We start from the raw sequence: 72,089 nt of genomic DNA, 5'->3' as shown, positions 1-72,089 counted from the left end.
CTTCACTCAAATTATGTTCAAAAGCTTACACAATATTCAAGTGCTTTCAGACTGCTGCTACCTGCTAGCTACTCTATTTATATTGGGCATGTTTTGTATTGGTGGAGAACTTTTAACAGACTATATTTATCTTTACTTTACGGTATTCCAACCACCGGAGGTTCCTTTTCTCATTCTCTTAATTACTAGTACTAGTACCATTATTAGTATCTAGCTATTAGCAACTCCTATCTTAGTCAGAACTCAGAAGGAAAGAAATAGATACTGCTACAAAAAAAATCATTATTTTCCCACTAAAATATACTGAGTAGTTATTTTGATCGAATATATTATTGAGAAAAGAAAAAATCGTGAGTAATATTTCATACTGAAAAACTAAAAAGTTTTTTACTATTTTAATAAAAAGCACAAATTTATCAATGATTCATATTGCAAAAAATCTTTATTTCTATTGTGAGAAGACAGTCTTCAATTAAGGGCAGCCCGGTGCACTAAAGCTCCCGCTATGCGCGGGGTCCGGGGAAGGGCCTGACCACAAGGGTCTATTGTACGCAGCCTTGCCTTGCATTTCTGCCAGAGGCTGTTTCCAAGGCTTGAACCCGTGACCTCCTGGTCACATGGCAGTCTTCAATTAATGACATTAATTACTGTACCCAAGAGAGAGGGTATTGATACTGTTGCATGTTGCTAATTTGATCTAACCTGCACTTCTGAATGTGGTTATTTGATCTAACCTGCACTTCTGAATGTGGTTATTTGTGAAAGGAAAAAACAAAAGGTCAACAATTGCTGGTCAATAATTATTGCCTTCTTTTTTGAATTATATCAAAAATGTGTATGCAGTATTTGTTGAAAAGTAAATATTGACAGAAAAAGAAAAAAATAATGCGTAAAAAATTAACGTGTAATTTTTTTATGTGTTTTCTTCTTCTATAAATAGAGGATCTCTTGCCCTCATTTATATCATTTCAGAAAGAGAGAGTAAGAATACAAAAAGAGTTATACATCAAAATAAATATTGCAGTTTTGAGTGTCCTCTTTAATAGTTGTTCCTTTTACAAGAGAGAAGTGTTAATTATTGTTTTCTCCTTATATTTGAGAGCAGTGTACTCCATATTAAAATAGTGAGATCCTTCTACCCCGTGGTTTTTCTCCTCTATCAGTTAGAGGGGTTTCCACGTAAAATTCTCGTGTCCAATTTATTTTCATATTAATTGTCATATCAAACTTTAGTTGTGGTGCTTCCTCCCCCCAAAATTGGTATCAGAGTCCTCAGTTATTCTGTCTGTTTTATGCGAAGGTACTATTCGTGAATAGTAAATTTTCGTGAATAGTAAATTTGGTGAATAGTACTATTCACGTGAATAGTAATTTCGGTGACGGTACAGTTTGTCATGATTGTTCGCAAAAATATTCAGAAATGATCTAGAAGGGTGTGAAGCAAATAACAGTGTCGAGTACAATAAAATTTGACGTTGAAAAATTCAATGGGACTAATTTCTCATAGTGAAAAATAAAAATAAAAGTGATATTGAGAAAGGACAATTACTTCGCTGCAATTGAAGGCAGACCCACAGATTTTACTGATGATAGCAAGTGGAATGACATACACAGCAACACAGCTGCTGATCTACACTTGGCACTAGCTGATCAAGTGTTCTCTAGTGTGGCGAAAAAGTGAACGGCGAAGGAAATATGGAATACTCTTACGGGGTTGTATGAGGCCAAGTCTTTGCATAATAAATTTTTCTTAAAAAGAAGATTGTAGACTCTTCGAATGACAGAGTCCATGTCAGTTACTAAACACATCAATACTTTGAATACTCTGTTTTCGCAACTTACAATAATGGGTTGCAAAATAGAGGGGACTAAACATGCGGAGCTTCTACTTCAAAGTCTACCTGACTAGTATGATCAACTCATCATCAACCTGACGAACAATACAGATAGTCTAGTTTTTGATGAAATTGCATTCGCTGTCTTGGAAGAAGAAAATCGGCGCAAAAACAAGGAATACAGACAAGCAAGTTCGCAGCAAGCTGAAGCTTTGATGATGATGAGAGGAAGACCAACGGAACGTGGCCCCAGTGGGAGTCACAATCATGGTAGATCTCAATCAAGAAGTAAGAAGAATATTAAGTGTTATAACTGTGGCAAGAAAGGGCACTTCAAGAAAGATTGTCGGTTCAAGAAGAAGAGTGAACAACCTGAGCCATCAAATGCTCAAGAGAATGTTGTATATACCTTGGATGATGGAGATATCTTATGTAGTGAGGTAATATCAAATAATGAAGGCAGAAAACGTTCCGCTGATTGTCTAGGGTATATTCCTGCATTTCATTCAGATGGGTTGAACAATTCATGTGATTGTTTACAGTTGGCATGTCTGGATCATGGACACAGGAGCAACATGTCACATGACTTCCCGGAGAGAATGATTTCATCAATATAATCCTATCTCAGGAGGGTCTGTGTTCATGGGAAACGATCATGCTTTGGCTGTTATTGGTATTAGTTCCATCATAATAAAGATGTATGATGGCACGGTACGCACCATCCAGGAGGTACGACATGTAAAAGACTTGAAGAAGAATCTATTGTCTTTAGGACAATTAGATGATAATGGATGTTCATATAAGACTCATGTTGGAGTCATGAGAATATCCAGAGGAGCGTTTGTAGTGATGAAAGTGGAAAAACTTGCTACAAACCTATATGTGCTTAAAGGTGAAACACACCAAGAAGGACAAGCATCAACTGCGTCAGCAAGTTCATTTGAAGAATCAACGATGATATGGCATCGTAAACTTGGCCATATGTCGGAATGAGGTTTGAAGATTCTTACTGAGCAAAATCTTCTTCCCGGGCTCAAAAAAGTCTCACTACCTTTTTGTGAGCATTGTGTTACCAGTAAGCAAAATAGACTGAAGTTTAGCAGTTCCTCTGCTAAAAGCAAAGAAATATTAGATCTGGTCCACTCTGATGTCTGGCAAGCACCGATGGAGTCCCTAGGAGAAGCAAAATATTTCATGTCATTCATCGATAATTACTCCAGGAGAAGTTGGGTGTATCCAATCAAGAGAAAGGCAGATGTTTTTTCAATTTTCAAAGAATTCAAAGCGCGGGTAGAACTTGAATCTGAAAAAAAGATCAAGTGTTTGAGGACAGATAATAGAGGAGAATACATTGGTGATTAATTTAATAACTTCTGTAAATAAGAAGGTATTAAACGGCAGTTCACGATGGCATATACTCCACAACAAAATGGAGTAGCAGAGCGGATGAACAGAACCTTGTTGGAACGAACAAGAACTATGTTGGCAACTGCAGGGCTGGAAAAACCATTCTGGGTAAAAACAGTCAAAACCGCATGTTATGTGATCAATCGGTCACCATCAACCAAAATTGATCTAAAAACGTCAATTGAGATGTGGACAGAAAAACCAGCTGATTATTCTCGCTTATATATATTCGGAAGTCCTGCTTATATTATATACAACACCCAAGAAAAATCAAAGTTGAATCCAAAATCCAGAGAATGCATTTTCTTAGGGTATGCTGATGGAGTCAAGGGGTATCGCTTGTGGGATTCCTGTCACAATCCACTTTTCATTAGGTCATGATGGCACCTACTATAACCCACCAGTAGGTAAGCCAACTTTTCAACTCGAAATTTCAAGTAATGAGTTTGAGGGAAGAAACCAAATAAGAGTAGCGAATTATAAAAGTAAACAAAATGAATAAGCGGAAGTAAACCAAATCATAATTTAAACAACTAAAGATCCCTCCCAGAACCTAGAAGTCACAAGTACAGAGCTGCTACAAAATAAAAAATGAGTGCAAGTCCCAAAAGTAGACCGAATATATAGAACAACTGGCTAGTCTCAAAAGGCAAAAGACGGGCCATCCACACTGAAGGAGATAGAAGTGATCCAGAAATGCCAAATGCTCACCCTAGTCTTCGAATCTGACTGCAACAGGCTCGATCTATTTGTGACGGTAGCTGGTGCTCGGTCCTGCATCACGAAAGTAGATGCAGAGTGTAGTATGAGTACCAAGACAACAGGTACCCAATAGGCATCATAGGTCGACTGAGCAGAAAAGGTGAAAATAATATGAAAAAGAGGAATCAGCCTAATAGGTATCAACATAAGCATCTAAAGTGAAAAGAGTACTATCTATGAGAGCTACAGCTAACTATACCCAACTGGGCCCCTATAAGTCCAGCAGGGACACTCGTGCGCAATTTAAATAAAAACTCGGACGAATCCCCATAAGCCCGTCGAGTACACAGAATAGCTAAAATTACAAAAGCTAGGAACCAAGAATCTGCGATGTTAGGAACCGAATGACTGCATCATTTCCAAACCCAAAATCTCCAAAAGTCAACGAATAAGGGGTGCCTTAGGGATTGAGGCCTGAACTGGAACCCAGATGCTCACCCCGAATGTTCATAGTGGCCAAGGCCGGGACTAGGTACCCGGATGCTTGCCATAATATATTAGTACGGTTGAGGCCAGAACTGGGTACTCGGATGCTCGCCATAATACATCGGTGCAGTCGAGGCCTGGACTGGTACCAGGATGCTCGCCGTAACACATCGATATGATCGAGACCAGGATTGGATACCCGGATGCTCGTCATACTAGCAAGTCGGCGGAGGTCGGGGCTGAGTACCTGGATGCTCCTCGATAATTCAGAAATGGAGGCCGGAACTGGGTACTTGGATGCTTATAGATAATCCAGAATAGAGGTCGGGACTGGGTACCCGGATGCTCATAGATAATTTATCCCATGGTTTTGAATATATTTTTTCCAACTAATAACAACAGTACCGAGAATTTTCTCCCCAATGTGTCAACTGATATGCCGCCAAAACTTGAACTGGAGTCGAAGCCAAACAATCATGAATTCTAGTATTGCCAACGCATCTCAAAAGTTATGACTATACCGAGTTATGGGTGGGAGTGTTATTAAGAGCAAGGGTATCGCCTAACTAAGGCCAACTACTAGGCACTAGCCCGCTACACCATTCTACAAGGATCTAAGTCCACGGGAGCGACGCCGGGCATCTAAAGCAAGTTTACATCCTATACTAAGGCCAACATACTCCACAGTATCAACAACATGCGCATTTAACTCTTCTTATAATATTAACAAATAACAACAAGATACACATGCTTCTAAATATCCGAAAAACCCGATAACAAACCTAAAGCATGATTTCTAACACTTAAAATATACAATCAAACTACCCAACTCAAATTTCAACTATTTCAACATGTTTTCACACATTCAAGCTCAATCTAAATAAAGGTAATAACAAGCCTAAAGCATAATTTCTAACCACCTAAGATATACAATTAAGCTATCCAACCTATATTCCAACTATTTCTACATGCTTTCACACATTTCAGCTCAATCTAAATAAAGGAAATAACAAGCCTAAAGCATAATTTCTAACCACCTAAGATATACAATTAAGCTACCCAACCCATATTCCAACTATTTCAACATACTTTCACACATTTCAGCTCAATCTAGATTGCAGGTTGAACAAATCTCTATATGGTCTCAAACAGGCGCCGAGATATTGGTATAAGAGATTTGATTCCTTCATTATAAGTCTTGAATACAACAGACATAGTTCAGATCCTTGTGTTTATTACAAGAGATTTGGTGATGAAGATTTTATTATTTTGCTGTTGTATGTTGATGACATATTGGTAGCAGGCCCCAACAAAAATCGTCTCACAAATTTAAAGGCACAGTTAGCTAGGGAGTTTGAAATGAAGGACTTGGGACCAGCAAACAAGATTCTAGGGATGCAAATTCACCGAGACAGAAATAATAGGAAGATTTGGCTTTCTCAAAAGAACTACTTGAAGAAAATCTTGAGACGCTTCAAGATGCAAGACTGTAAGTCAATTTCTACCCCACTTCCTATTAATTTCAGGTTATCCTCAAATATGAGTCCTAGTAATGAAGTAGAGAAGATGGAGATGTCTCGAGTACTGTATGCATCAGCAGTGGGAAGTTTAATGTTCGCTATGGTATGTACAAGATCCGATATTGCACAAACAGTGGAAATGGTTAGTCAATACATGGCTAATCCTGGTAGAGAGCATTGGAATATTGTTAAGAGGATCCTGAGATGCATCAAGGGTACCTCAGATGTTGCAATGTGTTATGGAGGATCAGACTTTACTGTTAAAGGTTATGTTGATTCAGATTATGCAGGTGATCTTGATAAAAGTAAATCCACCACATGTTATGTGTTTACTCTTGCTGGAGGAGCTGTAAGTTGGGTTTCAAAACTGCAATCTATTGTGGCAACATCTACAACGGAAGCAGAATATGTAGCAGCTACACAAGCTAGCAAAGAAGCAATATAGATGCAGATGTTACTGGAGGAGCTCAGGCACAAACAAGAGAAGGTTGCTCTATTTTGTGACAGTCAGAGTGCTTTGCATCTTGCAAAGAATCCAACATTTCATTCAAAGACAAAGCACATACGAGTTCAGTATCACTTTGTCCGTGAGAAGGTGGAAGAAGGCAGTGTGGATATTCAGAAAATTCACACTAATGACAACCTGACAGATATATTTATGAAGCCGATCAACAGTAACAAGTTCATATGGTGTCGATCTTCTATTGGCCTAACAGAAATGTAACATTGCAGTAATTGGGTAGAAAGGATGGTGTGAAGACTTAATTGATTCTCAATTAAATCTTCAAGTGGGAGAATGAAAGGAAATCAAAAGGTCAACAATTGCTGCCCAAAAAGGGTCAACAATTGTTGCCTCTTTTTTTGAATTATATCAAAAACGTGTATGCAGCATTTGTTGAAAAGCAAATGTTGACAGAAAAGGAAAAAAAAACAACGCGTAGAAAATTAACGGGTATTTTTCTTACGCGTTTTCTATCATTCCAGAAAGAGATAGTAAGAATACAAAAAGAGTTATACACTAAGATAAATATTGTAGTCTTAAGTGTCCTCTTTAGTAGTTGTTCCTTTTACAAGAGAGAAGTGTTAATTGTTGTTTTTTCCTTGTATTTGAGAGAAGTGTACTCCATATTAAAATAGTGAGATCCTTCTACCTCGTGGTTTTTCTCCTCTATCAGTTAGAGGGGTTTCCATGTAAAATTCTCGTGTCCAATTTATTTTCATATTAATTGTCATATCAAACTTTAGTTATGGTGCTTCCTCCCCCAACAATTTGTTCATTAACCCTTCCATTTTTAAAATAAAATAAAATAAAATGAGTTGACACTTAAATTTTGTTTGACTCCTTGAATTCAAAAGATTACACTTAAATTGGGAGTAGAAGCATAATAAACATCAGCTTCTTCAACAACATTCATCTTGTGCCTCTTCTTTCTACATTCTCAAAAATGCAAGTGGATCCCAACAAACATCCATCATTTTGCAAGCTTTTATTTAGACAAGGTTTTACGGATGAAATTGTAAGTAATCTACTTTTATTTACTTTCTCTTTTTGGTAATTATTGTTGTCTAATAAACTTGAGGGATTTGATTTGTTAATTATAGCAAATGCCGCCTTGTTTCATCAAAGAACACAAGAGCATGTTGGCCAAGACTTGCTTACTGAAATCAAATGTAGTTGGAATGTCGTGGGAAGCAAATATAGTGAGAAAAAAGTCTAATTACTTCATATGTGAAGGAGAGTGGACACAATTTGCGGTGCATCACCAACTGGAGCTAGGTGACGTTTTGCTATTTTTTCTAATTGATAAATCAACATTTCAAGTCCTTCCCTACAATCAAAAAAGCAATAGCAACTTTAGCAGGAGCCAACCATTTGAGGAACTCAGCAGTTCCTCCGGAGAAAAACAAGAGGTTGGAAGAAATTATAAAAGAGTTAAAACAGAGCCAATAGAATCATCAGGTAATGTCGATCCATCTAAAATGCATTGATCTGTTTATACTGACAATGTATATACGTTAATTGAATTAACTGATTGTTTGATCTATACTAAACTAAGGAGTGAAAGACAGGTAATGTTGCTGAAGAGGGGGGCGGCGTTGAGAGTGGAAACGAAGAAAATGGTCCAAAGAAGATTAGATTCAGTGTGGTGAATTTAAATAACAAAGATCCATACTATGAAATGGTTATAAAAAAGTCACACTCAATTTTTATGGTAAAGTTGAACAATTCCATTTCTCTTGAATCCTTTGGTAGATTTTATGTGTATACTTTCCTCTAAAAACATGTTTGATGAATATTTTTATTAGACTATCCCAATGAGCTTCGCGAGATGGACTGGCATAATTGGCATGAAGAGAATGAGACTGGATAATGGGAAAGGCAAGGAGTGGCAAGTGGACATAGAACGTAAAAAAGGGTGTGTTCGCATAACAAATGGATGGCCTGAATTCCGAACTCATAACAAGATAGCCAGTGGTGAGACTTGTCGCTTCAAGTTGATTCAAGGAAATAGTGGTGGCAATTATGTTTTACGGGTTCAAAAGATCTCCAAACCACACTCCTTGCACTAGCTCTACTTGTATTTAGTGTTGTTTCTTTTGGTTGTATTTTGGCATCGTCCTGCTAGGTAGAGGCGCTGTGGGTATCACTGATATGATTATCTTCAATATCTTGCTTGTCAATTTAGTTGAATATCATGTTAAGGTGGCGTTTGATTTGAATTTTGTGATGGGTCTTCAACAGAAGCCGATTCAATAGCATTTCATTCGATGTTTCTGAGAAAGAATCGAGTCTTTATCTTAAGGAACCTCTTAGCATAAATAGATTCCATAACTAGTTGAACCGATCATTTGAATTCCTTATTATCTATTTCGCGATATTAGGACACACATGCAATTCGTTACAATACTAAATGACTCTATTCTTAAGGCAAATTAAGTATGACATACCTTATTATTAGCATTGGATTACCTCCTTTGTCTATTCTCATAGGCATACAACTACATTCTACTTTGTATTTGATTTTAATAAATTTGAGACTAAAATCAATACCAAGTTGCTTCGAAATTGCATCAACTAAATCTCTATATGAACCATACTCTTTTATCACGATCTCCTCTATAGTATAGTCAACATAACAATTTTGAAGAATTAACATTGTTATGCTTCACATTGTTGTATTCTATTTCAGAATTCGAATTCAAGGAAAAGAACAATTGATTGTTGCATCAATGGTCGCACCAGTGAATTGTTGTATCAAGGGTACGTAATGTTGTATCAATGGACAAACAAAGAACAATCAAAATGATTTGTATTTGTAAATTGATGTATCAATGGTTGTATTGTTGTATCAATGGCCGATGAAGACCATTCAAATTGATTTACGCATCTGTGAAATCTCAAATAGTTGTATCAATGGACGACAATGAACAATCAAATCAAAAGCGCATTTGTGCTGATTTAATGCATTTGCTGTTTTTGAAGGAAAAAAAATGAGTTTTGCGATTTTAGCATTTCCAAGGAACTGTGTTCGTTAGAATATCCAATTGTGCGAATGAGTACATTGAATACAAGGGTCTGACAACAAGAGATTTGCTATGAATGATAAGTACCGAAAGTATAACTACGTTTGATAATTAGCAACTAAACTATAGTGTTTTCTCAAATCTAACAAAGTCATGATCCTTATTCCAGTAGAGCGATTTGTCGACACATACTTTAGGTGACCTAAGTACATAATAAAAGTCATCATAAATTCAGCAAATTCACGACTTTCAATGTGTCACGCATAAATCTAGTTCTATTGGAACATACAGGACAAATTAAAGATGCCCAAGTCCTAGTTCTAGCTCCATCTTCATTACAAAGTTCATACCAAAATACAACCAAAAAGAAACCATTAGTACATATACATATTGTAGACTATTTCAAGCACTTGGATTTGGGGATCTTTTGAACCTGTAAAATATTATAACCACAACCATATCTCTGAATCAACTTGAATCGACACATCTGACCATTGGCTATTTTGTTAATTGTTCGGAACTCAGCCCATCCTCTTTTTATGTAAACCCTTGGGCCAGTATGCACTATGTCCACTAATTTCCAGTTGTTGCCTTTTTCATTAACCAGTCTCATTTTCTTCATGTTAGTTATGCCTGTCCGTATAGCAAAGCTCTTCGGGATGGTCTAAACATAAATTCATGATAAAACATGTTTGATTTTCATATTAAGTAATTAAATGCATAATTAATCAAAGAAAAAGAACATAAATTGTTTAATCAACCTTACCATAAAAAATGAATGTGTCTTTCTTACAACCATTTCGTAGTATGGATCTTTGTCATTTATGTTCATCACACTGAATCTGGTCTTCTTTAGATCATTTTTTTCATTTCCACCCTCGGCTTCTTCCTCTTCTACAACACAAATTGTTAATGTATAAGTTAAAACTCATACCAAATAATATAGTTACTCATTATTAAAGGCAGATTTAGGATAAAGGGCAGCGCAGTGCACACAAGTTAAATAGGTACCCAAATGCATAAGGAAATTAGATCTACATTACCTGACGATTCATTTGGCTCTATTTTAATTTTCTTCAATTTTCTTGCGATTCCAACGTCATGTTCCTCTTCCGAGGAACTGCTTAGTTCCTGAAATACTCCTCTGCCACAAGAGTTTTTGAAACATTTCTGATTATAAGGCAGGACTTGGAACGTTGATTTATCAATGAGAAAAAAGATCAAAATGTCCCCTAGCTCCAATTTATGATGCATCACAAATCGTGGCCAGTCTCCTTCACATATGAAGTAATTAGACTTCTCTCTCACTATTTTTGCTTCCCATGACATTCCAACTACATTTGTTTTCAATAAGCAAGTCTTGGCCAACAATTTCTTGTTTTCTTTGATGAAAACAGGCGGCATTAGCTTAAAAGAAGAAGAAAAAAAAAATCAAATTATCAAACTTTATGAAAATAGAAAAGATATAATGAAAGGAAAAACTATAGTAGACTTACTATTTTATCCACGAAACCTTGTTTGAATAATAGTTTGCAAAAAGATGGATGCTTGTCAGGATCCACTAGCATTTTGAATATTAAGGGAGATGGTAGGAGAAAAAATTGCTAGTAATAGTGCAATCGCAATCTTATATATATCATAATATATATGATCGATGGCTCACTGTTATTACATGTGCTTTGACCAATAGAACTCATGCTTCTACTATTTGCGTGCCCAGTAGTTAATAAATGGACAATTTGTGTAGAGAAATTTTATGGGTAAATCTCATAAATGCTCACTAAATTATTACTTTCCTTTGTTTAAAAAAAATATCTAATTTGACTTAGCACGGAATTTAAGTAAACAAAGAAGATTTTTCATTCTTATGGTTCTAAATTAAAGTTATGTTAGATATACCAAAATGTTCTTTAATTTTGTGATCTTAAATATGTCACGTGTAAAGCTGAAATTAAAATATTGTCAAAAAAGTTTTTTCAACTTTTCACGTAGCATGTTTATATTAACATAACTTTAATTTAGGACTACAAAATTAAAAAAATCAATATTTATTTTCTTAATTTTGGTGTCAAGTCAAACTAGGTCATTTTTTTTTAAAAGGGAAGAATAATAATGTTTGTCTTGTGAAAATAGTGTCCGTTTACATATTTTTGCTAGGAAAATTGACCTTTTTGGCTCCGAATTCACCACATAGGATAAAAGCATGGTGACATTGGCATTCAACATGAGTACAATATCTACTTGGTATGCCTTTCTCAAATATTTCTACTGAAACTGAAATATATGGAATCCTTTCAATTTAAACAGTACTGTTGACATTTCATTGGGTAGCAGTGAGCTGCCCAATTTAATTTACACAATTTCCAGTACTGTTTCTCTGATTGATAGCTTAGGTACGTACTTGGTAAGTTTAATTTAATTTGCACCCGCAGAATAATGAACATCATTCAGATGTGGCGTGCGTGCGTATATTAAAAGTCATCATCACCTGAAATTAAAGCATATCCAAAGTTACATATATTTGTTTTTCCTATCCAACTTTAAGTACATATTAGTATGCCCCCCTATCCAACTTTAAGTACATATTAGTATAACCCCCCCCCCCCCCTATTTGTTTTTTGTGACAAGTTGTTTGTTCCAATTTATTTGAGGAATTGAGGTACAAAAATCAAAATACTTAAATCTAATTATAAATTCTAAGTATAGACTAAAGGGCAATCCAGTGCACTTAAGCTCCCGCTATGTGCAGAGTTTGGGGAAGGGCTCGACCACAATTGTCTATTGTACGCAGCCTTACCTTGCATTTCTGTTACAGGCTGTCAACTTTACCAGTTACTCCAAGGCTCCCCTTCAAGTATAGACTCTTCATATATTTTAAAATAAATTTATAATATTTTTAAAAATTATGTGATAAATACTACATACCAACATATAACTGATTATTTGAAAATACAATATGGCGCATATTCAGATTAATCGGATTTCAATGATGATATCAGACATCGAATGAAAATCAAAAAAAAATAAATAATGAAAAGCTTGGTTAAAGAGTAATCCGGATTATGGAGTAATGTTTTCTTCTCACTAATAAATTTTACAACTTTTCTAAAGACAAATTTACACCCAAACACAATCACTACTTTGAAATACATATATTACTGCTACCTCTGTCCCATATTAGATGGGCATCTTACTAAAAATGTTTGTCTCATATTACTTGATCACTTACTAAATCAAAAATAGAATTAATTATAGTTTTCCTATTTTATCCATGCAATTAATATGACATTTTGAATGTAAAAAATTCTCAATACTAACTATTTCTATACTTTATGTATATTGCATAGATATAAACAAATGACAGAATGGTAAAGTCTTCTAATATATTAATGATTTCTTAATTATCATGTAAAGTTGAAAATGTTAATCTAATATAGGACGGAGGCAGTATCTTTTAAGCTTCATTTCAAATTTCAACCCAAGTTCAAATGCTTACACTATATTAAAGTGTTTTCAAACTACTGCTAGCTAATTATATTGGGCAGTACTGGTGGAGAACTTTTCACAGACTATTCACTTTACGGTATTCCAATCACTAGAGGATCTTTTTCTCATTCTCTTAATTATTATTATTATCTAGCTACTCCTACGTTATTCAGAGGGAAATGTTATACGACAGATTTCAAGGTCGTAGTACCGTAGGTACTCAAACATCTACGATGACATTGTAAATACTTGTGCATTAATATGGCATTGATTGGTCCCAAAAGCCCAATAGGAAAAGGTAGAACGGAAAGCTATCCTAACTTCAATAGAGAGCATAAATCAAGAACAAAGATATCTTACAAACAAACTAGACAACTAGCAAGAGACGAATAAGGTGGAAATACATACATTAGCCATGAAGGACAAACACCTACTGAATTAGGATTAAGCAGCATCAAAGTAAAATGCAGATAAAACTATTGAGCTATACAAGCAGCTTCTCTAGTGTCATCTTTAACCCCCCAAAATAAAAGCAAACAAATTGCAAGTATTACATGGTAAAAAAGAAGAAGCTGTGTATAGAAGATATTACCCAAGCTTCTTCATCCATTAAAAACTACTTCAATCATCATCCCCATCTTCCTAATCAACCTCGAACAGTGACTTGTAAGATTCCTTTTCTTCAAAAGCTCCAGCAGCTACTCCCTCGTTATAAGCACCCTTCTTCTTATAGTAATCCGCCAGCCATTTCTTTGCCTCTGCCATGTAAGGAGCTTTTTCAGCATCTGACAACTGTTTCCACTTCTCTCCACCAGCTATACCGACAGCGGCCATAGATTTATTTTTCGGATTCTTCTCCTTGAACTGCTTCCTAAAATCCTTCATAAAAATGAAGAAAGCACCTGCAGGCCTCTTGGGTTTATATGGATTCATGGCAGACCTCCGTCCTCACTCAACATAGAAAGCTCTTACAGGGCTCTTAGGTTTTTCAGGATCCTTGGCAGCCTTTTTCGCTTCTTTAGTCTCGAGAGCTTTCTTCTTCACGCCGAGCATGTTATTAGCTTTGGCATTGGATTTACCTCCTATCATGGTGAAACCTCCCGCGTTGAGAAAATGAACGAGAGGGAGAAAAACAAAAAGATATTCCCTAGTTCATTGTGGTTTGGTGAAGTGAGTGTGGGCTGAAAGGGAAAGATAATAAGGGCTTCGGGGAGGGACTCAAAGGAAATCTCATACTTATGGTCACGATGATATACAAGTCTTTAACGACGCTTGTGCAGAACTAACAGACTTAATACAAGTATATGATTTACTATGCATCATTTCTGTTTCATTGTGTTTCATCTATCTTGTGCATCCATAGATAAACTGAAAACAAATAAATATACCAAATTTATAAAGGGCTTGATGTTACCTGGATGTGAATAAGATGGATTTCCCCAATCTTTGGAAACACAGGATGGATCAACGGTTTCTTCCTCAGAGTCCGACAATTCTATTAGTTCCATAAAGACTTTCTTCACTTCTCTAGTCTCGGGAGCTTTCTTCTTCATGCCGAGCATGTTATCAGCTTTAGCATGGGATTTACCTCCATTCATGATGAAACCTTCAGGATTGAGAAAATGAACCAGAGTGATAAAAACAAACAGAGATATTCCCTAGCTTCATTGTGACTAGGTGAGGTCAGTACCGGTACGGGCTGAAATCGAAGGGATAAGAAGACTATGGAGGGGACGGACTCAAAGGGAATCTCATACTTAATAATAGTCACGACTCTCATGATGGTATACGAGTCTTTAACTAGGCTAATAGATTGTTTTAAGTTGTTCAGAAATGGCAAAAATTAACAAAAATTAGAACTTAACCCCAATCAGCCAGCATGATTTATCTGAATCGTTTGTTCACATTGTGTCTGTCATCAATCTCATGGATAAAGAGTAAACTGAAAACAATAAAATAAGCAGTCAAGGTTACCTAAATATGAATAGCATGGATTTCCCCTATCTTTGGATCCACCTGGTGGATCAACCCTTTTTTCTGATAACTGCACTGCCTCCATTTTAACTTTCTTCGATCTTCTTGAAGCTTCAATGTTGTCTTCAACATTTTCTACCTCCTCGTCGTCGGAACTGCTGAGTTCCTCAAAATGTCGAATGTTGGTAAGAGATTTCTTTGAGTAGAGAAGGACTTGGAAGGTGAACTTGTCAATGAGAAAGAAGATCAACATGTCCCCTAGCTCCAACTTGTGATGCAACACAAACCATGGCCAGTCTCCTTCACGTATGAAATAATCAGATGCCTCCTTCACTATCTTAGCTTCCCATGACATTCCCTCATCCGTTATCAGTAAGGCTGTCTTAGCCAACATCTTCTTGTGTTCTTTGACAAAAGCAGCCGGCATTCCCTAACAAGTTTAGGAAAAATCTGTTAGCAAACTGTATTGAAAACAACTGATGAAACAACAAAAATAAATTGTGAAATAAAAGACAGAATCATAACAGAAAACTAAAAAAATAAGAACAGTGTCTGGAAAAATTATGTAGAACAAGAAACCGAGCTCACTGAATGCATAGTGTGTCCTTAATGAAATTATTCCCCTCAATGTACCTAAAGGTTTTGGAATTTTTCCTCCCATGATAGAACGATTTACTCACCAGAATAGTGGTACAACAAATTATGGTGAATACAAACCACTCGAAAGCAGTATATCACACGAGTTTTTAAGAAGTGCAAAAAAGAAGAAGAAGAAGATGTGTATCAGAAATTTTCGTAAGGAACAATTTCGAGGATTAACAGATATATATAGTCTGTTTGCGGCCTTTTTGAAAAGGTACCTGTTGGGAAAGGTTTTGTAACACCTCTCAAAAATTTTCCCTAAAATTCGGACCCTTCTTGTATACGTGTAGGGTCTAACTCAATTATTGAGAAGTATATGCTTGAGTTAAGATGAGTCCCTGAGTAATTGAAGAGTGTTGGAGGTGATGTGGGTCACAATGGACCCCTAGGACCAAGCTAAGTCCAAAAGGTTCGTCGTGGCTAAAGTTTTTGGATGAGTTCGTTTAAGGGGTCGGCTTCTAATGACCCTATCTTTTGAAAGATGACAATCTGGGTGGCCCACGACCTATTAAACTAAATGTCGTCGAGTCTTCTTTACAACGCCACTAAGAATGTAATTTTTGGAGTTCGGAGTCAAAAAATATGACGATCCTAAGACGAACTAGCACGACAGAAATTATAGGCCTGGGCTGTAACTGCTGGGGATCTGTGCTTGGCGCCGCAGTGGCGCGACGCGCCACTATCGCGCCAGGAACACGCCTCAGTAGTTTGTCCCCTGGTGCGGCACGCCACTACGAGGTGTGCAGGGTTTTTCAAGCCAAATTTCCAGAACCCAAAAAATATGGCCTTGGCGCTGTAAGGGCACGACGCGCCACTATCGCTCCAAGAATGTGCCTCAGTAGTTTGGTCTTTGGCGCGGCGTGCCACTAACCGATGTGCAGGTTTTTAGGCGTAATTGACCTGGCGCTGCAAGGGCGCGACGTGCCACTATCATGCCAGGAGCGTTTTAGCCTATTTTTCAGAATTTTTGAGAAGGGGCAATTTGGGAATTATCCTAAATTATATATGTATCATCCTTGACCAATTTGGGAATATATTTTCAGCCCCTTCTCTCTCTCTAAAAGCCCTAGGAGTCTCTCTCTCTCTCTCTTCTTCTTCTTCTTCTTCTTTCCCATTTCTAACAAGGAATTTCCTCTAAGAGCTCCAAGATTCGAGTTCTCCATTAAAGACCCGACATCAAGGTTTTCTCCAAGTCTTCACTAAGGTATGTAAGGCTACTCAAAACATGGGTTGAGTCCACCCATGTGCCCTACTCTTGCTTTGAGGTTAGATGTCCATGAAAATGGAGTTTCTTGGTATGGTTTATGTTTGAATGAGCTTTGTCCCCTATTAATTTGATTCCCTATGTGTTGATGTTGTTGAGCTAAGAGGTTCCTAAAATCTTCATGTTAGTATGAGTTGATGGAGATGATTTGTTAATATGTTTTATTGATCTTTTTAACCATGTGATTATGTGGTATAAGTCATTTTCCTTAAATGTGTTATTCTACTTGAATTGTTAGGCTAAAGCCATAGAGTTGTGATGAGTCTTGAGGAGATGTCATAAATGCTTATCTAAATGAGGCTTGATTGAGTTGAAATGAGAATAGAATTGATGAGTTGGCAAGGTCCTAAATGAAACTAGCCGTGAGGGCTTGTTTGAGATGATTAGATGGAGTCTTATGAGCATAGAGTCATGGGAGGAGTATCGAGCACCGAGGCGGGTGAGAGTATAGTCCGTACTCGAACTCCAGAAACTACGCCGCCAACGTAGGTAGGGATGGAACCGTTAAAGTCGGATGCTTCCCGTGGGATCGAACCGTTAAAGTCGGATGTTTCCCATTTATTTGTCCTAAAATGATAGGACTTGACTAATTGATGGAATCCATGATTAGAGAGGCGTTCATGTCCTGGCAAGGTATGGACGGACGTGGCAATGACGTCTGATTGTTATACTATCACTGGCTCATAAGTGATGATTGCCGGATAAGAGAAACTCCCATTTAGGTTTTGATAGTGCTCCGAGTCAGTTGAGTTGAGTGGCTTATGAGTTAGTCCCGTCTAAACCATTTCTTGTTAGACTTAGGACACTTGAGTGAGTTGTTATGTATATATATATATGAGTTGAGATCTTGAGTTAATATTGATGTTTTCTTGATGTTTGTTTCATCTGACCATTTTACATACTCGTACATTCCATGTACTGACGCCATTTGGCCTGCATCGTTTCATGATACAGAGACAGGTACCAGAGATCATCAACCGGCGCACCGTTGATTATCCACACACTTCCAGCTACTTGGTGAGTCTTCCTAGTTCTGGAGGATCTTGAGCTCCTTGTATAGTTTTGTTTTGTCTCCTTATTTTGATTGTTGGTAGCCATGGGCTTGTCATTGGCACCTCCTAGACTTTGATAGAGGCTTCATGGACTAGAGTGTGGGAAGGTTGGGCTGCTTTTTTTTGAGAAGTCTTATTACATTTGTTTTGATGAGTTGATAGTGATTGACCCTCGGCCCTTATATTATGAATATTGTATCTATGATTGAGTCTTCCTCTGAGTGAATGTGAATGAATGATAGTGTGACTAAATTAGGTGGTTCGCTTAAAGGCCAGAAATAGCTTTCGAGTGCCGGTCGCACCTAGGGTACCCTCCCGGGGCGTGACAAATATGGTATCAGAGCACAGAGTTCAAGTGTCCTAGGGAGTCTATGAAGTCGTGTCTAGTAGAGTCTTGCTTATGGGTGTGTTGTACACCACACTTATAATCAGGAGGCTATAATACATTAGGAATTATTTCACTTCTTTCATACTCTAAAATTCGTGCGATAGAGTTAAACTCTATAAAACTCCTTTCTAATTCGTGCATTTGTACGTTACAGATAATACCTCCTAAACGTATGGCTAGCCAGAGGAATGTTGATAACGCCGAGATGCCCCAGTCAGAGGTATGCCCATCGAGGGATATAGGCCGACCCGCAAGATATGCGGAGGCACCCCAAGTACCTGCTACTCCGCCTGCACCCACTTTAGAGAAAGAATTTCGAGGGGCAATTGTTATGCTCACTCAATTAGTGGCTGCTCGGAACGGTAACCAGAGTTCGCCGACTCTTAGCTCTAGTTCCCAAGAACCGTCTGCTGCCACTAGAATTAGAGACTTTCTGAGAATGAATCCATCGGCATTCACGGGTTCTAAGGTTGAGGAAAATCCCCAAAATTTTATTAATGAGATGTGGAAAATTCTTAAAGCTATGCATGCTATGGAGGTTGAGGGGTTTGAGTTGGTGTCCTACCAGCTCAAGGATGTGGCAAACATCTGGTATAACCAATGGGAACAAGGTAGAGGTGAGGATGCTGAACCTGCTATGTGAGATGAATTTGAGGGAGCCTTTCTTGACCACTTCTTTCCCCGAGAATTGAGGAAAGCGAAAGTGGAGGAGTTTGTGAATCAAAAATAAAAAGGCATGACTGTTAAAGAGTACGACCTGAAGTTCATCCAGCTGTCTAGGTATGCTCCAAAAATGATTCCAGATATGAGGTCAAAGATGAGGAAGTTCATCTCCGAATTAGGGAGGCATGTGAAGAAGGAGTGCAAAACAGCATTGTTGATCTCGGACATGAATATTTCGAGATTAATAGTGTATGCTCAACAGGTGGAGGATGAGAAAAGAAAAGACAGAGAGGAGCAGCTGAGCAAGAAGGCAAGATCAGCGGGCCATGAGAATGAACAGAGGCAAAACAAGGGCAATAGGTCCTTCTTCCAGAAAAGGCCTCCCAATTATGTCTCATCTACCGCAGTGCACTTATATCACAGAACAAGTATTATCGGCAAGGACAGAGTCGCCAGAATTTCAGACCTCAGGTCTCTCAATCCCAGACTAGCGTGAGTCAAGGTTCGAGAGGGAAGCCACCATGCGGCAAGTGCGGTAGGCTCCACTTGGGGGAGTGCAGAGCGGGAAGGGTTGATTGTTATAAATGCGGCCAAATGGACCACTTTCAGAGGAAGTGTCCAACAAGGGAAACAGGGCCCAACATTCTACCACTGCACCACCGGCTAGAGGTAATCAGAGGGGTACTACTTCAGGCACCAGCGGAGGTACAAACCGTTTATATGCTATGGGTAGTCGCCAAGATCAAGAGAACTCTCCAAATGTTGTGATGGGTATGATTCGAGTCTCTTCTCTTGATTGCTATGTTTTGATGGATCCAGGTGCCACCCTATCTTTTGTGACTCCTTACGTGGCTAGTAAATTCAATAAAATTCCTGAATGTCTTTTTGAGCCTTTCAGTGTAGCTACTCCTGTCGGTGATTCTATCTTAGCTGAGAGAGTCTATAGAGATTGCACTGTATCAATTCATCACAGGGATACCTTGGCTGACTTGGTTGAGTTGGACATGATTGATTTCGATTTGATCCTCGACATGGACTGGCTTTATGTCTGTTATGCTTTAGTTGATTGTAGGACTCAAATTGTTAAGTTCAATTTCCCGAATGAAGATGTCATAGAATGGAAGAGTGGTCCTGTTATGCCTAGGGGTAAGTTTATTTCTTACCTTAGGGCCAGGAAGCTAATCTCAAAAGGGTGTATCTATCACATTGTCCGAGTGAAAGATGACAATGTTGAGTCTCCATCCCTCGAGTCGGTCCCGATTGTCAATGAATTTTCTGAAGTCTTTCCTGAAGACCTGCCCGGAGTCCCTCCTGATAGGGAGATCGACTTTGGGATTGATGTTCTTTCTGATACCCAGCCTATCTCAATCCCTCCATATAAAATAGCTCTGGCTAAGTTGAAAGAGTTGAAAGAACAGTTGAAGGACTTGTTAGATAAGGGATTCATTAGGCCGAGTGTCTCACCATGGGGTGCTCCGGTCCTATTTGTGCGAAAGAAAGATGGGTCCCTTAGAATGTGTATTGATTACAGGCAGCTGAACAAGGTCACCATAAAGAACAAATACTCTCTCCCCAGAATAGATGACTTATTTGATCAACTTCAGGGTGCCACTTGCTTCTCAAAGATAGACCTGAGATCCGGCTACCACCAATTGAAAGTGAGGGAGTGCGATATTCCAAAGACAGCATTTCGGACCCGTTATGGCCATTTTGAATTTTTGGTCATATCCTTTGGGTTGACTAATGCCCCCGCAGCTTTTATGAATCTCATGAACCGGGTATTTAAACCATATATTGATATGTTTGTGATTATATTCATAGATGATATTTTGGTTTACTCCAAGAATGAGGAGGAGCACGTCCATCATCTTAGAGTCGTCTTGCAAACTCTGAAGGACCAGGTATTGTATGCAAAGTTCTCCAAATATTAATTCTGGCTTGCATCAGTGGCTTTCATGGGCCACATTGTATCTGGAGATGGTATTCAGGTTGATGCTCAGAAAATTGAGGTAGTGAAGAATTGGCCCAGACCCACATCCCTGACAGAGATGAGAAGCTTCTTGGGTTTGGTCGGATATTATCGAAGGTTTGTAGAGGGATTCTCATCCATATCATCACCATTGACTAAGCTGACCCAAAAGAAGGCTAAGTTCCAATGGTCCGATACTTGTGAGGAGAGTTTCGAGAAATTGAAGACCAAGCTAACCACTGCTCATGTCTTGACTTTTCCCGATGGAACAGAGGGCTTTGTGATCTATTGTGATGCATCTAGAATTGGATTGGGTTGTGTACTGATGCAGAGGGGAAAGGTGATAGCCTATGCTTCAAGACAACTTAAGGTTCATGAGAGGAACTACCCAACTCATGACCTTGAGCTGACAGCTGTGGTGTTTGCGCTTAAAATTTTGCGCCACTACTTGTATGGAGTGCATGTTGATGTATTCACCGATCACAAGAGCCTGCAATACGTCTTTAGCCAGAAGGAACTCAACCTGAGGCAAAGTAGATGGCTCGAGCTACTCAAGGACTATGATATGAGCATCCTCTACCATCCAGGTAAAGCTAATATTGTTGCTGATGCTCTTAGCAGGTTGTCTATAGGTAGCACTGCCCACGTGGAGGAAGTAAAGAGAGAATTGGTGAGGGAGGTACACAGATTAGCCCGATTGGGAGTTCGTCTTGAAGAGAACAATGAAGGTGGAGCTAATGTTCAGGATGGAGCTGTATCCTCACTCGTGGTAAAGGTAAAGGAAAAGCAAGACCAAGATCCCATCCTTCTCCAATTGAAGGGAGTTGTTCACAAACAAGAGGTAATAGTTTTACCAAAGAGGGAGATGGTGTGTTGAGGTACCAAAATAGGTTGTGTGTACCTGATGTCGATGATGTTCGAGAGAGGATTATGGCCGAAGCGCATAGCTCCAGATACTCTATTCATCCGGGCTCCACAAAAATGTATCATGACTTGAGGGAAATCTATTAGTGGAGTGGGATAAAGAGAGATATTGCATAATTCGTTTCCAAGTGTCCGAATTACCAACAGGTGAAAGTTGAGCATCAAAGGCCATGTGGCTTGGCTCAAAATATCGACATTCCGGAATGAAAGTGGGAGATGATCAACATGAACTTTATTATGGGTTTACCGAGGTCCCGAAAGCAACATGATTCGATTTGGGTGATTGTGGATAGAATGACGAAATCAGCTCACTTCTTGGCAGTTAAGACTACTGACACCGTAGAGGATTATGCGAAATTATATATACAGGAGATAGTCAGATTGCATGGGGTCCCCCTGTCTATCATCTCAGACAGAGGAGCTCAATTCACTTCCCAATTTTGAAAATCCTTTCAGAAGGGACTGGGTTCAAAGGTGAACCTTAGTACGGCCTTTCATCCCCAGACGGATGGCCAAGCGGAAAGCACCATTCAGACGTTGGAGGATATGTTGAGGGCATGTGTGCTTGACTTCAAAGGAAATTGGGATGATCACTTACCCCTCATAGAGTTTGCATATAATAATAGCTGTCATACAAGCATTCAAATGGCTCCTTATGAAGCTTTGTATGGGAGGAGGTGTAGATCACCCATTGGGTGGTTTAAAGTTGGTGAAGTTGAGTTAATTGGGCCCGATTTTGTTCACTAAGCCATGGAGAAGGTGAGAGTTATTCAAGATAGGCTGAAGACAGCCCAAAGCCGCCAAAAATCTTACACCGATGTGAGGAGGAGAGACTTAGAGTTTGAGGTGGGTGATTGGGAGTACTTGAAAGTGTCACCCATGAAGGGCGTCATGAGGTTCGGAAGAAAGGGGAAGCTTAGTCCTCGATATATTGGTCCTTACCAGATTACGAGGCAGATTGGGAGTGTTGCCTATGAGTTGGAGTTACCCTCAGAGCTGGCCTCTATTCATCCGGTATTCCACGTTTCGATGTTGAAGAAGTGCTTAGGAAGATCCCTCGTTGGTAGTCCCCATTGATAGTATTGGAGTTAAGGATAGCTTATCCTATGAAGAGTTTCCGGTCCAAATTCTTGATCGCAAAATCCACAAATTGAGGAACAAAGAGATCGCCTCAGTTAAAGTCCTGTGGAGGAATCAATTTGTTGAGGAATCCATGTGGGAAGCGGAGGAAGACATGAAATCTAAATATCCCCATCTATTCGTGCCTACCGATGAGATTGTTGAAGGTAATGTCCATTTTCTTGACTTAAAAATTTGTTTGCGCATTATGAGTTTGATTGGTAAATTGTTTGAGAATTTGATTGACTGAATGACTGAATTCTGATTGTGATTTATACCCCGAGTCCATTCTTGGTTATTCGTCATCCGAGGACGAATGATCCCAAGGGGGAGATAATGTAACACCCCTCAAAATTTTTCCCTAAGATTCGGACCCTTCTTGTATATGTGTAGGGTGTAACTTAATTATTGAGAAGTATATGCTTGAGTTAATATGAGTCCCTGAGTAATTGAAGAGTGTTGGAGGTGATGTGGGTCACAAGGGACCCCTAGGACCAAGCTAAGTCCAAAAGGTTCGTCGTGGCTAAAGTTTTTGGATGAGTTCGTTTAAGGGGTCGGCTTGTAACGACCATATCTTTTGAAAGACAACAATCTGGGTGGCCCACGACCTATTAAATTAAAGGTCGTCGAGTCTTCTTTCCAACAGCACCAAGAATGTAATTTTTGGAGTTCGAAGTCAAACGATATGACGATCCTAAGACGAACTAGCACGATAGAAATTATAGGCCTGGGCTGCAACTGCTGGGGATCTGGGCTTGGCGCCGCAGTGGCGCGGTGCGCCACTATAGCCCCAGGAACACGCCTCAGTAGTTTGGCCCCAGGCGCGGCGCGCCACTACGAGGTGTGCAGGGTTTTTCAAGCCAAATTTCCAGAACCCAGAAAATATGGCCTTGGCGCTGTAAGGGCGCGACGCGCCACTATCGCGCCAAGAATGTGCCTCAGTAGTTTGGTCTTTGGCGCGGCGCGCCACTAACCGATGTGCAGGTTTTTAGGCGTAATTGACCTGGCGCTGCAAGGGCGTGATGCGCCACTATCGCGCAAGAAGCTTTTTAGCCTATTTTTCAGAACTTTTGAGAAGGGGCAATTTGGGAATTGTCCCAAATTATATATGTATCATCCTTGACCAATTTGGGAATATATTTTCAGCCCCCTCTCTCTCTCTCTAAAATCCCTAGGAGTCTCTCTCTCTCTTCTTCTTCTTTCCCATTTCTAACTAGGAATTGCCTCCAAGAGCTCCAAGATTCGGTTCTCCATTGAAGACCCGACATCAAGGTTTTCTCCAAGTCTTCACTAAGGTATGTAAGGCTACTCAAAACATGGGTTGAGTCCACCCATGTGCCCTACTCTTGCTTTGAGGTTAGATGTCCATGAAAATGGAGTTTCTTGGTATGGTTTATGTTTGAATGAGCTTTGTCCCCTATTAATTTGATTCCCTATGTGTTGATGTTGTTGAGCTAAGAGGTTCCTAAAATCTTCATGTTAGTATGAGTTGATGGAGATGATTTGTTAATATGTTTTATTGATCTTTTTAACCATGTGATTATGTGGTATAAGTCATTTTCCTTAAATGTGTTATTCTACTTGAATTGTTAGGCTAAAGCCATAGAGTTGTGATGAGTCTTGAGGAGATGTCATAAATGCTTATCTAAATGAGGCTTGATTGAGTTGAAATGAGAATAGAATTGATGAGTTGGCAAGGTCCTAAATGAAACTAGCCGTGAGGGCTTGTTTGAGATGATTAGATGGAGTCTTATGAGCATAGAGTCATGGGAGGAGTATCGAGCACCGAGGCGGGTGAGAGTATAGTCCGTACTCGAACTCCAGAAACTACGCCGCCAATGTAGGTAGGGATGGAACCGTTAAAGTCGGATGCTTCCCGTGGGATCGAACCGTTAAAGTCGGATGTTTCCCATTTATTTGTCCTAAAATGATAGGACTTGACTAATTGATGGAATCCATGATTAGAGAGGCGTTCATGTCCTGGCAAGGTATGGACAGACGTGGCAACGACGTCTGATTGTTATACTATCACTGGCTCATAAGTGATGATTGTCGGATAAGAGAAACTCCCATTTAGGTTTTGATAGTGCTCCGAGTCAGTTGAGTTGAGTGGCTTATGAGTTAGTCCCGTCTAAACCATTTCTTGTTAGACTTAGGACACTTGAGTGAGTTGTTATGTATATATATATATATGAGTTGAGATCGTGAGTTGATATTGATGTTTTCTTGATGTTTGTTTCATCCGGCCATTTTACATACTCATACATTCCACGTACTGACGCCATTTGGCCTGCATCGTTTCATGATGCAGAGACAGGTACTAGAGATCATCAACCGGTGCACCGTTGATTATCCATACACTTCCAGCTACTTGGTGAGTCCTCCAAGTTCCGGAGGATCTTGAGCTCCCTGTATAGTTTCGTTTTGTCTCCTTATTTTGATTGTTGGTAGTCATGAGCTTGTCATTGGCACCTCCTAGACTTTGATAGAGGCTTCATGGACTAGAGTGTGGGAAGGTTGGACTGCTTTTTTTTAGAAGTCTTATTACATTTGTTTTGATGAGTTGATAGTGATTGGCCCTCGGCCCTTATATTATGAATAGTGTATCTATGATTGAGTCTTCCTCTGAGTGAAATTGAATGAATGATAGTGTGACTGAATCAGGTGGTTCGCTTGAAGGCCAGAAATGGCTTTCGAGTGCCGGTCGCGCCTAGGGTATCCTCCCGGGGTGTGACAGGTTTGCCTGTTGAGAAAAGGTTTGCAATTTTTCAGACAAGGTTGCAATCTTTCAGAAAATTCTGTTGGAAAAACAGATTAATCCGGGAAAGAAAGAAACGGGCTGGGTCACGGGTCAAGATTTTTAATTAATTAATTAAATAAATAAATAATATTAATTAATTAAAAAATTAAAGAAAATTTGGTCCAAAAAGATTATCAATCATATCAATTGACCAAATCCAAATCCAAAGGCGAGCGACGACGACAACGACGCGAAGGGAGACCCTCTTATTGACCCTTTAGCAATATGAAGGAGTGCTTCTACTTTTAAGTAGGAGACTTTTTATTTCCACCATCTATGTGGGATAAATGCTTATTTCATACAGGAAGAGAGAATAAATTAGTTTTCCCTCCACTTCTTTTCCTTTCATTTTCCATTCAACCTATCAATTAACTCAATAAAATCAATTACAAAGAAAATATTATAGTGTAAATGGGTACTCTTAAAAAGAAAGAACTTACTATTTTATCCATAAAACCTTCCTCAAGTAGGTTGGAGAAAGATGGATGCTTGTTGTTGGGATTGAATGGCATTTTGAAAATTGAAATGACATAAGAAAGAAATAGGGGAGAAGAGAAGAGAGGGGGAAACTAGCAAGTGCTGGTGAATAGGGTTGGGCATAAAATATCGAAAATCGAATTATCGAATCGAATTATCGAATCGAATTGGCTATTTTGGTTTTTCGGTAATTCGATTCGGTATTCGGTATTGAAATATAAAATTCGGTATTTCAGTTTCGGTATTTGATATTCGGGAAATACCAAATACCGAATTTTTTAATTTTGTTTTAATTTTTTATTTTTTTATTTTTTTTATTAATACAAAAAAACTAGAAAAAAAAAAGAAAAATTATCAAAAAGAGAAAGTTTAGTAAGAGGAAACTATCCCATTTTTTCATTTTTCTTACCATTTTCATTTCAACTTTCCCACGTTTACAGCATACTATATGCACACTTTCAAACACGTACATTATGGATAACTACTAAAATTTAAATTCATGTACATGTAAAAATTATAAATTCTAATTTCAAAATTATGCAATTGATTAAGAATTCTAATTTCACTTTGCATGATTCACCACGTCAGTTATCTACATAAATTATTTGGTAGTTACATTGAAAACAAAATATTCCAACTCTTTCATATCTTTGCAAGAACTAATTAATAATTAGTGCAGTGATGTAGAGTTTTTGGATAATTCAAAAAAAAAACATATGTATAAACATTATATGTGATATATTAAAGATTTTTATTTTCACTCTTTTTCATCATTTTTATTACGTGGTAATATTTTTTTTATTCTGTATCTATTCATAAATTATTTTCTCTTTGTTTACGATGTATCATTTCTCCTCCGTAGAATGTGGCTTCAGAGCAATTTCGATTTTGGTATTCGATAAGTTAAAATGCATATATTACTTAATTATGGTGTAATGATAAAAATGTAAGTTAAGATATGTATTCCTTAGGTTAATGTAAATATTAAATGCGGATAAATTTTTATTGTACATTAACTATTAAAAAAATATGGTATTACCGAATATCTTACCTTACCGAAGTTTGATTTATCGATTACCGAATTATCGAATCGAAGTTTAAAAGTTCGATATTTGATATATACTTTGAATTACCAATTACCGAATTATCGAATTCAAACTTTAAAAATATCGAACCGAATATCAAACGTTCAACCCTACTAGTGAAGTTGTACGTTTTTATATTGGCGAGTCTCACTATTGTTACTGCACCTTTTCACGCTACACACAGTGTGAGGCCACCTATCAATTTGTTACTACTTGCCGAGAGCTGTCTGTCCTCTGTAACTCTCTTTCACTATTTTGTTTCTCACTCTTCTGAAATTTCTTCTTTTTTTCTCTCACTAAAACCATCCCAAACTTGTCCTATTTTTTTTTTTCACACTATTATTTGTAAATTACTTCTACTTACTAGTTTCTTTCTTATAAAAAAGAATTCACCTCTATGTATTGGTGTATCTCACTTTATGAACTAATTAGATTATAATAACAAGGTAGAGATATAATAACAAGGTAGAGATACAGCTTTGTGTATATATATTTCTTTTGGATCTTATTTATTTTATTGAGCCGAGAGTCTTTCGGAAACAGTCGTCCTACCTTGTTAGAAGTCAGGTCTGCGTACACTTTATCCTCCCCAAACCCACATTGTGGGATTTCACTGAGTCATTGTTGTTATTGTTGTTGTATCTTATTTATGAAATTATATTGATTATGTTGTTGTAATAAAAATAATTCACATATTTGGATAATAAAAATACTAATGCAAATGGCTCTATCTGTTGGAGACCCATCCATCTTTCCATTTATGTGATAGTAGGGGTGGACATAAAATATCAAAAACCGAATTACCGAACCGAACCGACTAATTTGATATTTCGGTATTCGGTATTTGGTACTTCGGTTCGGTATTCGGTACCAAAATTTAATATTTCGGTATTTCGGTTTCGATTTCGGTATTTTGTAATTTTTCCATTCGGTATTCGATATTTACCGAATATCGAAATTATTTCTATTGGGCCTCCTAAAACTAAAAGACTCATTTTTTTACATAAAGGGCTATAGGCCCATTGTTATAATTTAAGTTCAGCCCAATTATCATTTATCCTAATCTAACCCTAACATAGTAACACTTAACTTAAGCCTCATTAGTCATCACCTCAATACTTTTGAGAGTGACTTCAGTTCTGAGTTCACCTTCAACGCTTCACGCCCCTTCACCTTCATCGCTTCACGCCGCAGGTAAGTTCTCTTTGCTTCTTCTCTTCCTCTTCTAGTACATGGTAAAAACATTTGCTCAATGAATTCCCTTTGCTTTTGGTTTGAATCCAAGATGACACAATAACTTGGATATATTTATATCTCATTATTCTTCAAGGGCATTTTTCAGACAACGGGTATTTTCTTCTCATTTCTATGAGAAATTACCTTTTGCAGGGTGCCTATATAATGCTACTTATCACGATTGGAGTATGTTCTTGTTTATCCTCAGCATTTCTTCAAATTTAAAGTAACCAAATTATATCAAGCAGTGATGAGATAGCTAACATGTAAGGAGATCTATTTTAAGCTTGGATCAGCTTTGGATCTTCCATGAAATTTTCTTGTTACGCTTGGCTTCTGCGCTTCATCTCTTAAATTTTCTTGTTACAAAACCTGATGAAAAAAGCAAGGACCTATTGCCTTTTTTGTGAATGGGTCTCTCGTAAACTTTAGGGACATCAAAAATTGCATTGTTATTGCCATATAGGTTGTATCATGTATGTTAGTCATATTACAGAGGACCTGGTAGAAGACTACTGCTTGGTGCAGCTTTAGGTGTAGGATTTTTAGTTGCAATCTAATTTTTTGTACTTCCAACAGCGGATATTGAAATTGGGGCAGCCACATCTGCACTCTGATTGTTGTTGTACTTCTAATGACACAATATTCAGATGAAGAATTACTCTTTTAGATTGAAGGCGACACTTAACTACTTAATAAAGATATGATCTTTCCATTCCGCATAACAGCCAAAGAAGAACATCAAAAGACAAAATTATGTAAACAGTCAGAAAGCTCTAACCATGAGTTGTAAAAGCAGAAATCTTCACATCTTTTATTGTTGCTAATGTGAATATGATGTACTAACATATTTCGTGTGGACTTTGACTTCAATATGGGATTACCGAATACCGTACCGAACCGAATTTTGATTTACCGATTACCGAATTACCGAACCGAAGTTTGAAAGTTCGGTATTTGATATATACTTTGAATTACCGATTACCGAATTATCGAACCCAAACTTTGAAAATACCGAACCGAATACCGAATGTCCAGCCCTATGTGATAGTTTGAATTTAAGGGGGGGAAATGAAGTATTTTGAAAATTATTGTCTAAAATATGTTATATTTTCCATGTCTCAATTTGTGTAGCACAGTTTGAATTTGAGAGTCAAATAATTTAAATTTGGTCGTGAATTTAGATATGAAATCTTTAAGTTTTACATATTTGAAAACTACGTAGGAAGTATTATAATTCACAGTAATTAATAATTTAAGATATTTAAAAGATATATGAAAAAATTACAATTAAAAAAGATTTATTTGAATCTCAATACCCAAAAGGTGTCACATAAATTAAAATGGAGAGAATAGTATTTTTGTGGGAAAATTTCCGTAAATGACAATTGTTTGGGTCTAATTAATTACTCATAATTAGGGCCGTTTAAAACCGAACCAGGACCCACTCCTCACACAACTATTGTTTGTGTAGTGTGAAATGGTGCACTAACAAAAGTGAGACTTGCCGGCATATAAACGTACAACTTCACCAGCACTAGTTTTCCCCTCTCCTTTTTCTCCTCTTCTTACTGTCATTTCAATTCAAAATGCCAGTGGATCACAACAACAAGCATCCATCTTTCTCCAATCTACTTGAACAAGGCTTTATCGATAAAATAGTAGTTTTTTTTTTTTTTTTTGAAACTGGTATCTTTATATAAAATACTAGTAAGTTTTTTTCTTAAAGTCTATCTATAAATTGATGATCCTATTTGTTAGCGAATGCCGGCTGCTTTAGTCAAAGAACACAAGAAGATGTTGACCAAGACGGCCTTACTTAAAACGGATGAAAATATGTCTTGGGAAGCTAAGATAGTGAGGGAGGCATCTGATTATTTCATATGTGAAGGAGACTGGCCATGGTTTGTGGTGTATAACAAGTTGGAGCTAGGGGACATGTTGATCTTCTATCTTGTTGAGAAATCGACCTTCCATGTCCTGCCCCACTCCAAGAAACCTCGTACCAACATGTTTTGAGGAACTCAGCAGTTCCGAGGATGAGATAGAAAATGTTGATGAGAAAGAGGACGAGGAAGAGAACATTGAAGCTTCAAGAAAATCTAAGAAAGTTAAAACAGAGACAATAGAATCGTTAGGTAAGTGTAGCACCCATTTCTTTATGCACTTAATTGGTTGCATATTTTGTGTACAATCTTTGAAGGACATTAAATTAAAGGCTTGTTAAAATTACGTTAGTTTTGCTTGAGTGCTTTTTTCCCCCTTTTTGATCTGGGAAAAATAGTAATGCTTAACAAATATTTTCTTGAAAGCCCATGATACACTGTCCACCGAGTCGGTTGATGATTCTATAGAGATCCTAGATGGTACCCCAAGAAGCAACAGAGGGAAAACGAAATTTTCAGACATGGTTGCGCATTCTGTTGAAAACCTAGGCCATTGTGATGTCTCACTTGACATTCGTATCGAAAGAATAGAGATTGAGAACTTGCTAGAAGGTGTTGCTTCTTCTTCTTTTACAAGAGAGGACCAATTAAGTGAGTATTTTGATCTTGCTCTTATTTGCTAGTATATGAACATAACATCTCGTTACGTGTATATTTTGTATTAACACAATGATCTTAATTTTCTGTGTGAAGTAAGCGGCAGTGAAGGCTGCAAAATGCACAGGCAACAATTCAGTATTTTTTATGATGTGCGCAAGACAGTAATGGACAGAGAAGGCTACATATCAAAGAGCAAAAGCTAATTTCAAGTCTTAAGAATCCATTCTTTATATCTTTTATGCATCCTTCGTACATCTGCTGTGGTCTGGTAAGCTCTACAAATTAACCATCAGTGTATCTACTTTACAATACTCTGATCTTTATTCAAACTCAAATTTTCTTTTGGCAGTGCATAAAGTTGAGATTTGCTAGGAAATGTATCCCGGAAAATTGCAGCAACATAGTACTACGTGTAGCAGGCAGGGGATCTTGGCCTGTATCATACTATCTGGGAACCGCACAAGCTAAAATTAGCATTGGCTGGAGAGGATTCGTGCTTGACAATCAGTTAAAATTAGGTGATGTTTGTGTATTTGAAGTGATTAAAGGCACTCAGATCTTCATGGATGTCACTATATTTCGTGCAGCTGGGAGCAAGCCAATGCAGGAAACTGATGGGCCAGATTTTAATTAATTTTCGTTACAAATAGATAGTTACGAAGCGAAAGGTTTCTAAAATTTGCTCAATATGAAATTAAACGAGCTATTATATTCTATAGTTCAGTCTTGCCTTTCTGACAAATTTACATTTATATTTTTGTAATGCATATATATATATTTTGTTGGTTTTGAATCTCAAGTGCCATTCAATTTGAAGAAAAATAGAAATGATATGATCGATTGGTGTCTTATTAAAGCTGATTGTCAGCTTATTTCCTAGTGTTGTGTATTGGGAAAAAAGATGACTTATTTATTTTCAATTTGGTTCTAATTGACATGGAAAAAAGAATCAAATTCCGCCATATACCTTTTATATTAACTCAATTCACTTAACGTAACAGATCTCCACTAAAGAGAAGGTTCCATGGGACTCTGGCAAGAAAGAAATGGGACAAGCAGTTACAAATTTGATCTGAACAAATAAAGGCCTTAAAATCTGAAATTATCTAAACTACTCAACAAAATACAGTCATGCTTGGACAGGTTTTACAGCATCAAAAGACAATGAAGCTATAAGCAGAAATGATCAAAAGCAGATACAACTCGGAAACATTGTAGAATGGAAAACTTGAAGATGTCCAAAGTATCAAATTGCTACACAATGAGTGAGTACTAATGTGGAGATAAGTGCAGTTGCTCCATATTCAGGATTGTCAGCAGAGAACTTCAGCAAGTAATAGAATGAAGGCAGAATGCTGGGACAAAAAAGACCTAGAAAGCGAGAAGTATCACATCATTTAGGTCTCAAACAAGAACTGTTCATAACTTATGCTGCAAAAATGATTTACTCAGAGAAAGATAGCAGTTGGATCCCCTGGTGAGGGAGGATTCTGCTTCACAACTGCAGCATGAGGCCCCGCTCTCTCCAGAGCATCGTCTTTCATAGATAAGATTTCCAATGTCTCAAGACCAAGCTGTCTCTTGATCAACTCCGAGTTCTTCTCAAGGACTTCAATCTCACCAAAAGGAAGCTTCAAGTCCAATGCTTGAACCCCAACAGCCACAACTTCGTCTTTCTTGAACCTCAAGAATGGCATACAGAGCTTTTGTATTTGTTTGAAATTGCCTTGTTGCCCAATATCACTCTTCTGCAATTCAGAGAGGATTTCTTTGTCAGGTGCAAAGGAGCCGGTTGAATTGTCGAATTTCCTCTGCAGGATCTCCAAACATTCCTTTTTCCATCCACTATACTGCTCATCCACATATATCAGGCCCACAGAAGGTTTGTTTTGGCTACTCAAATTTGCATTTCCTTTCTTTGAACCAGAAACTTGCTTCTGAAGCAGCTTCCGCATCGAGACAATAGTGTCTTGCAAATATTTGTTGGCCTTCTTAAGGCTAAGATCTGGCAAATCAGCCTCTGGCCACCCAGCTTTTATGCCAAAACCATCCTTCTTCAAAAGCTTTCTCCAGGCATATTCAGCATAGTGTGGGCAGATTGGAGCAATAAGTCTTGTTTGAACATCCATAAATCGCCATAGCAAATTCCGGTTCATGCCTCCTGAACCACAGGAAAGCCTGTACTCATCTCTGGCAGCCTGAAGATCATAAAAACCAGTTTTCAGAGCATCCCGGAACATGTACTCACTGTAGTTCTTCTCTGTAGTCCTTACTGCGATATTTATTTCATTAGCAAATACGCGGTCTGCATATGTGGATGGTGGCCCAGTTCTTAAAGATGTCTCTGCATCAAGAACTTCCTGCATCCATGCTATTTCTTTTGTGAGACGTAAGATAGCAGCATTAGCTGTTTCAAAGACAAAGTTAGCATCATCCATCCCATCACCCGCATCAGCAAGAGAAAAGCGTGTGGCATCAGCTGAAAACTCTTCAATTGCCTGCCGGAGTGTTCGGAAATTACCAGTGGACTTGGACATCTTCTCAGAGTTCAGCATTATATGCCCATTGCATCTGAAACCACTTGGCCAGTGGTGCTTAGGGAAGATGGCAGTGTGGTTATAGATGCAAAAGGTAAGATGATTCTGAATAAGATCCTTGCCAGAAACTCTGAGATCGAATGGATACCAGTAGAGAAATTCCTGCTTCATCTCCTTTAGAAGAGAAGAAGATATAGAAGAATTTTCAGGAAAAGGCCCATCACAGAACAAGAATTCCCAGACCTCATCTGTCAAGTGCTCTGGTTTCACTGAAGAATGATCATTACCATACATGTCCCCTTTCTGCAAGAAGTGTGCCACTGTGTAATATGCCATATAAATAGTGGAATCGGATAAGGACTCGACTAAGAATTCCTCATCCCAAGGAATACGAGTTCCAAGCCCAAAACTGCGAGAACAAGCCCACTGATTAAGCCAGCTGAGAGTGTGCTCAAAGCCATGCCGTGTCTCATCAGAGTAGAGATTCATACTGGCCAAACACTCCTCTGCAGCCTTCCTCCATTCTGATTCTCCATAAGTAAGATACCATTGATCAGTCAAAGCCACAACACACTCATCACCGGATCGCGACATGACTTTTTTCTCAGGTTCACTATATACTACAGCTTGATTTGTCTCCAAAAGGTTGCTCCTGATCAGACCTTTCGCTTCTTGGACTTTCATACCAGCAAATTCTCCAACAATCATGATTCCCTCATAAAACCCACCCTTGTAAATTGTTTTCTTTGCCTCGTCAAGCTTATCTCTCTCATTTTGACTCTTGATTTTTTTCTCAATGCAAATTCTCTCAGCTGACCTGTCTCCAAAATCTGGATGGTTGATAATCGGAACTATCTCAAACGCCATGACCCACTCATCCTTCACACCAAATTTGGCCCTGAAAGCTGGCTTTGACTTCAAATCATGGAGGGCCATATAATCATCTGGGGAATCACTGGGAACACTTGTTACAATTCCAGTACCCTTTTCAGTAAGAACAGATAACATGGGCAGAGTGTATATTATCTCATTAAATGCCAAGGGAGACCTCAAGGGCAAACCTATAAGATCTTGACCAGACAATTCAACCAAACAAGTAGGCTTCTCAGGGATCTGAGACAACCTTTGGTAGGCTAGATTAAGAGCTGCCCTATAAGTCATGACAAAAACTTCAGTATCGTTAATCTGAAATGCCCCATATTTTCCTTCAGGCAAAACCCAAGCATTTGTTTGCCCATACATGGTCTCTGGTCTCAATGTAGCTGCTGCAAGAAATACCTTTTTCCCCTCCAGAACACTCATCTTTGGTGGAAAAGGTGAGACAACTTCCATTTTAATAAGAGTATACTCCTGAGGAATAACTCCTTCACCAGAAGCACGGTCATGGTCAGCACATGGCTGACCATCTAGGGGTGAATATACGGTGTACCTGAGATCTTTAACAATCTTTCCCAGGGCCTTCAGCTTCCGCATTTGCCACCGTACAAATGAATCAAAGTATGGATTTATGTCAGTTGTAATAAAAGTCCTCCGCCAATCACAACCCAATCCAAACTCCTTCAGATCCTCTACAGCCAGTGGAGGAAAGTATGTTAGCCAGTAATACGGGTCTGTAAACTTGGTAATCTCCTCATCCGACAGACCATAACTCCTCATTATCTCCCACTGGTACTTATCACCACCAGTCTTTGCAACTGCCTTCGATTTCTTTCCTTTAAATTTTCCACCTGGTGCGGGCTGATTTCCTTCAGTCTCAACCTTCACTTCTGTTTCAACACTCTCCTCTTCCCTAACAGGAAAAACAGGTGGGTTCCCAAACTTCGATATCTCCCTCGAAAGCTTATCCGAAGATGCCTTTATGGGCATCCCAGTGCAGTGAAACGCAAAAGGCAAAAGAACAGTAGCACCTCTCAATCTGTGATATGCTGCTGCAAATTCTAGTTTTGACAATGAAAAAGCATGGCCTAAATGTAGATATCCATTCATATAAGGAAAAGGGAAATTCCCAAAGAACTTTTCCCCCACTTTAGGAGGTGATTCTTTAGGTTCAGCTTTGAAAACATCACCTTCTGTCCACCACTTATGAACCTGTTTCTCAATCTCCAACAATTGGTTCCTTCGGGCAAAACTTCTGCCACTCTCTTCTGCCATCACTTCTCTATCAGCAAGCCCACAGAATCTACATAACACAGGAAAAACAACAACATCTTCATAATTATATCTTCACAGATCCATCAAGAACCATGTTTAATTAACTTATCAATAACCCCACCACCAAAGACTGAGACTTTATGATTTGTTTTCAACACAAGAATGATGGGTATTTCAAAAAATGAAAGAAAATAACAGATCGAACTGATTCAGGATAATTAGCATAGCTACTAACAAATATAATTCAAAAAAATTGAGAAACTTATATAGAAAAATTGACAAATAAGGAAAAGGGCTTACCTTGATTTGCTTAAATTGGATGTCAATACAACATATGATGAAAGTTGCTTAGGCTGAAGTGAATATCTTCTCAGTATATGAGACGCCACAGTGAAGAATGAGAATCAAAGTCGAAGGGTAAGGTTTATTAGGTTTTAGCTTTCTTTTGTCTTTACTATTCAGCTTACCACTAAACTTTAATGGTCCCTGCAAAAGTTGGATTAGGCAATTTCACCCCACTAGATTTTGTTATCTCCTTTATAGCTTCTTGAAAATTTATTAAAGTTGAACTCCCTCCATTCCATTTTAGTTGTTAGGATAAGAAAATTAATAAGAAATGCAATTTGACTAATATAATTCTATTATAAATATTCTTCAATCATTATGGGAATTAGTCTCAATTAATAAATTATTAATTTATACATTAAATATCATAGATTGATCTATTCTATATTGAATGATATGCAAGGAATACCAAAAAATTAACAAGAAATAATCTTGTAACTTTAAAATAGCTTTATTGAAAATTGTAGTAATAGAGTAGAGTTGTACTAATAACTTTTTTCACATTTCAAAATGATTTAATTACTAAGGATAAAGTTGAAAAAAATAATTAATTGTTTCTTGATTGTTTAAATTGACGACTAATTTGGGACAGTATACCTAACAACTACAATGGGATAGAGGGAGTATAAAGTAGTATTTTGTAAGTATAAATACTACTCCTTTACTATTTTCGAAGTACATGATTAATATTATATAACCCAACAATTTTGCTATTAGTAAATCATTATTTATTATATAATCAATAGAAAGGAAAGATGTTCGACGTATTAGGTGCATTTGTATTTATAGAAGCTTTCATCGCGTTTATTTTCATTATTGATTTAGTTTATGCATGATTAAAAGGGCATTGAAATGGTCAAATCTCCTAAATATTCACACAATAAAAAGAAAAAAGGAAAAAAAATATATTAAGACAATTACAAATTTCATTCTATTTCCATTACTTCATTACTTAATCGAACAACTCCAAATTCAGTTATTTCAATTATAATAAATGACTTTTCAAATTGGTCAAAACTCTTTATGATATCGGTTGTTGTTTTATTTGTCATCGCAGATTTAGCTTACAATGTGTCACGCCCCGGGAGGGTACCCTAGACGTAACCGGCACTCAGAAACCATTTCTGGCTCCCAAGCGAACCACATAGCCTGATCACACATCCGTTCATTCATTCAATCAGCGAAAGATTTAAAAGTAAAGAAATAATTTGGCGGGCAATCCAAATTAACGATCTAACTCAAGAAAGAAAGGCCATGAGCCAACAAATCAAACTCCGATCTTTGTCATTAAAATAGTTTGACAAAAATAATTCAAGAAAAGAAAATATTTCATCGACCCATCACTTTCTAGTCTATGAAGCCTCTATCACTACTATCTATTTGGTGCCAATGACATGTTCATGGCTACCTCAAACTAAAATGAAAAGGGCTAACTCGATGCAAGAATGATATAAGCGGTGTCCTCCAAAAGTAGGAGAGGACTCACCAATACGCTGAGTGCGAATAGATCCCCAATGATTCTCCTATTGACGATCTCTTAAACCTGTCTCTGCATCATGAAATGATGCAGGTCCAAATGAACGTCAGTACGTGGAATGTACAAGTATGTAATATGGCAGAATGAAACATACCACAAGGAAGAATATCATCGGTCCAAATATCTTAAATCCGAAAGATAAGAGAGACTCAAATAAGGCGTCATAAGTCTAAAGTAAGAATACATTTGTAGACAAAGACCAATCACACATCATACCATCCAATCCAATCATACACAATATAGTTCAATCAAATCGTATATCCTCCGATTCAATCCAATCGTATACAAACGGTTCAATCCGGTCATATACGATCCGATCCAATCCAATCATATACCCTTCCATCGTACACCATCCAATCACATATCATATAATCCAATTCATCGCACATCACCTAATCCGATCATATAAAATCAACTCAACAATCAACTCAAAGGACTCAACTCAATAAATATGCAAATTAAATTATGCAAATGTTTTCAATCCAACTCAATCATCAACCAATCTCAATCAAACCAATCATATCATGCACAAACCACTCAATTTGAGAGTTTCTCTAACCGACAACAATCCCACCACCTATATATAGGTGATGCACAACGAGTCACGTCGTTGCTCCGTCCGCTCATACTTGCCAAGGTATGAACAGTTCAAACCAATCATGGATCCATCAATCAATCACGTCCTATCATTTCAGGACAATAAAATAGGGAAACATCCGACACGGTACAATCCCTTCCTACGTTGGCGGCGTAGTTTATGGGATTCGAATATGGACTATACTCTTACCCAATTCGGTGCTCAATACTCCTCCCAAGACTCAATACACGCATAGCTATTATGTGAGTAAAATATTTAAAATACTCATTTAGCCTCATCGGACTCTTTCAAATCAACTCATTTAGTCTCATTGGACTCTCTTCAAAACTCAATCAAATCTGACCTCATTGGACCCTCTTTCAAATCGACTCATCTCCAATCATCAAACTCTTCTCTTTAAAAATCTATATAAATCTCAAAATTTATATTTTTAAGGAAAATAATGCTCAACTCATTTATACTCCAAATACTCATGTTCAAAAATATTTAAAATGACTTCTCCAAACTCAAATCATGCTTAAACTCTTTTTAAATCGTAGATGAAAATAATCATCCTTTAAAACTCAAAATAGTGTGTAAATAATTTATGCAAAAATATTCACAAAACATTTATTTAAAACTCTTTCTCAAAAGATTATTTATTTTCAAACTATTTGTAAGACTCCAATCAACTCAAATTATGCACATCACATACCACAAAATCATATTAGACTCCAATCCACTTCATCACACAACATCGTCTAATACCATTATTCATATCGTCATCAAACATCATCATCACATTATCATCATCATCAAACATCATCATCACATCATTATCAAATATCATCATCACATCAATCGTCAAACATCTACTCCAAAATCCTTATTTTAGTCCTATGTTCAATTTATAGAAGCAAAAGGACATTCTTAACTATCCAATTCATTCTTTTCATTCCAATCAATACACATATACACAAAACCATCCATCTCAACTCAAGACAAATTATGACCAAAGAAATCTCATCTTGGGTTCATGTGAATGAAACATGAATCCATACTCTCAACAAAACTCAACTCAAGAATATCGTCAACATCTATAAATCTATATACAAAGGTACATTTGAAATCAATAATATAAAAGATAACTATTTAGTAACTCAAGTCATTAAAAACATCAATCAACTAATAGTACTTAAAAACATTCTATAGTTTAGGAAAACTTTCAAGAAAACCTTCTTAGAAGGTTCTACTCTTTCACAACTCCTATCCAACACATCTATGAGCATATGGAAAAACTAAATCCATATTTTAGGTTAGCCTTACATACCTTGTTTGAAGACTTGAAGAAACCTTGATGTTAGGTCTTCAATGGAAGGCTTGAATCCTTGAAACTCTTGTAGGCAATCTTTGTTGGAGAAGGATTTGAAGAAGAAGAGGAAGAAGAGAGGGAAAATTTCTAGGGCTTTTTAGAGAGAGAGAGAAGCTGAAAATAATGGTCCAAAATACTCAAGGATGGTGTATATATAATTTGGAAAAAGTCCAAGTTGCCCCTCTTCCAAAAATCTGGAAATTTAGGCAAAAGTCTTGTTGGCGCTATAGTGACGCGTCGTGCCACTGCAGCGCCAAGCCAAAATAGGCTTAAAACCCTGCACATCTACTAGTGGCGCGTCGCGCCAAGCCCCAAACTACTGAGGCTGTTTTCTGGCGCTATAGTGGTGTGGGGCGCCAAGCCCAAATTTCGCCCAGGCTTGAAATTCCTGCAGTACTAGACTGTAGTACAATGGCCATAACTTTTGACTCCAAACTCCAAAAATTGCAATCTTGGTGGCGTTGGAAAGAAGACTCAAAGACCTTTAATTTGGTATTTCGTGGGACACCCAGTTCTTTATATCCTAGGAGATATGGTCGTTTGAATTTGACCCTTATACTAACTCGTCCGAAAACTTAATCGATTGAAGTTCTTTGGACTCGACTTGGTGTTAGAGATCCCTTATGACCCCTAAACACATCTAACACACTTAAAATACTTAGGAATTAATCCTAAATCATGTGTAGAATTACAAATCCTCCGGTCCGAGTCTACCCACACATAACGAAATATTTGAGTTTTTGTGAAAAATTTTCCGGGGTGTCACACAATGTGATTGAAAATTCACAATCAAACAAGTTTTTTATGGAGATCCAACATGAAATTCCATTAATTATTGATTGTTCTGATCACCTGGAACAACTCACCGAATTTAGTAAATCATTTTAGGATGCCCTAATAACTATAGATCGAACTTATCCTATTGTATTAGTGATTCTTCCTCTTTTCTAGGTTTCTTTTCTGAATGTTTAAAAATAATAGATTTTTTATTTGCCAATAAATTCTATCCGTCCCAATTTGATCAATAATGGGATTCTTGGCTAGATATTAATTGTAAACTTTACCTAAATCCCATAATAGAAAAGTCTAATTACTATACATCCCTTATCGTATCAAAATTACTCGATTTTCTCTTTTTTTTTTCAATTTTGCTGATACATTAGTTATGTATCTGATACATCAACTTTAGCTGTAGAATAGTTAATGCAAATCATCTATTTATGGATAGTATCTTAATATAAGGTATGATTGGTTCTTTACATCAATTACTGATCTAATTAATGAGATTAATTGGTTAAAAAAAGCAACGGTTGTGTACATGAAGATTCAAGCCAAAAAATAGAGCATCAATTCAAACCAAAGTCTATTTCAATTTTTTTTTCCAATTTTGCTGATACATTAGTTATGTATATAATACATCATCTTTAGCTGTAAAATAGTTAATGCATATCAGCTATTTATGGATAGTATCTTAATATAAGGTATGATTAGTTCTTTAAATAAATTACTGATTTAATTAATGAGATTAATTTATTAAAAAAAACAACGGTTATGTTCATGAAGATTTAAGCCAAAAAATAGAGCATCCTCTCGAATGAAAAAACAGAACATCAATTCAAACCAAAGTCGATTTTAATTTTTTTTTCAATTTTGTTGATACATAAGTTATGTATCTGATACATCAACTTTAGCTGTAGAATAGTTAATGCACATCAGCTATTTATGGATAGTATCTTAATATAAGGTATGATTGGTTCTTTAAATGAATTACTGATCTAATTAATGAGATTAATTTGTTAAAAAAAGCAACGGTTATGTACATGAAGATTCAAGCCAAAAAACAGAGAATCGTCTCCAATGAAAAAAACAGAGCATCAATTCAAACCAAAGTCGATTTTGACTTTTTTTTCCAGTTTTGCTGATACATAAGTTATGTATCTGATACATCAATTTTAGCTGTAGAATAGTTAATGCACATCAGCTATTTATGGATAGTAGATTGAGATAAGGTATGATTGACTCTTTAAATCAATTACTGATCTAATTAATGGAATTAATTGGTTAAAAAGGCAACAATTATGTACATAAAGTTTCAAGCCAAAAAATAGAGCATCGTCTCCAAAAAAAAAACAGAGCATCAATTCAAACCAAACTTTGAGTTTCATCAATTAATCGATATGAATATCCCGATACTACCGAGACATTCTGAAATTTAGCAATCCGATGTTAGTTATGAACAATACAAAAGTGATGGAATCGTTGTCGGTGACATATGTGTGAAGTTTATTTCCTGCAGGTTTTCAATACATCAGTTATGTATAAACTGTGCTAATTAAAGACTAATACATCAATTCTGATACATCAGATCTGTAGTTGATACATTAGTTGTGATACATATGTGTGAAGTTTATTTCCTGCAGTTTTTTGATACATCAGTTAGGTATAACCTGTGTTAATTAAATACTGATACATCAGTTCTGATACATCAGTTCTGTAGTTGATACATACGTTCTGATACATATATGTGAAATTTATTTCCTGCGGGTTGTTGATTCATCAATTAGGCATAACATGTGCTAATTAAATACTGATACATCAGTTATGATACATCAGTTCTACAGTTGATACATAAGTTCTAATACATATATGTGAAGTTTATTTCCTGAAGGTTGTTGATTAATCAATTCCTTCAAGGGGTGGGACGGGATCTTCTTGATGACGTACTTCATTCTCTGCATTGACATGAAAAATGATTAAATACAACTTGAACTTGATACATAAATACGATATATCAGACGCATTAAAATATTTGATACATGAGAATCTGATACATACAGAAGATGTATCAAAAGTAGTAAGGCTTCATAAATTATAATCTGATACATAAATATAGATGTATCAGGATCATTAAAACTTGATACAATAGAAACTGACACTTAAACACGATGTATCAGAAGTAAATCTCCAGAAAAAATGATATTTAAAGAAAAACACTATGTATCAGAAGTGTTAACACTTGATACATGAGAATCTGATATATAAACAATATGTATCAAAATCAAAAAATCTTCATAAAAACGACATTAAAAAAAACTTAATTGAACTCATACCTTTGGGAGATTAGGGCGTGTTGTAACTCCTTCAATCTTGTTGTCTAGTTCTTTGGGTGCATGTTGAACTGGAGCTTTCGACTTCAATTTCTCACGTAGCTTATCCATCACTGCTAGATTGTTACGATGTTTGGATGTAACCTCGTCGTAACATTCCCAAGATGAATCAGAACCAGGTGAAACAAGAATTTCTTGATTTTTATTCAACTGTGTGAGACCATGAACGGATTTCATATGTATCATTGAAGATATGAGTTAAAAAAACACAAAGATTTACAGAAGAAAGCAAATGATACCAATTTTAGAAGATTTTTTAAAGATTTATAGAAGAAATCAAACGATACAAATTTTATGAGAAATCAGATTGAATGAGGATGAAGTGAGATTCCAGATAAGGAAAAACTTAAATATACCTTAGTTAAAACCTTGAAATTGAGTAACAGATGTACTCAGAAATTCAAAATCTCAAAAACTGATGAAGAGGAGCGAATTTAGGCGAGGATTTAGGGAGGAAGAGTGATGTATCAGTGAGGGAGAGAGAGTTAAAGGAAAAATAGGGATTTTGGATTTTTTTGGTATAATAAGAAATACAAGTAAATATGGTATTAGAATATGTGTAAAAGGGTAATTTTTCCATATTAATTATGTAAAATGGACGTCCGGCCCAACTCAATCGGTCAATTGTCCACCCAACAGATGTTGATATTCTCGATCGATCATCCCTTCCTTTCGAAGTAGTAGAAATATTTTGGGTTCTTTTTCAAAATAAATCAATTAGTTGTTCTTAAGGATAGTCCAACATGACACGCCCAAACTGATGGAGTCAAAATCTAGGGATGGCAACGGAGCGGGTGGATGTAGGGCGAGTTTTAATAATTTTAAGAGAATCAAGCGGGTGCGAATTTGGGATATGTAATTTTGTAGACTTATTTCAAAAAGTGAGTTTGTCATTTACAAACTTTGAAAACAATTGCAACTCCAAAATTGAATTTTTTGTAAATGTCAGTGAAGAACTGAAGTCAATATTCAAAAACTCAGACTGCAACTCCAACATTGAAAGAAGAGACAAACTCAGTTTGTGAATGTCAATGAAAAACTGCAGGCAAGATTTTTTCTTTCAAAAAGAATGAGGCAAACCTATTTTATTTTTTTCATGGATTATGTATTCATTAACTGCCAAGTTGAAATCAACCTAATTTAGACGGATTGCTTTTAATGGTAGATGTGAGGAAGCCTTATAGAGAAAAGATGGTTGGATAAATGATAATCCAATTTTGATGTAGGACAAGCATAAATATTTAGTACATAACTCTACCGGATTTTTGTTTTAAAATGATAGTAGAAGATTGGATATTGCTACGTAAAACAAAAAAAGAACGTATAAAAAATGGTACATTACATGTTAATAGAGAAAAATTATTCATTAAAAATAATTTGTTTTGATATGCGCGGCGGGGTGGGGCGAGTAGAGACGGGGTGGTGCGGGCGGGTTGAAAATGGAAAATCTTACAATGCGGGGCGGGGTGGATTAAAATTGTTATCCAATCTGTATTAGAAAAGCACTTAGGGATCGTTTGATTGCTGGTTAAAATTATGCAGGTCTTAGTAATACATGTATTAGTTATGCAGAGTTTAGTTATGTAGAATTTATTTATGCAGAGTTTAGTTATGCAGGGTTTAATAATTTCTTTGGGTATTGGTTTGTTATGTTAAAAATTAATAAACATTATATACTTCTTAAAAATAAATTATTTGTTGACATTATATATTTGAATCAAAAGTTTGGATGACAAAGTTTCACAAGGTCCAGATGTTTGATTATTCGTTTCTCAACAAATTAACAAGAGGAAAAAACATGAGGAGGAGAAAAGCTTTAGTTTCTTTACACTTGAAATTTAGTGGAAAAAAAGGAAAAGAACTGTTAGTTGGAGTTCCCAGTAATGCCGAAGGAGACATTTTCCTCTGTTTTTTTTTTCGTTTCTCTCCATTGCAGTTCAAAATGTCTTTAAGATAAAGCAAAGCTATGTCTGGAATAAGAAGAACGAGAAGAGTTTGTCAAGGGTTATCAAAATATAGTTTAAGTTGTGTAGTCAAAAGCTTTCAGAAATGATAAGAATGCAATAAGAAAATAATAATTAATAGGAGACATGTAAACTTAGACAGGAGATTGAGAGTGAAGAGTAAAATTGTCAATTTGTATTTTTATTCAGGTATTAATTATTCATGTATAACTTATTTCATCTTTTGTCCGTATAAAATAATACATTGATTGACTCATAATTTAAACATGTATTAGTTATGTGATTTTCTACTTTTCTAACCAAACATAGTATTATGTGTGTTGAGTTTTATACCTTACACAAAAATGCTATCAAACATGGTAAAACTTATGCAATATTATATTTTATACATGAATAACTCAAACCCTTATCAAGTAATCAAACGGCCCCTAAGAACAAAAAAAATTGTAGAACAAAAAGTTTTATAGAGCAAAAACTTTTGCAGAAATAATAAACAACAAAGTTTCTAGCAAGTTTTCAAAACCAAAAATTAAAACTAGTAATGAAACAGAATTTGTAAGAAAAACAGAAACAATAGTGACAAGAAGACAATCGAGCCCACTGAATGCATAGTGTATCCTTAAGAAAATTATTTCCCTCAAGTATTCGCGGTTAATGAAATATATCATCTCAGGATAGAACGATATTACTCACAGGTGTATCGTTACCTAAAACCACGGTGTCAGCGAACCGCTCAACAACAGTAACATACACTTAGAACACTATACTTAGTAGTAGAAGAAGTCCAAAAATTCGTTGTTGAAAAATGAGAGAAAAATTCTCTGTTTATAGACAATAAATGGTAATTTGAACAGGTGCTTATTGTGCCTTATCGGAAATGTCACAATCCTTTGAAAAAGTCACAATCCTTCGCAAAAGTTATAATATTTCGAAAAAGTCGCAATTCTTCGAAAAAATCATAACTTTTCAAAAATGTCGAAGCTCTTCATTTTTCATTCACACCTTTTACAATCTAACAAAAATCTTCTGAATGTGCTCCGCAACCGCCCCGCCCTTCGCGATTGCCATCTCTATCGGAACCAAAAACTAATTTCTGATTCCGCGCTTTGCAGCAAATTTTGTTGAAGCAAATTAAACCATTTTACCAACTAAAGTTTAAAATCAATCCTTTCTCTATTGGAAGTTTTTGATCCTCTCAAATTCATTTTGTTTTCGAAAGACTCAACCTTGAACTTGATATATTCAAATAAAAAATCAGTACCTTGTAAAGTGAAACTATTATCAGAAGTAGAAGAGCATTTTTTATTTCGTATTTCGATTTACTTATTATAATTGGCTAAACGTTAAATACTGGCTAGGTTTTAAACAGTGAGCTTAATTTAGGCTATTTGTGCATATCTCCCCTGCTGTGCGTACGTAAGCCCATCTTCACTCCCAAATACCCACCACGACAGAGCCCAAGTCAATTATCCCACAAATGATACATGATATTGAAGGCCTTTATATATAGAACCATTTTAATGTACTTCCTTTCCAACATGCAATCCCACACATAATTTGGTCTTAAATTTACTGTTGGTTAATTCCATTAAATAGTGAACGAAAGAGACTGCAACTAGCCAATTCATTTGCAAATTAATATGCATGGAAGAAGACGAGGATAATTCCACAAGATGTCATCTTGAAGAACAAGAATAGAAAAAAAATGCTTTCTCTCCCAAAAAACCCTAAACCTAATTAATTTACCGTATAAAAGCCACCATGACGGCATCCATTGCCGGTGGACATAACCCATCGGAGGAATTTCCACCGTTAACTATGAAAGACAATACAGCTCCACACAAACCATCGAAGGAAGAATCAAGTAAGACACAATTTGTGAGTATTTTGAAACCCAAAGTGTGTAACCCTATGCAGCTTGTAGTACCACCAAAACCAATAATTATGCTTCATGGAGAACCAAATATCACTTGGAAAACATCGGAGGTTAAATCTCTAATTGTTCAAGAAAATCTGCAATATGCAATCATAGAAATATTTTCGTATGAAAAACCAGACATCATGGAATTAAGGAGAATGATTCGAGGAGTGTGGGATCAAGAGTGAATGTACAATTGGAGTGTTGGATACGAGACATATCTTGATCAGATTAAACACATTACAAGACTATGTCCATCTACTATCAACATCTGTCTTTTATGTGAAAGCTAAGAAAAATTATTGACAGATGAGAACTCTTAAATTGGATCTATGGTTTGAACCAGATGTCGAAACAACAATTGGAGTAGCCTGGATCTTATTCCCAGATCTGCCTCTAAACTTCTTTGCAAGGAAAGCAATTTTCTCGATAGCAACAGCAGTGGGAAAACCTTTGACAATAGATATGGTGACAAGGAACCAAATAAGGCCCACTTGTGCAAAGATCAAGATTGAAGTAGACTTAACAGCCAAGTTACCACAGAGAGTAAGAATTACGGAGGAGGAGGATATCACAGGAGACACGAAATACAAGTGGGTCAAAATTCAATATGATTATATGCCAAAATACTGCAAGAAATGTTTTCTACAAGAGCATGATGAAAAAATTGCTGGACTATACATCTAGAATTATATAATATAAAACTGATCAAGAAGAGGAAAAAGGAGAAAAGAAAGATGACACAGAAGGAGAACAAAGAAGAATCGTGACAAATAGTAAGGCGGTGAGTGGTAAATAGAATAAAAAAGAATGGATGATAAGGAGAACAAACGAATACAAACAGGACAAATATGGGCATATTGAAGGAGAAAATGACATGAAAGATTATAATTCCTTTGCTGCACTGAGGGAAGAAGAAGAAGAAAGGGATCAAGAAGTAAAGAAAAAAGAAGTAGAAGAGAGCACGAAGGTATGGGTCACTAAAAACTTTGGGAAAACAAGCATGATTCAAAAGAACAAAGAGGTGAAAGAAGATACATATAATACTTCTAGTAAGGAAGGAAAACATAGCAAAGGTGAGGGAGGAAAAACTCAGGAGAAAGGGCATGATGAAAACAGTGAGAAGCAGAAAAACAGCAAGCAGAATAAAGAAGATATTAATAATGACAAGAATGAAGGAGCCTTGGTGATATATGATAATAATAATGAGAAATTTCTACCACTGGCAATAAAGGCGAATGACCAAGAAGAAAAGATGGAGACAGAGCAGGCAATTCAGACTATATACCAAGAAGATAGTATGGATTCAAAAGGAGCTTAGGTTGATAAAGAAGATATGGAACAAAGTATTCAGAAGGAAGACATCGATGGGGATTTCTCTCCTAAACAAATTAAAAAGTTGAAAGGAGCACTAGTCAAAACAAAGAAGCAAGGAAAAGCAGATACTAGTGCAGCACAAGCTTCTTCAAGGTCTAAAAGGTTGATTTTCAAAAATTTCAAATATCAATGCAGGTTGTCATATGGAATATTCGATCAGTAAACACTCAAAAGGCGTTTACTAGACTGGTAAATCTGCATAAAAGATATCAATTTTATTTTGTGGGACTATTGGAGCCATTTAAACAAAGACAAGAGATAGAGGTTTTTGGGAGAAGATTAGGAATGAAACACTGTGGTAAATGTAAATGGTAAAATATAGGCTTTTATAGATGAAGTAATTGAGTATATTGTTATAAAAGACGAGAAGCAAATGTTAACTATCAAGGTGTATAATCAAGCTTTAGACATAGAAATACAAATTTTTTTGGTCTATGCAAAGTGCACTCAAGGTGAAAGATTGCAATTATGGGAATCAATGAAGGACTTAGCCAATACCAACTATTCTTGGTTGGTAGGAGGAGATTTCAATGTGATAAGCAATGAAGAAGAGAAATTAGGGGGTAGACCAGTGATTGATAGTGAAATCAGAGACTTCAACAATTGAATTAATGTATGCAATCTGCAAGACAAGGGATTCAAAGGTAGTAAGTATACTTGGTGGAATGGCAGAATAGATGAGGATTGTATTTTTAAAAGATTAGATAAAATTTTAGGAAATGATCAGTTGCATAATTTATTCCCAGTAGTAGATGTTGAGCACTTAGTGAAAAATGGATCTGATCATTCTCCGTTGTTAATCGCTTTTAAAGCTAATAAGGAGAATAATGTGAGACCCTTTAAATTCCTTAATTTTTGGGTCAAAGAGGAATTTTTAAAGATGTAGTTAAGCTGAACTAGGTAGCAGATTTTGAAGGTGACCCTTTTAGTTTATTTCATCATAAACTAAAAAGGGTTAAGAAAGCCCTATCACTATGGAGTAATGTCACGCCCCGAGAGGGTACCCTAGGCGTGGCCGATACTCAGAAACTATCTCTGGCCTCTAAGAGAACCACTTGGTCTCATCACTCATTCGTTCATCAGTGGAAGACTTAAGTGAAAATAAAAATACTTATGTGGGCTCACCATCATCAACATCAAGGAAAATAAATAATTCTTAGAAGAAGTAGTTTCAAAGGAGAACAACTCCAATTACATCATCAAACTTTGTCTATGAATCATCTAACAATATCAAACGGTGCCGATGACATGTCCATATCTACCTTAAAAGAAATATAGTACTCAGTAATAGTAAAAGGATAAAGAGTTCTTCCGAATACAAGAAAGACTCACCAAATAGCTGAAAAGTAATGATTTTCAATGATGCGCCTGTTGAGGATCTCTAACACCTATATCTGCATCATAAAATAATGCAGGTCAAATGACGTCAGTACATGTAATGTACGAGTATGTAAAATGGCAGAAAAGTAAGGATAGATATCAAAAAACTCCTCTCAGGAAAACTTGGCTCATAATTCAACATCATTTCAATATCAATATGTAATGCAAGTTTAAAAATAATAATAATAAGCAATGCTTATGTCACGCCCCGGGAGGGTACCCTAGGCGTGGCCGGCACTCGAAACCCATTTCTGGCCTCCAAGCAAACCACCTGGTCTAGTCACACATTCATTCAAACACATTCTCTCAGCGGAAGAATCAATTAATAAAGTACTATTCATAATTTAGGGCCAAAGGCCAAATAACTATTAATCAACAAATAGTTATAAAAGAACTACTCAAAAGAACAATCCAACATTTCTACGCTCCGGTCTATGAAGCCTCTATCAACAATCTAGGAGGTGCCAATGACAAGCTCATGGCTACCAACATTCAAAATAAAGGAAACAACACAAAACTATACAGGAAACTCAACATCCTCCGGAAACTATGAGGACTCACCAACTAGCTGGGAGTGTGTGGATCTTCAACGGTGCGCCGGTTAATAATCTCTAGTACCTGTCTCTACATCATGAAATGATGCAGGCCAAATGGCGTCAGTACATGGAATGTACGAGTATGTAAAATGGCCGAATAAAACAAACACCAAGGAAGTATCAAGTCAACTCGGAAGCTCGACTCAAGAGAAATAACAACTCAATCAAGTGCCCTAAGTCTAAACAAGAATATGGTTTAGACGGGATCAATCACATATCATTCAACTCAATCCGACTCAGAGTACTATCAAGACCTATATGGGAGTTTCTCTTATCCAACAACTATCACTTATGAGCTAGTGACAGTACAACAAACCGACATTGTTGCCGCGTCTGTTCATACTTTGCCAGGGCATGAACGAATCAACCAATCATGGATCCAATCCAACCAAGTCCTATAATTTCAGGACAATAAATTTGGGGAAGCATCCGACTTTAACGGTTCAATTCCCTCCTACGTTTGGCGACGTAGTTATTGGGTTCGAGTATTGACTATACTCTTACCCAATTTGGTGCTCGATACTCCTCCCAAGACTCAATGCTCATTAAACTCCATCCAATCAACTCAATCAAATCATATCGACAAGTCTCATTTACAACCTTGTCAATTCATCAACTCTATCACAATCAAACCTCTCCCAATCATACTATCCGATCAATCTCAATCATATCTTTCCAAAGTATATCAAATAGGCATTTATAACAACATGTAAACCTATCCAATCATTCCTCTATTCATTTAACAAATCTTTTGGGACTCAACACAACTTCAAGATTTTAAATCAACAATTCAAGATAACAACATATTTAAGAAAATTAACATTTCTTTATCAAAATCACATAGTTAGGAAATTAACAATATATAATCGACACCTCATCTCAACTAACTCATAACAACATGAAGCACATCACTTTCTTGACTCCACAACATCATCATAATGGAAATTAGGATAATAAATGAAAGGACCTATTTGGACCTACCTCTATCAATAAGCTCCATTCCTAAGGATAATAAATCAAAAGAAGATGTAGGGCACATGGGTGGACTCAACCCATGTTTTGGATAGCCTTACATACCTTAGCGCAGACTTGAAGAAAAACCTAGATGTTGGGTCTTCAATGGAAAGCTTGAATCTTGAAGCTCTTGGAGGCACTTCTTGTTGGAGAAGGATTTGGAGAAGAAGAAGAAAAAGAAGAAGAAGAAGAAGAAGAGAGGGATTTCTAGGGCTTTTAGAGAGAGAGGGGGATTGAAAATGGTCCCAAAAACGTCCTAAGGCTGTGTATATATAATTTGGGGAAATACCTAAATTGCTCTTTCTTCAAAAATCTTGAAAAATGGCAAAAACACTCTTGGCGTGATAGTGGCGCGTTGCGCCACTGCAGTGCCAAGTCGAATTTAGGCTTAAAACCTGCATATCTGATAGTGGCGTGTCGCGCCAAGGACCAAACTACTGAGGCTTGTTCCTGGCGCGATAGTGGCGCGTCGCGCCCTTACAACGCCAAGCTCATATTTTTTGGGTTCTGGAAAATAGGCTTAAAAACTTTGCACATCTTCTAGTGGCGCGCCGCGCTAGGGACCAAACTACTGAGGCTTGTTCCTGGCGCGATAGTGGCGCATCGCGCCACTGCGGCGCCAAGCCCAGATTTCCAGCAGTTGCAACCCAGGCCTGAAATTCCTGTCGTGCTAGTTCGTCTTAGGATCGCCATATCTTTTGACTCCGAACTCTAAAAATTATCCTCTCGGTGGTGTTGGAAAGAAGACTCGATGACCTTTAATTTAATAGGTCGTGGGCCACCCAGATTATCGTCTTTCAAATGGTAGGGTCGTTAGAAGTCGATCCCTTATACAAACTCATCCTAAAACTTAGCCACGACGAATCATTTGGACTTAGCTTGGTCCTAGGGGTCCTTTGTGACCCCTGATCACCTCTAACACTTTTCAATTTCTCAGGGACTCATCTTAACTCATGCATATACTTCACAATAATAGAGTTCCACCCTACACGAATACAAGGAAGGTCCGAATCTTATGGAAAAATTTGGGGGGGGGGGGTGTTACAGCTTACTCAGTTGGGAGTTTCTCTAACCGACAACCATCACTTATGAGCTAGTGATGATACAACAAAGCGATGTCGTTGCCACATCCATCAAATACCTTGCCAGGATAAAGAACGTCACCATCTTAGATCCAATCATCAAAGTCCTCTTTTTGGGACTTAAGAGGTATAACCTCCATCCTACGCTGGCTACATAGTTTTGGGGTTTAAGTCAATTAAACTCTTATCCAACTCGGTGCTCAATACTACTCTCAAAATATGGCTCATATTAACATCATCATCTAGTCTTATTGAAATTTTATTTAAAACATCAAACTCATCTCATTACCTCTTCATTAATCATTACACTTCAAAACATCATTTACATCTTGCTCAAAACATTATTTAATCCAAAGAATAAAATTCATTTAAACTCAATTATTTTACTCTTTCAAAACTCAATAAAATAGATATATAGTATTAATTCAAATCACTATTTTTGTCAATGAATATTAAAACCCAATATCTTTACTCAAAAAACGGGTAAAAATATTCATGAACATCAAATCAATTAGGGTTAATGGAAAAATAGTCAGGAATAATAATTCCAATAATATGAGAGATAAAAATAATAATAATCTCAATGCATAAATATATATATCTAACTCAATAGAAGAAGAATTAATTCATTTAGAATTCAAGATTAGGGAAAAACTCAATTATAACTCAATTATGATAAATTTAAATATTGGGCGCATGGACGAACTCAATCCAATTCTATGAATAGTCTTACAAACCTGGAATTCGAAACTTTACTCCGAATTGAAGAACTCAATGAATACTCTTGAACTCCTAGCCTTTTCTTCTCGTCGGAGCGTTTTGGTGTACTACCCGAAGTATAACAATCATTGGAATAGTATTTCTACACTACTAAAAACTAAAACTATATTTGAGAATGAGTAAAGAAGTGTATAGAGAGAAGATTTGCTTGAGAAATCTTGATGAAAAAAATAAGGAAATAAGGTGGGTATTTATAGGTTTGGAGGAGGAACCTAACAATAAATAAAAATAATTATAAAGGATGATCTTGAAAATTCAATGAAGGATTGTGATGTCATGGGTGATGTTAAATGGAGGATTATTGATGTCATGGGTGATGTTAAATGGATCTAGATCTTTCCATGGTTAGTGAGATGAACCTTCTTTTAACATAATACCCTTTTTTGGAGCTGCGTTTGAATAAGATAACTTTCTAATTAGGATTTGGTGTCTCATATGAATTGTAGCTGTAGAAGTCTACTTTCATTTCGTTCAAGAATCAACCGATTTGGAGCATCCTATCGTGAGATATGAATTTTCTTCTATAAATACTCCATTTCATCACAGCACCATGTATTGCAAAAATTAATTTATTTGACCTATTTATCCTCCGAATCTTAAGAAATGGTTTTAGGAAAGTTGTAGATAATGATGTCTGAGTTATGAAAAAATTTAAATCACCTAACTTGGACTATCCTATGAAAAGTTATGTCCAAAATACAGACACAATATTATTTTCATCGAGAATTAAAATACTATGTGGTTGATCACAGACTCTTTGGAGGATTATGAAGGTATCTCAGGTTAGAAATTTAACAAAGATAAGAGTGCTTTTTATCTACATCACTGTGTACCAAGAGGGGAAACAATGGTAGCAGAAGTAGCAACAGAAATACTAAAGAAGGAATTTCCTTTCACGTATTTAGGTTATCCTATTTTATCTAAGAGAAAACAAAAATCCTACTATCAGCACATGATACAAAGAATTGGGTCTAAAATACAGGCATGGAAAGGAAAACTTCTTTCTTATGGGGTTAGAGCTATTCTTATAAAGGATATATTACAAAGCACTCATAATCATTGTTTATTAGTAATGAGTCCTCCTATGAATATACTAAATCAGGTTTAAAAAATGATGGCTCAATTCTTTTGGAGCAGTTACGTTGGGGGAAGAGGAATGCATTAGACAAAATGGACTAATTTAAGCTTGTCAGAGGTGGAAAGAGGGTTGAGTTTCAGGCTAATGAAAGATGTGTCAATGGCATTATTCTGTAAGTTGTAGTGGAACTTTAGAACTAAGCCATTAATGTGGAGAGAATACATGATGAATAAATATTGTAGGAAGCTTCATCCTAATGAACTAATGTGGAAACTTTGTGGGGGTGGATCACATGTATAGAAAAAGATACTACAGGCAAGGGATATTATAGAGCATTAAATTTTATGGAAAATTCAAAAAGATTCAGCATCAGTATTGCATGACAATTGGACAGGGCTGGGAGACTTATATACTATCACTGGAGAAGATTTCAAATGGGATGACACATATAGAAATGTAGATGAATTATCTAGTCAAGTTGAGTGGAGTTATTACAGGAGATCATTCCAATAGAATTAGTGCAACACATCACCCAAATATACAACCACCAGGAAGAAGAGAGGGACAAGACAAACCATGCTGGATGCTGGAAACCAAGGGAATTTATAATAAAATCTGCATGGCAATACATTAGGCACAAAGAAGAGACCAATAAGATATATATATATATATATATATGAATTTGGACAAAGGGGATGCCTTTCAAGATGGCTTTCACCGTATGGAAGATGTGGAAATATAAATTACCAGTGGATGATAGAATGAGAATGGAAGGATTACAAGGCCAATCTAAATGTTGGTGTTGTGAAAGGCCCAATCAAGAGACACTATCACACTTGTTTCTGAAATTTGATACAGCTAACAAGACTTGGTCCTACTTCTGTTCTTTTGCAGGTTTAAACATGGAGGAATTGTAGTTAAGAGAGATAATTATGCTTTGGTGGGGAGCAGAAATCACAAAGAGTATGCATCCTTATTATAGAGCTATACCTAGCTTTATAATATGGGAGCTATGGAGGAGAAGAAACAGAATAAAGCATGAAGGAAAGAAAACATTCTTGACAAGGATAATTCTTAATGTTACCAGGAACATAATAATGTTAATACAACTAAGAAGATGAGAAGACAAAGTCCTAGCAGTTGGCCAGAAATAATTAAAACCTTGAAAACTAGAGGCACAAAGCTAAAAGTTACTAAGGTAATGTGGGAATATCCACATGAAGGATGGCACAAATATAACACTAATGGTGCTTCGAGGGGAAATCCTCATATGTTTTTGTACTAAGAGATGAAAAAAGGAGACGTTATATATGCAGATGAAAATATTATTGAGAACACACAAACACAATGGCGGAAGCTAGAGCAATATTGGAAGCATGCAAACATTGTAAGCAAAAACAGTACAAGAAAGTAATTATTCAAATTGATTCTATGCTACTATGGAAGGTTTTAGAAGACAAATGGACATGTCCTTGCAGTATTAATGACATAGTTGCAGAGATAAAATTACACATGCAAGGCATTCAACATACATTCCAGCATATTCTTAGAGAAGGTAACCAACTAACAGATCATTTGGCTAACATGACTATTGACAAGGGGAACTGCAAATATGAAAACTTCAGGAGCATGGAAATAGAAGGCATGAAGATTATAAACAATGATAAGTTGAAATGTCCATATTTGAGAGTATCACCACTAAGAGGATAAAAGGATAGGGAAGGCTAAAGCATATAGTTTTCACATACACAACATTTACAGGGGCCATTAAAGCAGCAAAAAAGATAAAATGCTATCTAGCCTACACTATTACAGCCAGCAAAAATGGACTCGGCAAAATAGGAGGATCTGAAGTTAGATTGAGATAAACAAAACCTGGAAAAAACTTCAACACACAACTACGGTGGTAGATTTGAGATTTTCATGCACTCAGTGTATAGACTGCCTACAAGAAGGAAGAGTAAAAGATTAGTAAAAGAAACCAAAAACAGCGGGGATCTTAAAGAGAAAAGAAGAAGGAAGAGGGGAAAAATACCGTATGAAAAAGCTCAAACCCAAAGACAAGATCTATCAAGAAAAGGCAATGAGCACAACCCACACAACCTGAGAACACATCTGGATAAAAAGGAAAAGATTAACAAAGGAATAAAGAGGGCTTATCGGAAGAAACTAAGGATCTTACTCTTTGTAGTTGAAATGGAAGCACATAAAAAGAACAAGCCAAGTTTATTGATGATCCACAACAAAAGCTTACGAAAACTTAGATTGTTCTAGGGAGGAAACATTCCTCAGGTGAAAGCGGCGAATAAAGTAGAGAAGACAAAGGGACAACGAAAGATACAACAAATGAAAATAGGGTTTCAATTTAGGAAACTATATTCTATATTCTTTATACCCCATTCTGATAATGGGAAATGGGCCTAGGGGTATAAGGGGAAGACGTATGTAATTTCTTTTTCTTTTTTTGTGGGTTTGTTTTAGATTGGGATTTTGCCTAGTCATGCCTGGTGAGGGTACCCTAGGCGTGACCAGTACTCAGAAATCATCTCTAGCCTCTAAGAGAACCACTTGGTCTCATCACTTATTTGTTCATCAGCGGAAGACTTAAGTGAAAATAAGAATACTTATGTGGCTCGTCATCATCAACATCAAAGGAAATAAATAATCCTTATTAGAAGTAGTTTCAAAGGAGAACTACTCCAATTACATCATCAAACTTTATCTACGAAGCTTCTAACACTATCAGACGGTGCCAATGACATGTTCATGGCTACCTCAAAAGAAACATAATATTCAACAATAATAAAAGGGTAAAGAGTTCATCTGAATTCAAAAAGGACTCATCAAATAGTTGAAAAGTAATTATCTTTAAAGATGCGCCTGTTGAGGATCTCTAAAACCTGTATCTGCATCATAAAATAATGCAGGTTGAATGACGTCAGTACATAAAATGTACGAGTATGTAAAATGGCAAGAATGTAAGGATAGATATCAAGAAACTCCTCTCAAAAAGAGTCTGCTCAGAACTCAATATCATCTGAACATCAATATGTAATGCAAATTTAAAAATAATAATAAGCAATGCTTACTCAGTTGGGAGTTTCTTTAACCGACAACCATCATTTATAAGCTAGTGATGATACAACGAAGAGACGTTATTGCCACATCCATCCAATACCTTGCCAGGGTAAAGGATATCACCATCTTGGATTCAATTATCTAAGTCCTCTTTTTGGGACTTAAGAGGCATAGCCTCCATCCTACGCTGGCTATGTATTTTTGGAGTTTGAGTCAATTAAACTCTTACCTAACTCGATGCTTAATACTACTCCCAAAATATGTGCTCATATTAACCTCATCATCTAGCCTTCTTGAACTTTTATTTAAAATGTCAAACTCATCTCATTACCTCTTCATCAATCATTATACTTCAAAACATCATTTATATCTCATCAAAACATCTTACTCTAAACATCATTTAATTCAAAGAATCAAATTCATTTAAACTCAATTTTTTTTCTCTTTCAAAACTTAATAAAATACATATATAGTGTTAATTCAAATCACTCTTTTTGTTAATGAATATTAAAAGCCAACATCTTATTCAAAACAAGAGTAAAAATATTCATGAACATCAAATCAATTAGGGTTCATGGAAAAGTAGCCACGAACAATAATTCCAATAATATGAGATAATAATAATAATAATCTCAATGCATAAATATAACTAACTCAATAGAAGAAGAATTAACTCATTTAGAATTCAAGAATTAGGGTAAAACTCAACTATAACACAATTATGATGAATTTAAATATTGGGCACATGGACGAACTCAATCCAATGCTATGAATAACCATACATACCTGGAATCCGAAGCTTTACTCTGAATTGAAGAACTCAATGAACACTCTTGTATCCCTAGCTTTTTCTCCTCGCTGGAGCATTTCGTGTACTATCCGGAGTATAAGAATCATCGGAATAGTATTTCTACACTACTAAAAACTAAAAATATATTTGAGAATGAGTAAAGAAGTGTATAGAGAGAAGAGTTGCTTGAGAAAGCTTGATAAATAAAATAAGGAAATAAGGTGGGTATTTATAGGTGTGGAAGAGGGACCTAACAATAAATAAAAATAATTACAAAAGATGATCTTGAAAATTCAATGGAGGATTGTAATGTCATGGGTGATGTAAAATGAATCTAGATCTTTTCATGGTTGGGGAGATGAACTTTTGTTTAATGAAATAATCTTTTTTGGAGCCGCGTTTGAACAAGATAACTTCCTCATTAGGATTTGATGTCTCATATGAATTGTAGATCTAGAAGTCTAATTTCATGTCGTTCATGAATCAACCAATTTGGAGCATCATACAGTGAGATATGATTTTTCTTCTACAAACACTCTATTTCTTCACAGCACCATGTATTGCAAAAATTAATTTATTTGACTTACTTAGCCTCTGAATCATAAGATATGGTCTCACGAAAGTTGTAGGTAATAATGTTTGAAATATTCAGAAATTTGAATCACCTAATTTGTATCATCTTATGAAAATTTATGCCAAAAATACAGAAGCAGTATCATTTTCGTCGAGAATTGAAACACCACATACAACATTTTAAGGGGTGTTACATGTCTATGGTGGTGTAAGGAGATGTATATTTTTACTCCAGTTTGAAGCTTTTAATAAAATACCAAATTTTGTCAAAAAAGAGAGGATAATTCCACAAGTGAGGTTTGATGAGGGTGGTGTATTATATGTAGTTTTATCCCTAACTTATGAAATAGTGGCGGAGCTAAAACTTTTTCACTAATTAAAGGAGTTCAAAATATGAAAGAATAAATACATGAAGAAGTCGAAGGAGGTTCAATATCTATTATATATATATATATAAAAGATAATTTTAATCAACGTATAAACAATGTAATTTTCTGATCAATATATAAACAATGTAATTTTCTGTCTATGGAGGTTCGGATGAACTACCTAGGTCATAGTTGCCTCTGTCCCTACTTGTGAACATGGGTGGATCTAGGGGGTTAGGAGAGTGTCCACTTGAAACTTCTGGACAAAATAATTAGATTGTTTGTATAAGGTATATATATTCCTTGAATACAAGATAAGAGGCTGGCTCAGTGGTTTAGGTGGCTCAAAATTTATCTTGAGGTTCTAAGATATCCAAATATATATTGTGATTTCCAAATATCAAATTACAAACAAACCTCTTATAATAGTTGTTAATTTGTTATAACAATATTTCACTATGATAGTCTGCTTTTTTCCAGAACCAATTTTTTCATTTACATTTTACTTCTTTTTAATAATATTCTACCTATTATAACAATGAGATTCATTATAACAATACATTTTTTCTTTACTCCTCTATAACAACCATACTTAAATATTGTAATAATATTTTGTAAGAAATATATTATTTAAAATAAAATATTAAAATATTTATGAAAGTCGTCATTAATATCATGCATATAGTAAATTTCAAGTACGAATAATTTAAAGGAAAAAATTGTATTTAAATGGTGCCATTAGATATGATCATAACTTTACGAGTAAAGACTACAATATTTGTCTTTTCAATGATTATACTTCTTATAATTTTTTGATTAAACTGGTTAATAAATACTTTTTTTAGTACAAAAAATCATTAAACTATTTTTTTGTGTACTTTTATCTATAATAATTAAATGAGATTTAAATATCAAATGATAGCATACATATATAATACACTACTAAAAAACTGCCAAAAAGCGACGCAAAAAAGCGACGGACTGCGTTACTTTTTTTGACAAAATCGACGGAAAAGCGACGCAGACACTTTTTTGCTCGACGCTTTTGAAGGAGCGACGGACAGGGTCATAAAAAGCGACGGACTGCGTCGCTCCTAATTTTTTTAATTAAAAAAAATATATAAAAAAAACGACGGACTCCATCTTTTTATTTATTTTTTTTAAAATTATTTAATCCAAAGCAACGGACATTTAGTCTCCGTCCGTCGCTTTGTTTATCTGAAATTTTTCCAGAAAAGCGACGGACAGGGTCCTTTTGTCCGTCGCTTTTCTGGAAAAATTTTAAAAAAATAACCAGAAAAGCGACGGACTAAAGGACCCTGTCCGTCGCTTTTCTGGAAAAATATTTTAAAAAAATAACCAGAAAAGCGACGGACTAAAGGACCTTGTCCGTCGCTTTTTCTACAATAATTTTGATAGTAGAAACCTGCAGTTTTTGCTGCCCACCTGCAATCAAAATTCAATTGAATTGTATTCAATTCAGCCCATTCAAACACAAATAACAACAAATAAAATTCGCAAAATAAGTAATAACAAACATAATTAAACATTTAAAATGAATAAAATCATAATTTAGAACGATTTAAAGTGTTTCAAAGTTAACAAAAAATATTCAAAATATTCATAAACAAACATAGGGAACCATAAGGACTATTCGCTATATATTCATCACTATCGTCGGAATCATTCGGAGTGGACACTCTTGAATAACGGGACGGAGGCTGACGGGCGAGGTTAAGCACTTGTTCTTTAATTTGCACAACTTGTTCATTCATACTTTTTTTATCATCGATCCTTCTTTTCTCTAATTCTGTCAATGCGCGTGTAAGTTCTGCAATTTGCTGAGACATTGCAGCTATTTGAACCCCATCAATGGCCTCGGCTTGACGCGACAATCCAATACCTTCTAAACCTGATTGGAGTCATCGTACATTATTCCTAGAGCTCATTCCATATATTCGGCCTTTATGGCTGCCTCCAACCACTTTTTCTATCCAAATTTGAGTGGACTTTTCAGGCGTTAGCTGAACCGAATCTCCCATCTCACGTACATGTCGCTCATAATGTTGCTGCATATTAGAAAATAAAAGTTATAATCAAACTATATATATATATTAAAAATAAAACTTAGAAACAAAATACATTATAATATATCTTGAATAACTTACATAGGCTCGTTCGGCCCTTTCCTCCACCCACTCATCCGGATCCAACTCATTAGTCTTTTTCTTCACATGAGTCTTTTTAAAGACTTCCTGGCGATAGAGAGTGCGTCCCAATTCTTTTTCCTATAAATAAAAATACAATTAATGAAATAATATTTTGTGAAATAATTTATTTCAGAAAATGAATTTAAACTTAAAATTTAGAAACCTTACCATCTCCTTCTGAATCGTACCAACACTCTTTGCACCTCCGGTGTGCAACGAGCCACCCTTTAGGCTGGCTCTTGCTTTTTTTCCTTGATCGAACAAGGCCTTGAATTCTTCGATATCCCAATACCGGCATAATTCTTTAAATATACGAGGCAGCATCTAACTTGAAGGTTCCCGATCATTCCTAGCTTTCTTTAGCCAGCTAGACAGTTTGACGCTCGCTTTTCTTTTAAAAGTGGTCGCAATGATCATATTGTACCTTGGCTCCCAGGTACATAAAGTCTGAAAAAAATGAATAACATGAAATAATTAGTTAAGTAAAGTATAGTAAAAATATTAAAGGTAACTTAAAAAACTAGAATTAAACATATATATACCTTGAATTCATTAAACATTGTCTGGCGAATATTATTTTAAATCTCCCGCCAAGAGTGATAGGGCTCAATATATAGCCTCCTAACACTCTCTTGAAGAGCCCTAGCAGCATCCTTCAAAGGATGCCACCTGCAAGACACATAATAAACATGTAATTATATCATCACTAAGTTATTAATCTAGCAATAATAAATAAATAAATAAAATATTAAACTTACGAGGATCCATCAGGCTCAATCATGACTCTCCCAAGTCTGTCCCTCTTCCCAGGAGCTAACCCAGACACATCATGTAATGCCTCTGTTCTAGCAGTAGAAGAAGGTGTAGGTGATGTTGTGGGAGTGTCAGTCTCAACACTAAATTCTCTAAGTCTCAGATTAGATATGTGAGGAGACTAAGATCCGGGAGATGGAGTAGAAGAAGATGATACTTCGGGGGTTGAGCAATAACCTCCGTGGGTAGTTGGTAGGTCTGATCATATGAAGTATATCTAACTTGTGAAGAAGAAGAAGCGCCGCGTGGTCGATGGAATTGACTATGGTAAACTAAAGGATCCATAGTCCCAAAAGGCACAACATGAATATGTGTACTAGGACTAGCTCGGTGGTGGTGCATCTCCGGCGCTGAAGAAATATGTCCTGGAATATCCTCAGAATCAACAGGTCTCCTAGACTTCTTTTTACTTCTATCAGAATGGCTAATACCAAGATGATCCCGGGATCTATCACCATCATCAAATGACATCTGCATGTAAAGTAACAATACAATATATAAAAACTACATAGTTGATTAAATTTAGGGTTAGAGAAATAAATAACTTACATACTAGTGATAATGTACCACTCTATTCCTCCTCACTTATTTCATTTTCGTCATCTTTCCATTCGTCCTCCTCAGATGTTTCATATTCATTGTCAATCCATTCCTCCCCCTCAAATGATTCATATTCCTCATTTACTTCTTCCTCAACATTTGGCATTATAAGTTTATCATCGGAAACCTCTTCTACTATGTGTTGAGGATGTTCTAGTGTGGTTTCCAACTCAATATCAACTTGTCGTTGAACAAGTGCAACATCATTTTGGTACGCCACATCTAATACATTCTCAATTTCAATTCTTTCCATAGGCTTTGTCTTAATAATAACCTACCAATCAGCCTTATAGCTACGCAATGGATATGGAGCGTAATAGACTTGCTTAGCATTTGGGCAATGATGAAAGGATCATAACTTCCGTATTGTCTGGTGTGCTTAACTTCAATTATATTATGTTGTTGGTCCACCCTTGTGCCTCTGTGTGATGGGTCAAACCACTTACACCAAAACAATACTATTTTTTTAGGCCAACCTGAATATGTTACTTCAATAATCTCCTGAATGACACCATAATATTCTACAATTTGTCCATTACCATCGACATCACCTTGAATGCACACACCACTATTATTGGTTTTTTTGTGTATAGAAACTTCTTCAGTTTGAAACTTAAAACCATTCACACAATATTTATTCATTGTATGAATATGAGATGCAGGCCCGAGTGCGATCTCTCTCAGAAATGGCGAATGTTCACACTTGAGTATTCATCATAAACCTATAAATTGATTTCAAAATAATACAATTTACTATAAGGTTAAAACATTATACCTATTGATTCAATATAAGCTTTTACACTTACATAATCCTTTAGCCATTTGGAAAACCTCGTATATATGGCTTCATTGCTCCATGTGCTTACGAACGTGCTGATAGTGATATGTACAATTTTGATAGTTAGTAATCAGTTATTAATATGTAATTTGATAATTTAATTTCACACTTACTTAAGATATGGCTGAATTTTTGGACAGTTAAGCAATACATGGGTCACGACTGATTGTCTTTCCATGTTAGTAAAGCTTTGTCTTCCACGCTGTTTAGATCCTCGACCACAATGATTAAAAATTGAAATCGATGGATACATTGGATCACTATCACCTTCATCATTGCGATTAGGCCTATTTCTCCTGCATGGAACTTCATCCCCAAAGTAATAGGAATAAAAGTCACCAGTTTCTCTCGTAATATGAGACTGAATAATTGAGCCTTAGATTTTTCCTCTCTGTTTAATTATTTGTTTGCAACTTCCAATTTTCCTAAATATATGTTAACTAATAATTATAGTATATATAAGAAGAATAAATTAATTACTTATATAAGAAAAACGTTACCTCTCAAATGGATACATCCACCTTGTTTGAACTGAACCTCCAAGGCGGGCTTCTTTAACAAGATGAATCGGAAGATGCTCCATCACATCAAAAAAACACATGGAAAAATCTTCTCTAGCTTTGTAGTAATAACAAAAATATTTTCCTCCATCCTATCTAAACTACTCTCCAACAACTTTTCAGAACATAAATCTCTTAAGAAAAGACTTACCTCTGTGATTGGCTTCCATATCCTGTCAGGTAGATGACTAAAAACGATAGGAATCAATATTTCCATGAATACATGACAATCATGGCTTTTCATACCTATTAACTTTCCTTCATTCAGATCTGCCCGCTTACCCAAATTCGAAGTATATCCCTCTGGCATTCTCAAATTTTTAATCCACTCACATATATCACGTTTCTCATCCAATGTGAATGAATAACTGGCTTTAGGCTTGACAGTTTTACCATTTTGTCATTCTTGCAACCACAATTCTTTTCTCCTACAGTATTCCTGTAAGTCCATTCTAGCTCTTGTATTGTCTTGTCTTGCCCTTAACATCCATCACTGTGTTAAACAAATTGTCAAAATAATTTTTCTCAATATGCATCACATCAAGATTATGTCGTAGGAGATTATCCTTCCAATATGACAACTCCCAGAATATGCTCTGTTTGGTCCAATTATGTTCAACACCATATCCAGGAAGTCTAGATAGTGAAGTTTCTATAACTTTAGGCAATTGAGAAACTCTCTCCCAAATTTGATGTCCTGTCAGTGATGGAGGTGGAGGGTCATTTTCAACCCTGTTTTTTTTGAATGCATGTTTCATCTTTCTAAACTCATGGTTCATTGGCAAGAACTGACGATGACAATCAAACCATGGATTTTTTCTTTCATGCTTTAACGTGAATGCCTTACTATGTTCCATGCAATGAGGACAAGCAAGCTTTCCAGCAGTCATCCAACCAGACAACATTCTGTATGCATGAAAATCATTAATAGTCCACATTAAAACAGCACGCATAACAAAATTCTGCTTAGTTGATATATCGTAAGTCACCACTCCTTCAAACCATAATTATTTAAGTTCATCTATCAATGGTTGTAGATAGACATCAATCAAATTTTTAGGATTGCGAGGACCTAGAATAACACAACTTAGAAAGATGTACGTGTCACGACCCAAGCCTAGGGCCTAGACGTGACATGGCGAATGAGGAACCCGAAAGTACCTCAAACAAGCCTCTTGCATTCTTTTAGCCTTTCATAGGTAATGATGATAAATAGACAAGCGGAAATCATAATAATAATAAATCTTCAACTTACATATGTCCAACAATACCTCTAACTATTAGATTTAATGGGGCTAAGACAAGTTCCTAGCTCACCCTCAATCATAATAGAAGAAATGCCATAATAAAATATCTTAACATATCATAAGCTAGAAAGACAAAGGAGTATTGTTCCCGGAACATGGGAACTCACCAAAAGTAGTCTTCAATGGAATATCAACTAGCCACGTGGAGGAGAACGAGGAGGAGCACCGATCCCTACATGGTGATATCATGTAGGCAAAAGAGTATGCGTTATTACTTTGAATGTACTAAGTATGTAAGGATGCATGAACATTGAGAAAATATTATAACATTTATGTAATATGAAACATAATGTAATACATGCATAATAAATCATATGGATATCCTTTAAAACATTCATTTTGTGGGAATCTAACCATAACCGACATTTAAGACCATGCGAGCTATTACATGGAATCCAACATAACCCCCTACGTTGGCCGGGGAGACTACTTGCCAGGTAGAACTCCGTCAACTTCATTCATTTCTTTAACTTTAACTTTAAGGGCTATTTATGGATCCATTAGCCTAAGCCTACAAGGGCTCCTATGTTGGCACATAGTTAATGAGATAACGGGTTGCTACTAGGATTCCCTTACCGAATCCCACCTCAATGCCTCATTCGGTGCTAAGTCAATCCCACGGAATAGTTTAATACTTCAAAATATTCATAGCATATAACTTTGAGAATTCAAACATCATATTCGGTAGAATAGCTCATTAAAACATTTGATAATTCAAATATGCAAGAATTGTCCTTATTGCATAAAGAATCCATCATTCATATCATTTCATCATTCTTTCATTTCATAAGACTCCCTTTTTGATCATGGATATTGCTTTCATAAACATTTATTTGGAGTCAAAGCTTTCAAGTCAAACTTTATTAAAAATATAGTAAAATTAGGTGGGTTCAAATCACTTCAACTTAAAAACATGTATGTAAATAAATATACATAAATACTTTGAAATCCATTAATTAAAAATTATGCTTTAAACAACCCACCATGAATTTCAACAACCTTTAAAAATATAAATAAATAAATTACTTGCAATCCATCAATTCATACATATAAAATTATGTTGTATCAAAATAGACCAATAATCATTAGTTTAACCATGATTCATACTATTAAGTAAAAATAAAAATTATCATAACAAAAATATTACTTGAAATCAAGAGACTTAATTGAAAGAGTTTTTGGACTATATGGATGGAAGAATTCATGGATAAACACTACATAACTTAGAGTAAAGCTTAAAGAAAATAAATATAATTTATCATATAATCAAAATAATTTAGACATGAGAGTGGAAGGAATACTCTCATTGAAACCTTACATACCTGGAAACCGAAGCTTTAGTTGGTACCGGAAGACTTAATGAACACTCTTGAGTCCTAGCTTCTCTCCTTGCCGGAACGTTTTGTGTACTACCCGGAATATATGAATCACCGGAATAGTATTTCTTCACTACTAAGAACTAAAACTATATTTGAGAATGTGTATAGAGAGAAGATTTGCTTGAGAAAGCTTGATGAATAAAATGAGGAAATAAGGTGGGTATTTATAGGTGGGAAAAATGACCTAACAATAAATAAAATAATTATAAAATAAAAATCTGAAAATTTAGTGGAATATATTGATGTCATGGATGATGTTAAATGGAGGACAATTTATGTCATGAGTGATGTCAAATGTATCTAGATCTTTCTATGGTAGGTGAAATGAGTTATCTTTGACAGAATACTCTTTTTGGGAGCTGCGTTTGAATAAGATAAATTCCTTATTAGGATTTAGTGTCTTCATAAGAATTGTAGATATGGAAGTCTAGTTTCATATCGTTCAAGAATCAACCAATTTGGATAAACCTACAGTGAGATATGATTTTTCTTCTATAAATACTCATTTCCGTAACAGCATCCTACCTTACAAAGATTAATTTTTTTGACCTACTTAACCTCCGAATCTTAAAATATGGTCTTCATACAAGTTGTAGGTAATGATCTTGTGGTTACTCAGAAATTTGAATCACTCAATTTGGATATTGCTATGAAAAGTTATGACCAAAATACAGAGGCTGTATCATGTTTAGGCAAAAATTGAAACATCGTATACAACGTTTTTAGGGGATATTACAGTACGGACTTGTCATGCACATTTCAGGAGGAAGGTTGTACGGTGTAAGAAATACAAGCCAGCAAGAATAAGGTGAGGCAGCATTAGAGAATGGTGTGAAGCCATCTGCACACAACCCCAATCGTACATTTCTAGGTTCACTAGCAAAATCAGGATATATGTTATCAAAATATTTTCATGCTTCTCCGTTAGATGGATGTGACAAGACACCCGACGACCTTCTATATTCACAGTGCCATCTCATATGTGGGGCAGACCTCATCGATGCATATAACCTCTTTAATTTGGGAATAAGAGGTAAATAATGCATCGCCTTAATTAGGACCATCTTTCCAGCAGGAGTCCTTTTATAACGAGCTTGTCCACAAAACTTACAATTTTCTAATTCACTATCAGTCTTGTAGAACAACATGCAGCCATTAACACAACAATGAATTCTATCATACGGCAATCCTAACTTGGAAACCAATATCTTTGCCTGATAGAAGTTTTTAGGTATGTTAAACTCAGGATTAACCAATTCGCCCAAAAGATCAACCATTGAGTCCATAGCCGCATGAGGAACACTCCAATCTGATTTAATATTCATTAACCTGACTGCAACTGACAAAGCAGAATGCAGACTCCCTTCACATAGTGGACGACTAGCCTCTTCTAAATGTTGATAGAAGCGTCTTGCTTCTTCATTAGGAGTTTCATCAAAATATTATTCGGGTTCCATCCCGCCTTGAACCCCGAACGCATCATTAGCCATTTCATGAACTCTATCATGTTGAAATGTATAATGTTGAATCCTATCATGTTCAACACTAATTTGTCCATGTGGTGCAAACATATTATATTCATCCACGGGCAGCAGATTATAAAATATATTATTCAATAATCCATCTATTTCTCCATGATCAATCCATACAAAATATCTAGGCTTAAATCCATTATCATACAAATGAATCATAACTATATCTTGATTAAAAAAATTCAAGTACCTAATTGAAACTTAATTAGAGGCTTGAGTTTCAGGACTTTAGAACTTATAATTAGAATAATTTAGATACTTGAATTTTAGGATACTTAAATTTAGAAGTTGAACTTAATTAGAACTTTGAAGTTGAATTTTTTGTTTACTTTAGAAATCTTGTTGATGTTAAACTTCCTTTTGAATTAATTAAGCTAATGTTGAACTTTAGAATAACTTAGATACATGAATATAGGAAATTTGAAGTTTGAAACTTAGAAAAATATTGGAAATTGGATACTTGAATTATATATAGGACTTTAGTTTAGAACTTATAATTAGAATAACTTAGATACTAATTTTGAACTTTAGGTTTGTATAATATTTGAAATCTTTAGACTTTAGAACTAATTAAGCTAAGTAGAGTTAGATATTTAAAGTCATGAAGTTGAACTTTAGGACTTTTGAAGTTAAACTTAGAATTTTTTTAGGTTTGTATAAATTTTGAACTCTTTAAACTTTATAGCTAGTTTGAATAACTTAGATACTTGAATTTTAGAATATTTTAATTTATAACTTCAACCTGAATGTCATGAGGTTTGTAACTTAATTTTTACTTGAATTAATTATAACTTGAAATTAATTATAACTTGAATTAATTAGAACATGAAATTAATGATAACTTGAATTAATTAGAATATGAACTTAATTATAACTTGAATTAATTAGAACTTAAACTTAATTATTATATAAATTAATTAATTATAACTTGAATTAATTAGAATATGAACTTAATTATAACTTGAATTAATTAGAACTTGAACTTAATTATAACTTGAATTAATTAGAACTTGAACTTAATTAGAACTTGAATTAATTCGGACTTGAACTTAATTATAACTTGAATTAATTCGGACTTGAACTTAATTATAACTTGAATTAATTAGAACTTGAACTTAATTATAAATTGAATTAATTATTATATGAATTAATTAATTATAACTTGAATTAATTACAATTTGAATTAAGTAGAGCTTGAACTTAATTATTACATGAATTAATTAATTATAACTTGAATTAATTACAATTTGAATTAAGTAGAGCTTGAACTTAATTATTACATGAATTAATTAATTATAACTTAAATTAATTATAACTTAAACTGAATTGTTATATGAATTAATTAATTATAACTTGAATTAATGTCAGTTGTAGTCTCGATGAATTGTAGTTTTTATGAACTAATTACGCTTAAATATATATAATTTTGTAGATGGATCATCGTTTGTGGATGTATAACATGCATTATGAAGTTGATGGTTGTTTGAAACCTGAATTTATTGACGGTGTAAGAAGTTTTATCGATCATGCCATGACACTTGATGTTTTTAAGCGAAATGGATTGGTTAGGTGTCCTTGTCGTGTCCAATTGCTGTTTTTGTTTCTGTATTTCTGATTTATCCACTAGGTCAGTCTGGTTGCATTCCATACTAGAAATAATCGCAGGAAATCCTTTGATAACCCGGATTCCTATTTCTCAATGATATTCCACGATCAAGACAATTGGCTGAATCCCGTGAAACCATTTCATAGAAGTTCATTGATATCTTCTTTTTATAAAGCAAATCGACTTCGATTCTTGAATAATCCACATCCCTTCTGCTTCTATTGGAACACAAGATTCCACTTTTCTGTGGAAAAGGCCCGTATCAATAATTCGGATTTTACGTATGGACAATTTCTCAATATCTTGTTCATTCGCAACAATCTTTAAGTTTCAAACTTCAAAACTTCCTAAATTACAATCCAATATACAAACAAACTACAATAAACTAAATGAAATAAACTAATTAAGTAACTACTAAATCATAAATTATTATCCAATTTACAATCTAATTCAACAATCCAAATCTAAATTAAGCCCTAAAATCAAAACTATAACTACATTCACTAATTTTACAATCCAATATACAAATGAACTACAACAAACTAAATGTAATCACCTAATTAACTAACTAACATCACAAATTACTAAAAAATTTACAATCTAATTCAACAACCCAAATCTAAATTAAGCCCTAAAATCAAAATTATAACTACATTCACTAATTTCACAATCCAATCTACAAATGAACTACAACAAACTAAATGTAATCACCTAATTAACTAACTAACATCACAAATTACTAAAAAATTTACAATCTAATTCAACAACCCAAATATAAATTAAGCCCTAAAATCAAAACTATAACTACATTCACTAATTTTACAATCCAATATACAAATGAACTACAACAAACTAAATGTAATCAACTAATTAACAAATGACAAATAAAAAAAATTAAAATTTAGTTTAGGTTTAAGCCCTAACCTCTTAAAAATGAATAATAGTCCAAAAGCTCCACAAGACGGCAACGGCGGCGGTTAACTGACGGAGGACTGAGAGACGGTGGTGGGGCGGTGGTGGGACGGCGGTGGAAGGGACGGATTTAGAGAGAAGGCAGAGACAAATAGAGAGTTTAGAGAGAGAGAGAGCAAACTGGAAAAAAAACGATCTGTGTTGAACATATTTAACAAAAGGCGACGGACAACGTCTCTAAGTCCGTCGCTTTTTTAAAAATATTTGACCGCCATTTTCACCAAAAAGCGACGGACAAAGCGACACCGTCCGTCGCTATTTTAAATATGTTGACCAAATATTTTGACCAGTAGCGACGGACTTAACGACCCAATCCGTCGCTAAGTTAAAAAAAATAATAAAAAAATAAAAGCGACGGACGACGTCTTAATATTTAATTTATAAATAATTATTTTTTAATAAAATATATAAAATATTTATATAAAAATAACATTTAATTTTAGCGGAAAAATCTGCCAAAATAAGCGACGGACTAGGCGTCACTGTCCGTCGCTCCTATTAAAAAAATTTTAAAAATAAAAAAAAACGACGGACAACGTCGTTTTCTCCGCCGCATTTTATTTACGACGCAGTCCGTCGCTTTTTGTTCTGTCGTTTTTTGGCAGTTTTTTAGTAGTGATAACACCTCATTATAGCACCATAAAATATTCAGACAAACGTTATCATTACAGAGAAATTTAATTGTAGTAATCACTCAGAGCTAGTGATTTGGAATTACTTACATGACAAATCAAAAGCAAGACGGGATTGGAGATCTAATTAAGTGATTTTCGAAGATTCGATTTCCCTATAATTGACGAGCTAACGAGCAAACTCGAAAGTCACTTATTCAGAGTAAGTGAAAAATAAAAGAACATTTATGTAGTTTTGATGATTGTTAAAGTGAATTATATATATATATATAATCAGGTAAACCACGTCTCCCAAAAGGTGAATTTAGAAGGACAACTTGACGGGATATGAAATAGGTCACTCAATTTGAAATGAGTGGAGTACTATATATACCAGGGGGCTATTCTAGAGTGGTGGGAGCAGATTTCAGGAACCCGTATCTTTTGCACATATCTTGTATGTATATTGAAAAATATATATATTCTCCATATTTTAATTTGTTTGTCTTATTTTTTTTAATCCGTTTAAAAATGAATGTCGTTTTTCTTTCTTGACAATTTTTTAATTATAACTTTTTATGTGACATATTTTAAGAACACAAAATTACAGGACATTTTATTCGTACATTTTACTCTTTATCTTCAGTTTAAGACCACAAGATTAAATGACAGATTTAATTGATACATTCTTCTTTATATCTTTAGTTTAAGAGCACAAGATTTAAAAGTCTTTTTTACTTTTTTATATTTATATCAAATTCAAAAGCAAATAAATAAATAAATATAATAAAGGAAATAAGAAATATTTATTAGAACTCATATATAAAGTAACCTCTTAGTCCAATAATAAAAATATAACTTATTGAAGCTTTGTTAC

At 35.7% G+C, this 72,089-nt stretch overlaps 4 protein-coding genes, 1 long non-coding RNA gene and 2 other non-coding genes across 10 annotated transcripts; 4 read left to right on the top strand and 3 right to left on the bottom strand.

The window, feature by feature from the left end:
- Positions 1-7,395: 7,395 nt before the first annotated feature.
- LOC129872561 (putative B3 domain-containing protein REM15) lies at positions 7,396-8,521 on the top strand. The gene is made up of 4 exons (XM_055947520.1): positions 7,396-7,467; positions 7,553-7,910; positions 8,021-8,163; positions 8,258-8,521. Exons 1-4 carry the CDS (start codon positions 7,396-7,398, stop codon positions 8,519-8,521), a joined length of 837 nt encoding a protein of 278 aa, XP_055803495.1.
- Positions 8,522-9,618: 1,097 nt separating this feature from the next.
- LOC129874604 (B3 domain-containing protein REM9-like) lies at positions 9,619-11,059 on the bottom strand. Of its 2 annotated transcripts, none has more exons than XM_055949913.1 (4): positions 10,972-11,059; positions 10,519-10,882; positions 10,242-10,369; positions 9,619-10,139 (listed from the first exon to the last, which is right to left on the bottom strand). In XM_055949913.1, the coding sequence occupies exons 1-4, from the start codon at positions 11,041-11,043 to the stop codon at positions 9,873-9,875; spliced, it is 831 nt and encodes a 276-aa protein (XP_055805888.1). In that variant the 5' UTR covers positions 11,044-11,059; the 3' UTR covers positions 9,619-9,872. The 2 variants fall into 2 exon arrangements, with proteins under 2 accessions (XP_055805888.1, XP_055805889.1); XM_055949914.1 differs by having other exon boundaries at positions 10,242-10,366.
- A 2,544-nt stretch (positions 11,060-13,603) lies between these two features.
- Positions 13,604-14,050, bottom strand: LOC129875208 (HMG1/2-like protein). The gene is made up of 2 exons (XM_055950653.1): positions 13,934-14,050; positions 13,604-13,873 (listed from the first exon to the last, which is right to left on the bottom strand). The coding sequence occupies exons 1-2, from the start codon at positions 14,048-14,050 to the stop codon at positions 13,604-13,606; spliced, it is 387 nt and encodes a 128-aa protein (XP_055806628.1).
- Positions 14,051-28,408: 14,358 nt separating this feature from the next.
- On the top strand, positions 28,409-31,892 carry LOC129874558 (uncharacterized). Of its 3 annotated transcripts, none has more exons than XR_008762924.1 (5): positions 28,409-28,512; positions 28,708-30,692; positions 30,867-31,091; positions 31,194-31,368; positions 31,450-31,892. It is a non-coding gene; the product is annotated as an uncharacterized LOC129874558 (long non-coding RNA). The 3 variants fall into 3 exon arrangements; XR_008762925.1 differs by having other exon boundaries at positions 28,409-28,820; positions 30,316-30,692; XR_008762923.1 differs by having other exon boundaries at positions 28,411-30,692.
- Positions 28,796-28,899, top strand: LOC129875372 (small nucleolar RNA R24). The gene has a single exon (XR_008763168.1). It is a non-coding gene; the product is annotated as a small nucleolar RNA R24 (small nucleolar RNA).
- Positions 28,933-29,032, top strand: LOC129875398 (small nucleolar RNA snoR74). The gene has a single exon (XR_008763187.1). It is a non-coding gene; the product is annotated as a small nucleolar RNA snoR74 (small nucleolar RNA).
- A 281-nt stretch (positions 31,893-32,173) lies between the features above and the next one.
- LOC129872171 (leucine--tRNA ligase, cytoplasmic-like) lies at positions 32,174-36,225 on the bottom strand. Its single transcript, XM_055947055.1, has 2 exons — positions 36,089-36,225; positions 32,174-35,816 (listed from the first exon to the last, which is right to left on the bottom strand). The coding sequence occupies exon 2, from the start codon at positions 35,786-35,788 to the stop codon at positions 32,549-32,551; it is 3,240 nt and encodes a 1,079-aa protein (XP_055803030.1). The 5' UTR covers positions 35,789-35,816; positions 36,089-36,225; the 3' UTR covers positions 32,174-32,548.
- Between the last annotated feature and the right edge of the window lie 35,864 nt (positions 36,226-72,089).

The sequence above is a fragment of the Solanum dulcamara genome, chromosome 11, assembly GCF_947179165.1.
Source record: "Solanum dulcamara chromosome 11, daSolDulc1.2, whole genome shotgun sequence".
NCBI classification, from domain to species: Eukaryota; Viridiplantae; Streptophyta; class Magnoliopsida; order Solanales; family Solanaceae; genus Solanum; species Solanum dulcamara.
The sequence above is the reverse complement of the archived record's forward strand: the minus strand, read 5'-3'. Positions and strand labels throughout refer to the sequence as shown.

Coding starts and splice junctions, on each gene's coding strand:
- LOC129872561 (XM_055947520.1), top strand. CDS start 7,396: ATGCAAGTGGATCCCAACAAACATCCATCATTTTGCAAGCTTTTATTT. Junction 7,468..7,552: donor AAGGTTTTACGGATGAAATT/GTAAGTAATCTA, acceptor TGTTAATTATAG/CAAATGCCGCCTTGTTTCAT. Junction 8,164..8,257: donor AGTCACACTCAATTTTTATG/GTAAAGTTGAAC, acceptor TATTTTTATTAG/ACTATCCCAATGAGCTTCGC.
- LOC129874604 (XM_055949913.1), bottom strand. CDS start 11,043: ATGCTAGTGGATCCTGACAAGCATCCATCTTTTTGCAAACTATTATTC. Junction 10,883..10,971: donor AAGGTTTCGTGGATAAAATA/GTAAGTCTACTA, acceptor TCTTCTTTTAAG/CTAATGCCGCCTGTTTTCAT. Junction 10,140..10,241: donor AGACACATTCATTTTTTATG/GTAAGGTTGATT, acceptor ATTTATGTTTAG/ACCATCCCGAAGAGCTTTGC.
- LOC129875208 (XM_055950653.1), bottom strand. CDS start 14,050: ATGATAGGAGGTAAATCCAATGCCAAAGCTAATAACATGCTCGGCGTG. Junction 13,874..13,933: donor CTGAAAAACCTAAGAGCCCT/GTAAGAGCTTTC, acceptor TATAAACCCAAG/AGGCCTGCAGGTGCTTTCTT.
- LOC129872171 (XM_055947055.1), bottom strand. CDS start 35,788: ATGGCAGAAGAGAGTGGCAGAAGTTTTGCCCGAAGGAACCAATTGTTG.